Raw genomic sequence first — 72,089 nt, 5'->3', positions numbered from 1 at the left:
AAGAATATTCCGAGATTATTATTTATTCGATAGTGTATGTTGCACTTAGACCTTGCTTATCTTTATTTCTACCACTCATACATTAGATTCATTAATCAGTATATTCACGTTTCATTTTAGAATAAATATTCAGTATGAAGTTGTTGTGACTTTTAAGACAATTGTTAACAATTTTACTAGTAAACATTAGTTTAAAGCATATATATAACAGGGTTAGAGCAAAATAATGTTGAATTGTTGTGATTAACATCAGTGATAAATATAGATCCACTATCAAAATTTGCATTTTTAGGTTCTTAATTCATATTTTTAATTAGTTATATCATATGTGCTTTCAACTTCTTTTTTTTTTTTTTTTTTTTTTTTGCTTTAAGAAGTTGGCATTGAACTAATCCATTTGAAAATCGAGGGGTGTAGGATTTGATCTTTGAAAAATATATTAAATATAAAAAATCGACTATATTTTTTAAATGATAAAATTCTTTTTTTTATATATAATTAAAATTTAAAACTTACTCCAAAGTAACGCTGTATGCAAGAAGTGTGAGGATGAACACTCAAATTGCCTTTAATAATATTTATTAAAAATAATAATAATAATAAAATAAAATAAATAAATAAAAAGCCGCAAATAATGAGTTGAAAAGGAAGCGTTTTTCATGCTCATACCGCTGGAGGCAAACTAAAAAAGAGCGCGAATCTTTCTCGAGTTTTTGAGTTTAGTACCTTATCGTTCTCACGCTTGCACGTTGTATTTGTGAAAACGTGTTCCCAACTCCCTCCATTTCAACTAGATTTTGAGATTTTGAGATTTTTTTTTAAAGGAATTAGGTATTTTAATAAATGAAGAAGATTTTCGATTAGTGACCAATAGGGTCTATATGTTGGACATACGAGTCCTATCACTTTCATTCAAGTAACTATCTTCGACATTTTAATATTAGATTGTTTGTGAATAATATTGTAATTTCTATTAAAATCATCGAAAGTCATTTTTTCGGTATTAAACATTGTTATAAATAATTAATTATTTTGTATTTAAATATTTAATGGCTTAATTTTATAATTAATCATCCATATTTGATATTATTTTGTAATTATTTGTTCATTTTGTGTAAAAAAATTTGCTCTTGCATCGACATTTATTCATAAATTTACAATATACATCAAAAACTTGTCTTACTTTACATAAATGATTATTAAAATGATCAACTATAGTCCAAGTAAGCAACAATCAAAGTTTCATCAACTAACTATAATAATTTTTATTGATTTCCATAAAATTTCTCGATACATCCATAAAACTGGAACCTTGTTATTTCCATAGACATTGATATTTCAAACATTGCAATGAATTTTCACAACTTTATTTGCAGTAAAAGCATTGTCATCATTATTATAACAATTGCATAAAGAAAGCATTTGAGTGCATGCAATTGCTAATAGTTGACAAGTCAAGCCTATTTTAGCAAAGTATGGTTTCTTTATGTCAATATTAAAAGTTATATTTTGGTATTTGTATTTTGAAATTTAAATTAGAGGTATTCAAATGATCTGACAATGTTGGATTCGTTTTAGTTTTGGGTTAGGTTAGGTTGAACTTTTAATGTTCTTTTCGGGTTGGGTTGGATTTGAGTTAAACTTTTAAAAAATAATTCATATATATTTTTATGATGTTTGTATGAAGTTTGTGATAGATATTTTGGATTTTGATTTTTAATATTTGAGTTTTATGAAATTTTAGTTATTAGTATGTGTTATACACAAATTTAAATATTTTAAGTTACACTACAAGAAATCTGACTTATCCCGACGTCACATTTCGTCGAAAAAGTGTGAAAAATTCGTCGGAAAAGCCTCTTCCGACGAATAAAAGGTCGTCGGGAGTTTGGTCGGGAAAAACTCCTCAGGATAGGATCTCCCGACGCACTTTAAAACGGCGTCGGGAGTTATTCAGGGAACTCCTAACTCCCGACGCCCTATATGTGCGTTAGGAGTTCCTCGAATAACTCCTGATGCCGTTTGTGCGTCGGGAGTTCTCCGAATAACTCCCGATGTCGTTTTAAAATGTGTCGGAAGATACAAGAACTCCCGATGTAGTAATATATGCGTGGGGAATATTAAAATTTAATCTGTCGTTCGTATTTTTTAAATTTGATCTGAAAACCTGTAAAACATATTAAACGAAATAAAGATTCACATAATTAAAAAAATGAAAATGAAGTCCATATTATAACAAGTAAATACAAAATTACAATATCCAAACGAAGTCGATACTAGAATTTCATAAACATTCATATCACAAATACATAAAAGAAATAAAATCAAAACAACATCTAGAACACGTCTCGAACACAGCATCTTCAACAATTGTCCTAACTCATCTCCGAACAACATTCTACAATAAAACAAAAACATTCAAATGTTATATTGATAAACATCCATAACACGTTCAAACTTCAATACAGGTGGTAATGAAACTCTACCCACCCCCCACGACAAACATGTAACCTCCCGAACATCAAAAACACACAAAACAAGTAAACAATGACCAATACACATAAAACTCAAACTTTGTCCCCAAAATGATTTAACCAAATTGAATGAGAGTGATTGGTTTATGTTGTTTGCTTTAAAAAAAAAAAAAAAAAAAAAAATAACCCAACAACCCGACCCGACCCAATTTGAATTTTAAGGGTTGGGTTGAGTTGGGTTGGAGGTCTTATTCGGGTCATTCGGGTAGCCAACCAGACCATCCAAATTTCTAGGTTGGTCCAAAAAAAAATTTCAACCTAACCCATGTACACCCCTAACTCAAGTTTTAATCCTTATAGGCCCATTTTTTAATACAACAAAGAGAAATAACAAACATTAAGACCACATTTATCCTAGTGAAAAAGTAATAAATCAATGGTAATAGGAAAATGTGGGTCTCAGTTGATTACATTTAATATTATTTACCTGCATTCTGTACTTGTACTAGAGTTTGGCACCCACGTTCAGATTTATAATTATAAAAAAAACAAAAAAACAAAAAAAAAACAACAACAACAACTTGACTAACGAGCGAAAGGTGTTCAATCAACTGCATTTGAAAATTACTGTCAATACCATTACTGCTACAGTATGAAAATTATGAAACTATCATATTTATTGTCAATTACTATTGTCATTATCGTTGTTGTTTGACCCTAGAGGGTAACGATAACAATGAATGTGATATATTCGTAATTTTAAAGAAACGTGATCAAGAATAATCCAATTACGTTTAAGATTCAGACTCATTACAAATGATCCATCAATATAATTTCATTACGATACACAAATTTTCATTACGTTTTGCTAATTGTGGCCTAAGTGGCATACATCTCATAATGGATATCAAACTCTACCCATTGTGGGAGGCTTCAATCAAAACTTAGAGAAACCCAATCTACGAACATAGGAAGCTAACTCATCTACAACAAAATTACTTGTAGTCTCATTTTATTCTAATTTACTATTTAAAATTAAGTTTATAGACATTATTTTTATCTTTAAATTTGGAAGTTCTATTAATATATTGCAAATTATATTTTTATTTTTAGAAATTTAACTAAAAATTTAAGTGTTATTTAAAGTGACCAACATAGCACATAATCTTGTGGGGGGAAAATAACAAAATGCATACAACTAAAAACGAAATCGCTATGATGACTAAGCTTTTAAACGTCCAAATTTTAGTATAAATTTTCATCCCACGTGCTTTAAAATTAGACCTTATAGTTGGTTGACCATCGCCAAAAAAAAAAAAAAAAAAACACCTATATCGTTTTCCTAAATGACAATGATGGTAAATTGTTTTGTCGAGTGTATTAAATATTACTTCAAATCACTAGATTTGATATTTATTAAAAATATATGGATTAATTGAGTATTTGAGATTAAGTTTTTCTTTTACAGTACGTTGAAAACCTTTGACCTCGATATTAATAGTATAAGTTCGGAAAAATTAATCACCCTTAAATTATAGAGTTTGTTACAAATATAATCTTGAACTTTTAATATTATTCTTTTAGTGCATACAAACCAAAGTTTTCCTATCAACCGTGTTCTTATACAAACTTGTCTCTCTTAAGTACATTATGCTTGTGATATATATAGTTTATCTTCACCCAATTTGAGATGTACACTGGGCAGTCAAGGATGGGCCCGCTCCCCGTTCCTCTTTCATTTTCCATCTCTGTAAAATTCTTAATGGAGATTGGATTTCTCATGGAAAATTTGTCCCTATTTTTTCTTAATCGCCAATTAACTTAATTCACTTATATGAAAATGTTTTAATTAAATGATTAAATGTCTCATTAGTTATATATATAATTCCACATGAACAATTTAAATTTAAAGAAAAATTATTCTAATTTTCTAGTAAAAATAAATAACTACAAATCAAATTATTCACATATATAGAATAAATTTAAAGGTTCAATTTAAATATAATTAATTAAAAATGAAATTTAAATATAATAATAACAAAAACAACATAATTTTAAATTATTTTAATAAGTAACTAAACAAAAACTTACGGAGTAGGGACGATGAATGCATCTCCTGTTTCCGTTTTTGTCTAGTCCATGAAGAATTTTTTTCTCCTACCCCTTTCCACAAATTTTGCCTAAACAGAAATTCTCATAGTCCATCATCGGTGGAAAAATGAACTATCTCACTGCATTCCACTCTTACACCTTTCCATAGTTAATATAAGGTTATTGATTTTATTTTAACGAGTGCATTATATTACTCCGTGTTTTCTTACTATGAGCGGACTTTTCCTACAATTTCAACACAATGTGTACTCCAACTATATATTGACATCATTTCAAATAATCTCCTCAATGTATACTCCAACTAATAAGACAATAGACATGCTTCACACGCTCTAATTGACACCACTTCAAAAGATCCCACATGTAAATCAATTTTTACAGCTCATTGCTTATATCATGTTTTTGTCTCATCAAATTCAAAGATGAAGTATAATTGTTGCTTTTAACCCAATTTAAGGGTTAATGGTTAAAATTAACCATATGAAACCATATTAACATAACTGAAATTTACTCCAAAAACGTAAAATCTTCCTAGAGGAAATCCCCTTGATGAGCTAACCATCACTTTTCCAGCTTAGTGTTATGCCAAAACAAAAATGAAAACAACAAAACAACGGTAGGAGATAAAAGATTAAACCTCTGAATTAAGCCTACTTCAACTTACAAGGTAAAAAAAAAAAAAAGTGTATTTGTTATTTATATAACAAAGGGAATAATTAAATTATTTTGAAGATTTGTAAAGTTTAGTGATATAATTGAAACTCGAGTGTTTTTTCTCAACAAAAAACATTGAACATTGTATTTTATGGCATAAATACTCTTGAACTTTCAAAAATTTCAAAAGTATCCTGAACTTTAAAATAATAATAAGTATAATTATTGTTAGTTTTGGATGAAAACGGTTAGTACTTTGTTTTAAAAATACCTTAAATTTTCACAAGATTTGAAAATACCTTTAAACTAAAAAAAAAAAAAAAACCCTTATCATTAATACGTGAACAAAAAATATTAGCACACTATTACAAATTGGGCTTGAATTTCGGTTTAAAACTGACAAAAAAGGGGTACAATATCGGTTGAAAACCGACATTGAAGATCGTGTTATAAAAGGTCTTTAATGTTGGTTTAAGATCGTGTTATAAAAGGTTTTTAATGTCAGTTTAAGATCGTGTTATGAAAGGTCTTTAATGTTGGTTTTAAACCGACATTATAGGTGACCGGGATTTCATTACCAATTATCTTCAATGTCGGTTGAAAACCAACATTGTACACCATCTTCAATGTCAGTTTAAAACCGACATTGCACACCATCTTCAATATCGGTTTTTTACCAAATTTTTTCAATAATTGTTCGATTTTTTAATGCCTCATTTTTTAAATTGCCCAATTCATTTTTAATGTCGGCCAAAGAGTTAAAAACGACATTAAATGTCTCGTTTTTTGTCAGGAAATATCTATCATCATATTTTATTAAAAATATATATATATAAATTATTTATTGTAATGTGTGCCGGTTATATTATGCATGTTTACTGTTTTGTATGGCAAACCAATAATATTTCTCTTCCACCTATAAATACACAGAACTCAAACCCAAAATGTTGTTATACACACAACAATATACTCGACCACAAAACTAAATACAAAGTTACCTAAAATACAATAACACACTTCCATATAATTGCAATAAAGCACACTTCTATAATAACCTATCCACAAACAACAATTAGTACTTCCAAACCATCTATAAGTACTTATCAAATTTGAATAAACACACTAACCAATATTTATGTATTGATAATATACTTCCATAGAACAATAATTCACATCCAATACCAATATGGAACCACTCGCCTCTCCAAAACTACAATCAGAAATGTCAAACACTTCTATAATATTATTAATCATTTATCCTTTCACAAACATCAATTAGTACTTCCATGAGTACTTACACCAAATACACATAAACAAATAAATTGTACACAAATCTTCCAATAAAGAGATCATGATTCAATAATAATTCGTCTATCCATAAACAACAACTAGTACTTCATATTCATTCTAAATTTGCATATTTTACTCAAAACTCGTCAAGATTCATTCTAAGCTAGCATTTACATTCTATTAAAACAAATAATAATAATAATAATAATAATAATAAGTGCATCCTTATACAAATCGGCCAACAAAACTTGCCCATTGCATTCGAATTACATCAATCTCTCATTGGGTATATGCATTTTTTGTATTGAACTACAAAAAGAAAAAAATAAACTCAACATAAGTTTTCATCATTTATTAAATTGTAGCTAGTATATAAAAAATAAATAATTTATGTACGAGGATAATAATGGGTGAAGGAAATCGGAATCGAGATTTCCATGAGCAGCGGAACAAGACTATTGTAAATTACAATCATGAATAGAGAGAATAGACCTAACATTCTCTCTATTCTATCCCTTTTTTTTTTCCATCTCCTTCTTTAATATACTTACTCCTCTTCTTCATGTCTTCTGTCCCTTTATTCTCTATTGTTACTGGTTATTTTGTTTTGTGTTAACTGTGTGATCTTTGTTTTTTGTTATTTTTAATTACCACTTAAATGAATGTATATATACTTTGTAGTAAGAATAAGTGGAACAATGAAACTGCTAAGAACTTATATATTTTAACAAGGTTGTACAGTAGTAATTGAGTGCGTGTTAATATATCGTTTGAGCTTAATAGATAAAAAAGTGAGATACGTGATATTCATAATATAACTTTGAGAATGAGGACAACTGCTTTTATTGATCACTTTGCTTGATTCAAATTACTCTATTATTGTGATTAGTTGAGAATATTCAAATTAATATATTTCTTTAGCAGTCTTTTTTGTATTTGATTATTCATCATTTTGAATTTGAAAGAAAATTTTGATTTTTGAATCATGTGAGATTCGGTAGAATTGTATACTTTTAATTGAATTTTTGGTTTATGCTTGGAGTAAGCATTGAATAAAAAAAATTGATCGCAACTATTTGAAGAAAAATAAGGATATCTATATAAACTATTCTAAAAAATATTATTATCCAACTAAAAAAAATTAAAAAAAAATCGTACTTAGTAGAAATATTTTTAAATATTTTTTAAAGTTAAAAGTATTAGTTCAACTTTTAAAATCGTAAGGAAATATTTGAAGTGAGAATGATATATATATATATACTCTTTTAAAGTTTTAAGGGAATTGTTGAGAATTTCGAAACTTGAATAATATTTTTAAAATAAAGTAGGAACCATTTCCATCTAAAACTAATAATAATATTATTATTATTATTAAGTTGAATGATATTATTTAAACTTTTAAAAATTAAGAAGTATTTTTGACGCACCGTATTCATATAAAATTCAGGGGGCATTTTTGTAAATAAACAAAATAATAAATTTATCGCGTGATTGGCGTGTGGCAGGAGTAGGCGGCCCAATGGGCAAGAAGCGCTTCAATCAAATTCAGTCGGCATAAGCTGGCCTACAAATAATGACAGACGGCAGAGTCCATGCCCACTTTCAAATTATCATAAAAAACAGATTAAAAAATGGTGGATAATATTAAATGTGTTAAAATACCATTTTGGTTGCAATACCTTTAAATTTACAAAATTTAGTGGTTTAACAACCACCTAAATTAATATAATGATCTTTCTTGCCTGAGTTTTTTTTTAATGAGTTTATAAATATTAACTTTAAACGATTAGGGGTGTTTGAGGTAAAGAGTTAGTTATTATAGTTCGATTATAATAATTTGTATTTGAGATATAGATTATCTTAGTTTATGTTATAATAGCATGTGTTTGAGGTATAAATTATTTTAGTTTGGGAATGAAATGGTAAAGCAAAAAATAAAAAATGATGAAGATAAAATAGTAAATACTATAACAAATTGGGATTTTGAAATAGTGTTAAACTGTAGGTAATGAGATAATACATAATAGTATATGTGGTAATTATAGTTTTAGGATAGTCCTTACCCCAAACACATCTTTAAATGTTGAATTTATTGAAATTTTGAGAACTTTTAAATATTTATTTAATCATCGATTCCGTATACTATTGTGACATAATCTCGTATAATATTTGGGTTTCATTTACAAAAATTAGTTGGTGAACTCAATCAACTAAAATTAAACATGGGAAAATATAGTAACATATATAGTCAAATGTAGTGTTCACGTCAATTAAATAAAAAGTTACGGTAAAAAAATAAAAATAGTTGGTCAAGTTCCCATGTAAAGATTTATATTTATTTATTAGCATGCTACATTTTTGGTTTATAAATTTTAGATCTGATTTGTATTTGATAATTGGAGTTTCGAAAAGTCATATATGATTAACACGACATTATTTCTTATTTCTCTCTTTCATCATCATGTTTTTGTCTTGGTTCATCTTTCTTCAACAAACCCTGTCGTTTGTCGTTGTCCTCCATGACCCTATTATGGTTCGATCATCTCGCCATTTTTTGTCCATACGTGGAGTTTGATAAATAGGAATGTTATCAAACAATTTGAAAATGGTCATAAATAACACTTAAACTTTTCCACGTTTCACAAATAACACTTTTTTTTATTGTAATGGTTCGTCCTAGTGCATCCAGCTCACCACATTCAAACAATCATTTGTTCAGCTTTCTTGATCAATCAGAATGAAGATGGAGATTGACTATTATTTTGTTCATAATCTCCTCAAATCTCATGTAATTTTTCAAAATAGGTCAAAATATCATTTTGGTTCATGTACTTGGATTGTCATTTCATTCAAGTCCATGTACTATTGAATGTTGGATTTTAGTCTCTCTACTTTTGATAAACTTAAAAATGGTCCCTCTCATTCAATTAAGTTTGACAATTAGCTTGTTGGTAAAGAAAAATAATGAAAATATCGAATTATTTTTTGTTCTTTAAATTTCTCTCTCTCTCTCATCCACTCTCTTCTTCCTCGTCTTCTCCAACTTCATCCCCGTCGTTTTCTTCTATAATTTATTCCTTTCTCATTCATTCTCTCTATTTTTTTCCCCTTTTCATTCTTCTTCTTTGGCATGCCCCTCACCACCTTGATGTCTGTTGCATCCTCCCTCTAAAAAATATAACCAAAGATTAAAACACAAAGACATCCATCAAATTCACACACTCCATGTAGCTCTCTACACACAGAATCTCTGCAAATTTTCAATTCTCATTTTCACAATGCACTAGAAGCTCTGATTTAGAAACAAAATTCAATTCCTAAAATTAAGTTTACTCAAAATGAAAAACTTCTATATGCCCTAGTGATGACAACTCATTATAGTCAATAAACAACAAATTAAACCATTACCCCTTCAACGTCATCATCAACCCAAGCACCCTTCATCATAAATGAATCAAATCCCAATTTCCCAAAACTCCATGCCCATACGGAAATCCAATTGGAGGGTTGTTCCAAATTTGGGTTTTTGTTCCTAGCTTCAGCCGAACAATAATGAAACAGCAAGCAATAGACCGCGACAATGACAACGACCATATGGTTGAGATAGTTGACTGGTGGTGCGACAACGAGCATCGAACAATATGACTGAGGAAAGAAGGAGTGAGAGAGAAAGAAGAAGAAAAAGAAGTAGAGGCAGAGATTGAAGAAGAAGATGAAAGGAGGATAGAGGGGGGAATTTAAAAAATAAAAAATAATTCGATATCATTTTACTTTGAATTTCTATCCTATTTGGCATATTTTTATTATTTTTCTTTGTCAACTAGCTAATTTTCAAACTTAATTCAACGAGAGAGACCATTTTAAAACTCTATCAAAAGTAGAGGGACTTAAATTGGATATTTAAAAGTAAATGGACTTAAATTGAGTAATTATCAAAGTATAGAGACCAAAATGATATTTTAACCTTCAAAATGTTATGTGTGTAATGTTTTTCAAATTGCCTATTCTTAACCCAAATTTTCAATTCAATGGAAATTTTGTATGGATGGCCCATTTTGGGGGGCCCAATTGAAAAATGGCCTGCATTGGAGAAATCATAGAAATTTGACCTTTTGTTTGTCAGTCGCCTGTGAAATTACCCAATTGTCACCAAAGATGCGCTCGATTGGTCCCAATGTCTCAGCCTCAATTCTCGATTTTTGTTTTCTGATCTTGATCCACATCAGATTGCACGTTTCATGTTCCCGTTCCCCATTCCCGATTCCCATTTCCCATTTCTCAATCCCAATCCACGTCAGACTGCACATTTCGTGATCTCGTTCCCATTCACCATTTTTTATACTCTCCCGTTTTCAATCCTCTTTCTTAATCACGATACCGATTCTCGTTCCCAATGGAAATTAATGCGGTGTACGAAAGTGACAAAGCACGCAATTGTATCAAATCAATTTAATGAAACTTTCTTAAGAAGTGTTGTTCAAAATTCGAAGAACACCAAATATTTCGTTTGATATCCATTTCTAATGAATAAGCATTACGTCCAAAATTTGTGAAGAACCCATACGTCCGACCAAATGATTATGAGCATCCCCAACAAACAAAGAATTGACATCATATTAAATCACCAAATATAAGTTGTTGCACACAAGTAACTAAACGTAAAACTCCATACGCTTTGTTTCGTAGATTTTTTTCCAAATATAAGACATACCACATTTTGTAAGACATAAACGGTGTATGTGACCTACTATTAATGAAAATGAGCGAGCATCGAGGAAATGTAACGAGATAGACAACTACTAAACAAGGTGAAATGTGGGAACATGTGAGGAAGGAATAAGGTATAGGAATGGAGACCGGGATCGAAGTAGTATTCATTTGACACGGTGGAAAATGGAATGATAGTAAAAAATGCTATGAGGGAAGTCGTTTGAAAGGAATCATGGTGTCGACGACATTTAGGTACATTAAAATGAAGGATCGAGTTTATGAAATCATAAAAGTCAATTCTTCAGAGTTCAACATTGTAATGAGGGTTCAGTATAAGTTGGACTCATATGGTCCTGTGATATGTGTAATGGACGACGATGATGATAAGTGTTTACTTCTTAAGCTAGATCGTAACAAACCTCAAATATTTATCAGCACTGAGAAGATATATAAAGATAAAAACGCATATGACATTGAGACAAAACATGGACCTTTGTTTGAGCCTAAAATATTTCCATTAGTTGTATCTATGGAAAACGACGTCATCAACCCATGTGATTCACAAGCGGCATATTGGTATGCTGAAAAAAAAAAGGTTTTGTAATGATGCATTTGACATAGTCGTGGAAATGATTGTCATGACACTGATGGGGATGTTGGGAATGACAGTGGAACCGAAAATGTTGTTAATCAATGTGAGACAATGCAACAAGTGAATCGTATCGAACTTGAGCCAATCTGCTAATTTGGATACACGACAAGAAACTTCAATCCTTCGTAATGATTTTGGTCACTGTGTTGGCAATATGCCGTGAAGTCCTGATACAACAGCTGAGTATGGCTCTTCAAGAGGTGGAACATCTGAGAGCAATGTTAGGAGTAACTTGGTCATGCAGCCACAGTCTTTGTATGGTATGAATGTATAGGCAAGGCAAATACTATTTTCCAAGAATGATGTGAAGATGTGGTTGTCAATACTAGCCATCAAGGATAATTTTGAGATGTGTGTTCGAAAATCAAATAAAAAAATAATATTATGTACGGTGTATCCACGATACATGTAAGTAGGCAGTCTGTGCAGTGAAGATGGAGGGACGTGACATATTTAAGATTGCGAAGGTTACAGCTGTGCACACGTGTTCCATTGAAATTTTGAATCATGATCACTAATGGGCCAATGCATTTGTTGTAGGCCAATTAATCAAGGACAAGTTTGAGGTTGATCGTGCCGAGAAACCACGCAATATAATTGAGAACATATGACAAGAGTACAGGGTGAATATAAGCTACAATAAGGCATGATGTGTAAGGAAAACTACTTTCGGTTTTGCGAAGGGGACTCCTGAGGAATCGTACGCTTTGTTGCATGCTTATAGAGAAATGTTAAAGATAAAAAAAACTCGAGACTGTTTTCAAGATTGAGCTTGAAGATGGTCAATACTTCAAGTACGTGTTTATGGCACTAGGACTATGCTTGCGAGGATTTAAGAATTGTCGTCAAGTGATAGTTGTAGATGGCATGCATTTGAAGGGTAAGTATAAAGGTACGGTGTTGGTTTGGTGTTGTTATGGACGAAAATAATAAATTATACCCTTTGGTTTATGCAGTTGTAGATAATGAGACTAACCAGTCGTGGAAGTGGTTTATGACGAATTTGAAAAATGCAATTAGAGATTGTCTTGATTTGGTATTCGTTTCAGACCGTCACCCTACCATAACTCATGTTGTTGATGTTGTACTCCCAAACGCATTTCACGGGTTGTGTACTTTCCATCTCAAGAGGAATTTCGTGATGAATTTCAAAGACATAGAGGTGTATAACTTGTTTAATCAAGCGGCCAAAGCATTTTGGGACTCTGAACTTAAAAGATGTTAGGACCAAATAATGGACTAAAAAGATGGTAGGTTTGGACGATATTTGGAAGAAGTTCGCTTTGAACGATGGAGTCGATGTTATCAATATGGGAGTTGATACGATAACATGACCGGAAACGTCATCAAAAGTTTCAATTCACTTACTGTCGGAGGAAAGAATTTGCTGATTATTTATTTGCTTGAATTCATTAGAGGATTTATCCATGATTGGTTCTACGATTGACAGAACCACTGGTCGGTTAGTACATCAACACACTCAAATTATGTGGAGAAGATAATGTCACTTGAGTGTGCAAAATCAAGACGGTACAAGGTCGATCCAATTGATTGTTATTGGTTTCATGTGAAGAACGGTGGGTTGGATGATATTGTTAGTCTTAACACGTTGGAATATTGTCGCTGAGGGTTTAATTGTCTATAAATTATGTGTTCGCATACTATTGCTGCAACTAGAGAGCGATACATCAACCCATTCGCTTTTTGTAGCCGACTTTATAGCATCGAGTCCCTTGTACTTGCATACGCATAATCAGTAACTCCATTGGCCATGTGTCTGAATGGAAGAAATCGGCAGATTATTCAGATATTAAGATTATTCCACCAAAAAAATTTGTTAAGGTGGGTCACTATTGACTACAACGAATTCCATCTACTGGAGAACACTGTCTAGTCAAGAAATGTCAATGTTATAGTGGCACGGGGCATAACCAAAAAACTTGTAATGAACCATTAATTATCACGAATCGCAATGTAGTAACGAAGCAGACAAATACTCAATGATTTGTTCATTTAGTTTGACAAAAAAATGAAATATACGAGTTACGCAAATTATTTTGCTTCTACAACATTCTCGATCCCTCTCCAACGTTTCTCGTTCTTGTTCCTCGATGGAGTTACTCATTCACGTTCCTCGATGGAGGTACTTGTTCTCGATCCTCGATGATGTTTCTTGTTTTTATTGTGCTCGTTCTTGATCCTCGATGATTATGCTTGTTCCCGATTCTCGACTGTGGCGCTCAATCCCAACCATGGACTTTTTTTGTAGATTAATAAGTTGCATCAACTTTTCTTCACACCAAAAAATTCATGTACACGTGCATAACACATGATTCATTGTGGATTATTTGCATCGACTCTTCTTCATACTAAAAAATTATTTTAAAAAATTATTTGCACTATAATTTTTTTTTAAAATGTTGAAATTTGGATACTATATTCTTAAAAGTTATTTCCCTTTTGTTTTATCTTTTTATTCAAAATGACGAAATCATTAATATATGATTTCAAACAGATAATATTATGATAATTATATTACATGTGATTGCATATGTATGGGAGGATAAGAGAAAGAACCAACACATAGATTGACTTGTTTGTGGCATCACGTTATATTATACAATAGACTAAAAAAAATCTATCAACCTACAATTGGCATCCATATTGGAGTCGAATACCTACGATTTTCAATTGTACAAGTGAGTATCTGGTCGAGGTCCCCATGACTAAATACTCAAAGAACTTCAGACAGAATATGCCATAATCTAACGTACTTTTGCCTTGGATGTGCCTAGTGTCTGCTCGAGGCATCATCCATGGACCAGGTTGTAGACTAGGTTTCTTTTCAAAAAGCCTGCAATATTGATATAAGGATGGCAATGTATGGGTCACTGGAGTAAAGACAAACTGGAGATCAACCTGTTATTTTATGATAGTAGTGAGTCATACAATATTATCCGCCTGATGTTCATGTCTATCACCACCAGTAGCTAGTGTTCATACAAATTATACGTCGTGTATACAAATTCGACATCCGCCCGTGCAAGTGATCCTTCATTTTTACCATGTTCATTAGCGTCTCTTCACTTGCCCATACCTCAACCGCTTCTATTAAACTCCTCTTAAATATAGATTTGTACAAACTATCGCTAGTGTAGAAGTTTAGGTGGCGTTGCGTGCATGATAAAATGTTATAAAAATAGTATTCATATACAAACACATCGTGCAATAGTTAAATTATAAGTATAGTGTATGAAAATGAAAAAATGTTGAATCTATGTATGCATATCTCTGGTCGCGGTCTGAACTTCTCATGCAGAAACTATAGTATGGTCTCGATTACCTATAATCCCAATCGACATTTTTTTAGTACGATAATTCTAAAGAATTAGGTAACGGATATACGAAATATATATTACTTACATTGCACTCGACCAACTCATTATTCGTGATTAGTTCACGAAATACTTGTTGAGTCATGCAACCCGTCCAGAATAAGCGCCATCTTCCGGTACACATGGATTAGAATCGCAGCCAGCCAATCTATAAATGACTTGACACATCCTTTGGTATTGAATGTATCGAATTATACAACACTCTGTCTACCTGTGTATATGGTTTGACTTCTTTTCTCAACAATTTGGGCTTTTTGACATCTGCGATAAGGGTATATAGTTTGCCTTCTTTACTCATTCTTTACGTGCGCCTATGTCCTTCATTGTCAGTTCGTTTTATTATCAGCTTTATCTTTGTAAGAGCGATCGAACGCGTCTTCACCTTGGGGTCGATGATGGCGATGGGAGTTGGCTCTATAGAAGTGGTGGTGTTGGGGTCGATGGCGGTAATGGTGCTGTTAGGGTCGATGGCATTGGTAGTAGTAATGGTGGTGGTGTCAGGCTCAATGGTGGTAGTGGTAGTGGTGATGATGTCAAAATCGATGGTCATAGTGGTGGTGTCAGAGACAATAATGGCGATAATGCTAGTGAATAATCGATTCTGCACAAAATTTAGGTTAATCAGTTGATGAAATAATTGAATACCAAAACCCATTATTGTATACATACCTGGCAGAATAATCATAGCAGAACAATAAGGGTTTGCAAATGCGATTTCACATCACGTATGTCAACTTCACCTCCTCCAAGGTAGTCTCAACTCTAGTAACTCGTCGTCTAGTGACATACCAGGATCTACCTTACGATGCTCGGCAGGTTGTACCATTCTTATTCTCGTTAATAAATTAGGTTCTACCTCATGATGCTTGGCATCAATCGAACGAGGTTCTTCTGTCTCCAACACGTATGGATTATATGTATCTTGCTCGACAGTATGACCATCCAAATGGTCCTGATCCTCATCGTCTATATGATCGGGATCAGAAAGAATTGAACCTGACTCGGATGATATTCTTTCTTTTTCTGGGAGCTCCACATATACAACCCTGTCCTCCACTCGGGTATCTCTATATCGTATCTCATCGTCAAACAAGCGAATAATTGAGGTGATAACCATCTGCATTGTGCACTAACTTATTGAGCAAAGAGATACAATATAATAATACATTAGATAGTTATTAGAAGAGTTATTAGTTACTAACAGTAGAATAGTTGAATACATCTATCTGCAATACTTTGTTTGGCAACGAGTATGAACACGCCCAACGCAGGAATCGAGGCACCGCACTATTATTCAGTGGAATTGCAGTTGTCTTAGTTATTGTGGATATTGTCTTATATGCCCACACCTAACAAAAAGTTTTAGTTAGTCATCATTATAAGTGTTGGGTTGTATGTCCTAAAATTTGCAGTATGTAATATTAAACATATTCTATTATCAATAAAGATGTTATTGACGTTTATTCAATAAAACTGTTCTTGAATATGTGAATTGCAGTTGTAAACTCTAAATTCAATAAACTAAAGATCCATGGTTATTATTTGAATACATGAACTTTATGTGGAGTCATGAAAGCAGATCGAGTTCAGTAAATAGCCAAGATGGTCTATAGTATATGAATAAGGTTGGGTATCTTTTTATGGTAATACTATCGGATGCGGCCTACTTTGTAGTTGTTACAATTCATTGTAAAGTGCTACAAACAAAGTGATCCTGATTCGTTCATGTATTGACAAGATAAGTGGGGGCGTTTTATGCAATGAGTTTGCATAAGATCGAACCAGGAATTAAGTCACTTTTACTTTATAACGTTGTTTACTATTTAAGATTAACTATTTCAAAGCGATGACCTAGGTAACTTGACCTTAATCCTAAGCTAACTATGAACTCTTGTTTATTCAAGATTATCCTTAGATCTGCATAGGTGAGGATTGGCTCAACAATACCGATTCAATAAGCCTCCAATTTCAGAGGTAACACCGGGTAGATATCTAGGGACATAGGGTGCAAGATGGAATTAACTCCTACCCACTTTTAGGGATAGTGGAGAGNAGGGTGCAAGATGGAATTAACTCCTACCCACTTTTAGGGATAGTGGAGAGGTTGTTCCCTTAAGTGTTGACTCCGGGTCTTGAACAAGGAGCCCTACCCTCTCATTGGCCCAAAAAGGAGTCGGTTTAGTGATTGTATCATAAACCAATTGTTCATTAGAGGATCAGTGAGACTTAAAGAGCTATATGTAATATCGAGGGTAAAACAACTTTTGACCCAGTCGTTATTACGAACAACCTGTAAAGGGTTAACTTACTAATCATGGTTATATCGAGTGGACATGATATTTTTATAGTGAGAGGAGTGCAACTAATGAGCCTTAGTGAAATGACCCGGTAGTTAACGAATGATGGTTAATTAGGTTAAAGAGTTTAGTCGGTTAATCTCGGATCATTGAAGCCTATGATCTGTAGGTCCATGAGGTCCCCGTACTAGCTTATATTGGACTAAACCTTAAAACAGCATGACGAACGAATTTGAAGTGTTCAAATTCAATTTTTGGAGCAAAGCGTTAAATATATACAATATATTTAATCTAATGTTTAATTGTAAATTAAACATAAAGAGAGAAAATAAGAGATGTTTAAACAATGTTTAAATATCAAGATTATGAATAGAGATTCATATAAATTGGGATTAGTGTTGGATTTAATATCAAATTAAATTAATTATTTAATTATTTAATATTAATTTAATTTTAGAATTGATTATTAGAATTAATTTTTGAAATTAAATGGATTTGGTCAAAATTACATTAAAAGTCAAATTGTTGACCAGGTAAAAAATGCAATGATAGTTAAATTGTTGACTTTTGATTTTTGAAAGTCAACAAATAGTCAAATATGTTGACTTTGGACTTTGAGAGTCAAACTTTGACCAAGTTAGTGGAAAGATTCAACATTTGTGAGTGGGAAATGCCAACTTTTGCATGGTTAAGTGTTGTCTTCATTTGAAGACACTTGTCGTACTAAATCCCACTTTGAGTTAGTGGAATTTTTAGTGTCAAATTCTAATCAAACCCAAAGTTGCATGTTTGTATGTAATGGTCTTTAAAAAGGAGTGAATGTTCTTGAAGCACTAGTGAATTTGGATGAGATTATGTGATAATCTCATTGCAATTTTTTTCTAAACGATTTAGTTTTTCCCCTCTCTAAATTAGTCACTCACTAGATCTCACCATCCCGTTCTAAGGCCGGATAATAGTCAGAAAGACTCTCGTGGTGGTCTACGAACCGTTCGTGAGGAGATTGGAGCTGATTTGGAGAAGATTCAAAGTCTACAAAGGTTATATTCTTTTTCCCCTTTTACTTGTTTTATTGCATGCATGCTTATCTTTATAATTAATCTAATTAGAGTACTTTAAATTCGTTTTTCTTTCGCTGCGCATGTATTCGCTCCATCAATAAGTCAGCACAATGTTATAGGTCGTGTATGTAACATAAACTTTTTAGTTACCTGGAATGCATGAGAAAAGCCAGGAAGATTATATTTGAATATATATTTCTTATTCAATCGTGCCTTATGTTTGTATGCACCAACCTTGCCCTCAAGGCACTATGAAGGCTACCAATGGTCCTTTCCTATAAAATCGTCCCCCAATCCCATATGTCGAAGTATTCCAAGCGTTGCACCATATCAAGCAAGGACTCGTCAACGCTACCTTTTGTCTTTTCCTTGCCTAACAAACCCATTTCATACATATATACAAGTCCGACCTTCACCACATCTAGGTCGTTTACAAATTGTATCATGTTACAGAGCTTTTCGAAGGTGGTTAGATGGATCTCTGTCGCTTGTAGATTGCGGAGGTACTTCATCCGCCATGACTCTGTCATTTCAACATTCTCCTCGACTTGCATAGTTGATCACCATAGTCCTGTCACCAATAGGAATTCATCATTCGAAAAATTAACAATGTGTCCATTCAATCTAAAACTCATGGACTCACAAACCCCTACTGTCATCTACCTCCCTCGATAGAATATGGTGAACTAGCGGGCTGTTGAAGACTATATCATATCCACAAACCTTCTAAATATAGTTTTCCTACATAAGTAGAGTTGTGTATCATTAAGCTTCTCCTTGATTGTCTGGTTAACAAATCCAATATGAGATGATAAGCTTGTAACTTGGCTGAAAAAACGGTCTTCAACATCAATCTTGAACATAATCGTCAAATAATGCAAGTAAACAACAAATTCAGATAATAGGATAACAAATTAACACAATTAGCTAAAGGAAAGCTCTTTGTAAATTTCTCGATTCTTTTACTCGGTCTTGGTCCCCGTGCTCGATCCTAATGCTCGATTATGTTACTATGTATTGATCCCCATAGTTGATCCTAGTGCTCGGTTCTCTCAAACGATTCTCTTGATCGATTTTCTCGCTTGATTTTCACTAACGTTTCTATCAAATGATTCTCATGCTAATTTCTCTCATTAGATTTTCACTAACACTTCTCTCAAACTATTCTCGTGCTCGATTCGCATCCTCGATTCTCATGCTTGGTTCTCAATATCCTCTCCCTCAAAATCCATCTACCAGATAACATCCCAACATTCGAATTCCTAAACCTAAACTCCAACCATAACAACGAACCAAATGAAATAACCACATGCACAAAAACCCTAACCCAATGTAGCGCATGCAAAATCGAAGGAACCATTAAAGATCCTCGAGCAAAAATGGGATCGGACCCAAAAATCCAAATTTACAGAAAACGTACATAATTATGCATCTAATTAAAATAAAACATGCTTGGAAGAAATAGAAGAAAAATAAAATTGGGTTTATAAACCCTTAGCTTTGAATATCTGTTCTTCAAGAAAGAAAAACCCTCGAACCAAAAGGACACCACCATAATGGAAACCTTTGTATCCCCTGAATGAGAATCCAAGAGGTTTGTGTGTGCTCTGACTATTTTGGAAGATGAAAATTTGAGAGAGATGAGAGGAAAATTGGGGAAAATATTTTAGGAGAAATTACAGAACCCTTCTGTAATTTTTCTTCAGAAAGAAGAAGAAGGCATAATCATTATTCCACTCCTGCACAATGTAGAGAGAAAGTGGGGGGAGAAAGTTACAACTCCCTCCCTAAAATTGTATTTCAAAAATTAAATTTAAATTTAAAATTAACTTTAATAAAAACTTTAATATATAATTATATGATAATCACTTTATATAATATATATTAAATTATATGTTATATCAAATATAACATATAACCTATAGTTTAATATTGTATACAATACAATATAACCTATAGTTTAATTCTCTAAACAATGATATTTAATATAAATACCATTTATATTAAATTTAATTATATGAATCCAATTCACATAATTAATATTTGAATCAAATTCAAATATTTATTTTATCTCAAATAAACTTTATATTATATTGTATCAAATACATTATAATAACTATATCATGTATAATTAGATTAAATTAATTATATCACATATAATTAATCCTGTTAATTATTTTGAACAATTCAAATTAATCCAAAAAATTGATTCTCATTAATTCCCGTTGAGTTATAGAGGGGACCTCATGGACCTGTAGCTTGAAGCTCCAGTGGTAACTTGAATAATTAATTAAACTATTTAATTAAATTATATACCATTTGTTAACTGTCGGGCACTCCATTAAAGCCCGACAGTTGCACTATTTGCACTACAGATATATTTTTGTGTCAATTTGATATAACTAGTCAACAATAGATGACCCTTCACAAATTGCTCATTAGTATGACTGGACCAAAATTACCATTTTGCCCCTATAGTTGCATATAACTTCTTAAGTACCATTGATCCCTTTAATGAACAATGAATCATAGTCCAACTATGACCAAACCTCTCTCGAGCTAGGAAAGGGTGTGGCGCCACATTATTCATGCCCCGAAATCAGCTTTTAAAGGAGCAATTTATTTATTTACCTCGACATTAGGGAATGAGTGAATTTCTTCTTGTATGGCTGTGTTCCCAGCCCCCCAATTAGATAAATCCCCAAAATGGTAGGCTTGTTGAGTTAGCGATCTGGCCATTTTCACCCATACAAATCAAAAGACCGCCTTCATAGGCAGAAGTTTACAACTCACTCAAGATTCATGTCATGTTATGTAAGTCTCAATTATGAACGGCGTTATATAATAAGACTAAACATTTCGTGGTCCAATTTCATACAAACTCCTTTGTATAGAATGCCTCTGCTCATATGTTTTCACATGAATGATCAGGATCAGATTATTTGTAGTACTTTACAACAATTGTAACATCTATAAAGTAGATCGTACTCGTAGTGTCACCAGGATAAGGTATCCAACCTTATCCATCTACTACAAACCATTTAGGTTATCACCTAAAAATGATCCACTCATATGTCTCTACATACATGTTTAAACTATGATATAACCTTGGATGTTAGTTTATTGGTTTGTGGGTTTAATGCAGCTAAATGTCGAGTAAAATATCACATATTTTATTAGATAAATAAGATGTTCGTACAATACAATTACAAATTATAGAACCATTCATCCCCAACAAAAACAACGAAATAAGAAAACGAAAATGATAAACAAAGATCTTACCTTTCGAGTTGAATGACGGATGAACACAATATGAGATTTTGTAAGTTGTTGAAGGCGTGAGGATCGTGGGAAAGTTGGTTTAGAGAAATGACTATAGGAGAATCGTGTGAGGATGATAGTGAGCTAAGATCGAGAAGCTTCAAAGGCACAACTTTCAGTATATATACCATTACTTTTCAAATTCATTTAAAACAGTTGCGTTTGTTGGCAAGGATTAGGGACGGGAAGGAGTATCGAGAATGGAGAATTGGAACGAGATCAGGAAGTGTGTAGTCTGATGTGGATCAGGATTAGGAAGCATGAAGTTAGATCACTGTTCGGGATCAGGGATCGATAGAAGAGAACAAGGAATGAGATTGGGAATCGAGGTTGGGACGTCGGGAGGCCAATCGAGTGCATCGTCAGGCCAATTGGGTAATTTCACAGGCGGCTGATGTAAGCAAAAGACCAGGTTTTGGTGATTTCTCCAATGCGGGGTTCACTTGGGCCCCCGAAATGGGCTATCTGTATAAATTTCCCCAATTCAATCTCTTATTCCCTTGCATCACAAACGCTAAATGAATATCAAAACATGGAATTTGATAGAGATTTATATACAAAGTCTCAAAATATTATGTAAAATTTGGCAATATTGAAATAGGGAAGTTGAAAAGAGTTGGAAATAAAAAATTGAAATTGATATTTAGATTAGGAGTAGAGGATTTGAAAAGTAGTACATACATAATATTCAAGAAAGGATCGTGTACCGTTTGGAGAAGACGTACAAAATAATAATTGGTCATAATTTTTGTCCTAGCCAGATCCCACTAAGAAAGCCATCAAATAAAAAAATCGATGGTTTGCGACGTTTGTTTTTGATATCGAACTCAGACAAGATGTACCAAAAGGAGCCATTAAATCAATTGGGCAAAAATTACTATTTGTCAAAAATGAAAAAACGTCGAGTGTTGTTTATAACAAATACCCATTATCTCACCATCTCGCTTTCACTACTCAATCAAGTCAATTTTCATCGATGAACAAACAACCTTTTCAAAAAATACAATAGAATAATGTTGGAGGTAGAATGTATAAAGTGGGGATTGAACTTCAAGTTTTTTTAGTGCAATAATTGCAGGGTGGGAGATTGAACTTCCCACTTCTTAAGAAAGAGCACATACCAATACCATTAAGCCAGATTCATTTCGATACTTTAGGTTGATAGTACATACTCGATGTCAATTGGTCTATGGTCATTTTAGCTACCTCTTTTTTAAGTACTTAGCAGCTGAATGTACCAGCTTAGTTTTTGTAGTTGTTTACAAAAATATTCTGCCTTCTCCATAGGGTACACAATGCATGTCCTGATTTGACTATCTGGGCTGGGCTTATGATACGAACTTTGGGCCCAATCATTGGGCTTTAGTATTGCCAGCCAATAAAGCCGTTTGACGAACTTGGGCCCAGGTTTTGGGAGTTTGACGGACTCGAGTCGTGACGCTGACAAGCCCTACAAAACCCTACCATTCATTTGATCGTTTTCTTCCCTTCTCTATGCTCAGGAAACCCTAATTTCGCTTCAGCAATCAGTATCACAAGAGCTACAAAGGGTGAGTAGGTTAATGCTTGCAATCTTTCTTTTTAATTTAAACGTTGGTTTCATATTCATTGTAATCGACAGTCTTTGATTTTGTTTTGTTTGTTTGTTTTTTTTTTTTTTCTTTCCCGAAGCAGCAAGTTACTTAGTTGATGTGATCTTCTCGATCGAAAAGATTTTGACGATTTTCATCTCACAGTGTAATCGAGAGTGTGTTTTGGCAAATGTATAATTTTGCATTTCTGTACTGGAAAACCTAGTTTCGATTCAGTAATAAGTATCACTGGCATAGCGTCGAGTGCTATTCTTCTTCTACCCAGCTCCCCATTTTATTTGTTTACATCTACGTGTTCGACGATTGAAGTTGCGTATGTTCAATTTTTGTATATCCAGATTTTAGTTTCTGACGTCTAGGATTTTGGCATTTCCATCCCATTTCAACATCTCATTGTTCCTAAAGTGTAATAATTCAACGAACTTGGTACATTGTCATTTTTTATTCTTCTACGGGTTGTATGCGAAATTATTAATTGATTATGAATCAATAAGTCTTCTACCATTCCCATCGTTGGCTATTCCCTACGTCTCACAATTACATGCGCACGATGTTTTTTCATTTAGATTTAAGGAATATAGTATTTGCCCAGTTCCTTCATTTGAATGTTGAGGGGTTGCGCCTCTTCTAAGTGTAAATGTAGAATTTCTACGAATATATCTTATGCTATTGGTTGTTCAACTATGCTGACGACCGGGTATTATCACTAGTCCCCTGTTACGATACATTTTGTTTTATCATATTATGGTGTTTAGTCATGTTTAGTTCTGTCTTTCACCACAGAGATGGGTGAAGAAGCAAAGGCAATAGTTCCAGAGTCGGTCTTGAAAAAAGCAAAGAGAAATGAAGAGTGGTCTTTGGCAAGCAAGCAAGAACTTGAGGCTGCAAAGAAGAAGAGATCTGAGACCAGGAAACTGATTTACAACCGTGCTAAATTGTACTCAAAGGAATACGAGGAGCAGGTGCTTACTCACTTTTGCAACTGACAGTCTCCCATGGTTAACGAACTAGTTACTGAGAATTGTGTGTGTTATCAGGAAAAAGAGCTCATTAGGCTAAAGCGTGAAGCGAAGTTGAAGGGAGGATTTTATGTCGACCCTGAGGCGAAGCTTTTGTTCATTATTCGTATTCGTGGGTAAGTTTTAATACTTTAACATGTCTGCTGAATTATTATTGGAAAATCACTTGATTTTTTATTCTTTAATCTGTCAATTTAAACTTTCAGTATCAATGCCATGCACCCTAAGACAAAAACGATATTGCAGCTTTTGAGACTGAGACAGGTAGTTTTTTTTAATACAATTGTTACACTGCATATGCAGTATCATATTCTATGCTTGATGATCATTCTCGCAGATGTTCTTCTTTAAGGCTTATGTTTAGAGAATATATTTTTCATCCCTGAATTGTAGTTATCTTATTACACGTGATACTCTCTCGTTGATCTGGCACAGATATTCAATGGTGTATTTCTGAAAGTGAACAAAGCCACGTTGAACATGCTTCACAGGGTCGAGCCTTATGTGACTTATGGGTACTTTTTCTCAACTATTCGACTCTTTTATCATGCACGAATATTTGTGTTTTGCATCAGAAATGAGATTATCATATTCCATTCCATTGATAGTTATCCCAATCTTAAGAGTGTGAAAGAACTCATCTATAAGAGAGGCTTTGGAAAACTAAACAAGCAGAGAACTGCTTTGACCGACAACTCAATCGTCGAACAGGTTTGCATTATTTTATATAATGTTTAGTTCGTATCGTAACCCCCATGTGCGCTGAGTTTGCTCCATTGTCTCATAAGGTGCTAGGTAAACATGGAATTTTGAGCGTCGAAGATCTTATTCACGAGATCATGACAGTTGGACCTCATTTTAAAGAGGCAAATAACTTCCTGTGGCCTTTCAAGCTCAAGGCGCCATTGGGTGGTTTGAAAAAAAAGAGGAACCATTATGTTGAAGGAGGAGACGCTGGAAATCGTGAAAATTACATCAACGAGCTTATCAGAAGAATGAACTAATTTTTCTGTTTTTTTTTTTTGGTAAAGTTAGTGGAGGCTTCTAATTGTCCTTGTTTTATGGGGTTAATTTGAAGCAAATTTTCCTTGGTCATCTATTATCACGGTCTGTTAGTCGTCCATACCTGATCGCCAAGCTTGTCATGGTCTGTTAGTCGTCTGGAGGACGTGAATTAATTTCTTGAAAATTTTGTTTTCTTTGTTAAATTTAGAAAGTTTTGATTGGGGATACCTTGGAATTTGGCAAGTTCCATTATTTATTATTTATACACTCGGTTGTAATCTTTGTCTCCTTTTCTCAGAATTAGTTGCTATTTTTCGCCATTATTATTATTATTTTTTTACCTGAATGACATCATTAATGAGGGGTTGCTTTATTGATCCAGCCCTGAGCTCTATTTGAAGGATTTCAAATCATTTTCATATTTTGGTTTGGATATCAAAACATTGAGTTGAGTGCGTTTTGAAGTCTTGACAAAGTGAATATTTTTAGAAAGTTTTGTTAATTTATAACTTCAGGGCTTATTTGGACTAGTTTCAAAGTGTTTAAAATCACACTTTCAGTACTAAAAGTACTTGTTTTTGCAATGAGTTTCTATGTTATCGTCGATTGATTAGTCTCTGAACGTTCAAACTATGAGTCATTGGACCATATTCTACCGCGAGGAACTTAATATGATACAGTGAGAATTCTGATGTTTGTGATTGTGACAGTTTTTGTTGGGAAGATAGTTTGGTTAATATGCTCTCTCAAAATAAAAAATTTTCTTGGACCTCAAAAGGGTTCATTAGTCATTGAACTTCTAGTATCTGATATTAGATAAATCTGTTGATCCATTAGATATCTGGACTACTTTTTACATTTATCATTTTCAATTTTTTAAAAAGATGTTTAATTGGTCGTGGACTTTGAGAAGGATATCTAAAACAGAAACAAAAACACAGATAGCACACCCCGACGGTTTTATCATGATTTTTCTTAAATTTTTAATTAAGGCCATGGTTTTTAAAAATGAAAGCATTGATCCACTTACCTCAAGAATTGAAACTTAAAGTCAGGTTCACGATCTTGAAATAAGATCTACTAGCAAAATTGGTGTAAGGTAATAGTAAATGTGACAGATTTAAAATTTTAAGTAAACCTGATAAAAAATAATCTAATTATGTTTGTAATTGTGGTGATATATTACGATTAATCTATCAAATCTTATTATGATTATACCCATTCTTGATTGAGAATGTGTAAACATGACTTAAATTCACATACAGAACTAAAAATAAAAATATTGCATTAACGTACCGTCTATGAAGCGGAGACGGATGAACAAAATTTTTACATGTATTCCTCTTCTCAAAATAAGAGGTTTAAATCCTCGAATTCAATTAGTTGTACCAAAAAATAAACAAACATAGGAAAGATAGGATATAACGAATACAGAAAGTAAAATGAAGAGAGAGAATTCAAGTAGAATTAGAGTTGGGTTTTTTGGAGGAATAAACGAGTCGTGTGGAGCAGAGAGCACAGTAGAGTTGGGTTTGTTTTTTATGAGAAAGAAGGAAGAAGCAGAAGGAGCAACGGACATCCATATCCCAAGCAACGACTGGGCCGCCACAATATGGACACGCTGCTTTAATCCCTTTCTTTCCAATTACCTTCTCTTTGATTTCGAATATTGGAGCCAACCCCATGTTTCATAAAAACTCTCTTCCCCCTTTTCTTCTTGGCCCTCACCTTTCCAATTGCAATCGCAGTCGTTATATACTAACTCTTGACTTACAATTTGGGTGTTAATTCTAATTTGCACGAAACTTCCTGGAATTTTCTTGACGACTTTTTGAAGAGCTTCCTTGAAGTTTACTTCCCTAGAATGAGACGGCACCGTAGGATTTGCGTGTATTTAATAACAAATATTATTATTGTAAATTTATTTTATAACTTTTTAAGGAAGCTGCGTTTTAGTTTTCTATCTTTTTTAGATTTCTCTCTCCCTCTAATCTCTTCTTGATTCTTCCCTTCTATTTCCGAATCAAGCACTCATTTATGTATGGGAAAACTTAGGTGCAGTTCCTTCCCCACCCAATTAAAAGCTGCCGCATAATAATTTTTTAAAAAAGATTAAAAAAAATTATTTTTTCTTTGTGGATAGAAAGATAAAAAGCATATTACCTAGGTGCACTCACACCAATATATATCTCTACTACTTGATTAAAAAAATTATTTTTTTACTAAATCATTATTTTCAAATAAAGAAGAATATACCAATTTATTTAGAAAGAAAATAAAATGTCACTCTTTATTAAGGATAAATAATTGCAATAGACTTTTATCACTCTAATTATAGAAAATACTCATTGTTCCGAAAGATAATTTAGATAAAATAAGTATCATGAACCCAATTTCGAAATACGAGATAAAAAAGAAATAGAAGAAAATTTGATAATAAAATGGATAATTGACTAGTTTAAACAGATCTAGGATTTTCAAGGAATCCCACTCACGTCGTACACTCTTCTCCATCTCCCTCTTGTATTTCCCCCAATCCAGCTAAGGTGTTTGGTTTTAAGTATAATTTTAACAGCTTTTACCAAAAGATTAATCTACTTTTCTGAAAAATATTTCTATAGTCAATCCAAACCTACCTTAAAACACCTCACTACCAAACAATCCCTATAACTAAGGAAAACACTAACCACTAACATAGTTAATAACAAACTACTAATTGACTTAGTCAAAATTGATAAATATTCATTGATATCTAAAACTCCAAAAATTTAGGAACTAAATAAAAAAGAGAAATTAAATGAAATATTTGGGATCGTAACAATACGTGTTTCCATTTTTTTCAATTCTAATTTCCATAATATTGAATTGTATTCGGGGGTCAACAATTTTACGAGTTGACCTTTAAATATGCAATCACCTCCTAAGGGAAAAAAAAAAGGAAAGAAGAAAAAAACCTCTGCAATAGTTCTTTAGAAACATTTGTAATGAGTGTTAAAAGTTCAACAATGAACATTTTTTTAATGTAAGGGAAATACTCTGAACTTTGAATAAGCTGAAAATAACAAGAGTTAGTGCACATCAACCTCCTGGACTAAAAGTGCATTATTACCGAGTTTCTTACAGGAAAGGGTATGAACTTCAGTAGTCCCGTGGAAACTCATTGACTAACCCATGAAAATCTCATTGGCAAGCCAAGCCTTCACTCAGGATCGATTAAGAGCCTTGACAAATCGTAATAATATTAATGGGAAAAAGAAAGACTTCCCTGTGACTCATGGGGATGGCCCAGTAGGATTATGAGCCTCAATATCGACATGCCGAATGCCAGGAACGAGCGCCTGGATCTCTTTCTCTAGCCTATCAACTTCACTTCCTAAAGCAGTAACCACTTCTTCACCTGCAACAAGAATTTGTGATAGAAACATGTCAAGATCCCAATTTTATTAAATATTGAAGGTTCATTTCATGCATACCGTAGTTCGACATCATTTTGAGCAAAGTTGAATCATCCTCGCTCTTTGCAGCTTGACGAAACTGTATGATGTGGATGTAGTTCAGACATAGCAAACTACCATTGACCATGAATGCTTACAGAGTGAAGAACAATTAAAATGGATAACGTGATGGCGATTTCAAAATCACTTTTCTCTTTACAAGGAAAACTTGTCCAAACATTGACAGGCATTCTAATTGCCAGATTGAGTAATCAGTTCACAGAAATGATTTTCTAGTAACATTAAAGAAATATGGCTGAAGAATAATGCAACATGATTAAGCAGAATCCGATGTATATTTTCTTGGACAAGAGATCACATCCAGAAATCATATAGCAGTGGCTTACCTATGATTGAGTTTAAAAAATTAAATCAAACAAAAACAAACACTAGTGAGCATGCTGAAGATAAAGAGAGAGTATCAACCTCTCTAGCCCACTCTTCACGTCCAGTCCTACTTAGATAATTTTGCACCACTGTGACTCCATTGAAATCTGCTTCATATAGCCAGCTAAAATCAAAATATATTGATGATACATAATTTCATAAACTAGTTGAAATAGAATCGTTGGAGATAAAACTGACACTGCAAGGTTTCAGCATGTTGAAAAATATACAGTCGATTAAACTTTAGTTAAAATCAATCTACTTCATCCCACGACTAGAATACAACAAAACAGCTTTTGTCATTTGTAACAAATTATTGTCCGTAAATTCTGATCTTTGAACAACATAAGTGATAACTGATAACAAAACGACATGATGGGCATCTATAGAAGTTGAAACAATTTACAGCTGATGTACGATGTCAAGAGCCACAAACCATATGAGGCATAAAATATACAGAAACAAGGCAATTCATAGGCATAACATATTTGATGAAAGTGGCCGACACTTGATTCATCTTTTAAGTTGACTAAAATTTATGAAAAAACCTAAGCATTAGAGAATCTATGCAACATTGTTGGAGTATTGAAGAAAAAATTGGAGGGAAAAAATATAAGTAAAAAAAAAAAAACCCCACCTATTTCTGCCTTGAATCTATAAAATCCTGGTCCAATTACCTCGCTTTTGCAATCATATAAAGCATCAACAACCTAGATAAGAAGACTTTAAAATTTGAACTCACGAAAAATAAAATTACAGCAAAGATCCAAAGAGAGATTTATCAAGCATAATTATACTGGATCATTCTTTAAGAATTGGAGAACTTTCTGCATATCATTTTCATCCATTGCTCTACCGATCAAAGCATGCCGATTACGTTGGATGAGGAATATGGCCACCTGTAAATAAAATTTAATAACTCTTAGACTACTATATTGTTTATTATTCATGTAGCTTTTAGCTCGGCCCTTTTTCAATATTCTTGTGCTTGTTGACATTGTAAACTACAGAGAAAACAATGGTATTCCAACGGTTATTAATCTACAGTATAATACATCTCCTTTGCCACTCCATTAGTGGCCTGGCTTTGTTCTAAAATCTGTCTCTGCCGCCACTTCACTATCACTGATATGTATTATGGAACATGTTATAAGAGAGTTTGGTTGTGGCTATTCTTATGATTCCAAGAGTTAGCTGGTGGGTATTCAAAGCAAAAGCCAGCTAGGGCTGGACTCCTTTTGAGAGGTCAGTTTTTTGTATTGCATTTCTTTTCATTATTTTCAACAAAAGCTTTCTTTTCACGATCAATCATATTTTTTTTATGAGACTTCACAATCAATCATATATCTGCCACGGAATAAAATTTTTGGAAGGAAACCTTAGATACTTTTAGTATGATAGTAAAGATCATATAAGCACAACTATGTGAGAGTATGCAGGTGCAAACATCCTAAGGAAGACCTAGTACATACGAAGGTATTGAATTTACTTTTACCAAATAAATAAGTCCATGTTTCAAATTTTCCGTGACTAAAATTTGAGGCTATACATTTATTTAACAAAATTAAGCTAGCCTATATGTTTAGTTTAGTCACATAAACAAACTAAAAGAACACATCGAAACAGAAGATAATCAATAAGTCTTCTTTTCAAATAAATTCAAGGGAAAGAATCAACTTATACCACTAAACTTCAAGGGTTGTATCGATTAAAGCCATGAACTAATAATTGTATCAATTTAAATCCTGAACTTTCGTAAGTGTATCAATTTATTCTCCCTATTACATTCCATTTGGATAAACATTGAGTGAGACTTGTGATTTTATCAATTACCCCTAAACTTTCATAAGTTGATCAATTTGGAGTCTCAATTAGGAACCTTAGGACTCGAAACAAAGCCCTTTTAGCCAAATGATTGTGGCGCTTTTTCTCTTAGCCCAATTCCCTGTGGCCTAGGGTTATTGCTAGTAAACATGGCACCATCCTTTCGAATGGCTAGCTAAAGGGATTAATGACACTTACTGGAATCTTTGGAAAGATATTGCGAAATAGCTCCCTGCTTTTGTTCCTTGGGTCCGTTGTGTGGTGGGGGAGGAGAGAGAGACATATTTCTGAGAAGATCACAGGGTGGGGGAGAGAGACCTCTTTGTGGTTCTTTCCCCGGTTGTATCATTTGTCTTCTCCTAAAAATCATTTTGTGACAGATTTTCTCGTTTGGACAGGGAGCGGGCTCTTTCTCCTTGGGGTTTCGTCGTGCTCTATCCGATAGAGAAACGATAGATGTGGTTGCCCTCCTTTCTATTCTTGAGAGTCAACACTTTTGCCTTGGGAGGAGAGACGTGAGAGTCTGGAGCCTTAATTCCTTGGTAGGGTTCTCGTGTAAATCCTTTTTTCACTATTTGGTTAACCCTGCTCCTGTGGGTGAGTCTGTCTTCTCGTCGTTGTGGAGGATTAAGATTCCTAGAAAAGTGAGGTTCTTTACCTGGCAGGTTCTCCATGGCCGTATTAGTATGCTGGATGGGCTTGTTAGGAAGATGTCGTCGTTGGTTGGCCATTTTTGTTGCATTCTTTGCAAGAAGGCGAAGGAAGACTTGGACCATATTCTTTGGCATTGCGAGTTTGCAAGCTTTGTCTGGGATTCTTTTTTCCAAACGTTTGGTATGATGTGTGCTCGTCGATGAGACATTAGAGATATGATCAAGGAAACCATCCTCAATCCGCCGTCTAGGGAGAGAGGCCGTTTTTTCTAGTTGGCTAGTGTTTGTGCTATTATTTGGGTGTTGTGGGATGAGAGGAATAGAAGGGTGTTTAAGGGAGTTGAGAGGGATACTAGAGATTCGTGGTCTCTTATTCGTTTTCACGTTTCTCATCAGGCTTCAATTTCTACTTTATAATTATCCTATGAGCTTGATCTTGTATAGCTGGAGTCCCTTCTTATAGAGGAATTCTCCTTTTTTGTGGGCTTGTTTTTTTTGTATGCCTGTGTATTCTTTCATTTTTTCTCAATGAAAGTTGTTCTCATTAAAAAAAAATAGGTTTTCCTTTAAAAAGTTTCCATGCATCAATTCCAATTGCCTATTTTGTTAATCCAATATCTGAAGAAATCTAAACACGTGTAAGAATTGATACGTCGGCGATTTTTTTCAAAGGCAATCTTAATAGATGGTTTAAATTGATTCACGTGTGAAAATTTAGAAGTTTACTTGAAACAAGTACAAGTTCCACATGATATTTTTCGACTAAAATTTGAAAGACGGTGTAAATTGATACATTTACAAAAGTTCATGGTTTAAATTGGTATAATTATTATTTAGGGTTTTAATTACTGATATTTTTTCTAAATTTAATTGATAACACCTGACAAACAAGCCTCCAAATCCCAAAGGGAAATTCAAGGAGCACTTTGTAATCTAGGCAGGATGCCAGCATATTTTGAATATAAATAATCACTATGAAATGTCACTTTCAATAAAAAAAAATTGAGGAGAAAAAAAATTTATTTGCATATAGTTGCAGGCAAGAGACATACCATGCCAAGTAAGTTACCGACTACAATGGAACCAATGGGATCATAAATTGCATTCCCAGTGGTATTTACTGCAACAAGAGATGCAGCAGCAATGATAAGACCAGTGACCGCAGCACCATCCTGAACATTTTAGAAAACTGGATCAACAGAATGTTTATCATCTTTTTCTTTATAAGAAACCACGCTTTGATGGAGAAAAATAAAAGAATGTACAATAGCATACAAGAAATAACCGCCGAACAAAAACGGGAACCCACAAACTTAGAGAAAAGAATCTTTAACATTGATATATTCGGTATCATATAATACAGCACTGTAGTTCCGTGAATTAATCTACTTCATTGAAAAACATTAGAAGTTAAGAAATTCCACCGACTTAAAAACTATCTTAAACAACCAATAGACTAAAAGGTCAGAAAATAATCGATCATAATGGATGCAATTCTAAACCTTTGACCCTACAACTTTTCAGCAGGAAATGTTAAATTTAGCATCTAGAAAGTTATATCAATCACCAAACCAGAACTAGTAGTGCTGAAATGATGGAAAATGAATATTAAATCAATTATGTAAATGCACGCTCGCTCATGTCAAACAAGCTTAGATACTTCTGACATATCGTACTTCATTGATTTAATAACCTTAAGAATTTTTACCACATGAGTAGTCTAACATTTAGGGACAGTGTTCATCAATCCTCAGTATGTAATAGTCACTACCTCTGTCATAACTGCTACAGATGTGGGATCATGACCACGCCACACATAGTCTCTCAGTTTCATTCCCTCTGCGGCAGCACCTTTCTTGACAGCTTGTATGGCAACAACCAGGGAAGCACCTAAGCAGATAAAACTATTGTTGAGTAAAATCAAATTAGATCATATCCAATTATATATTAAGGGAAAGTTGTGGACTTTCATTTTAAAGAAGGATAAAATAAGACCTTCAATAATAAGCGAACCACCAATCACTAAGGCTGCATAATGTATATTGGCAGGAGGCTGAAGCAAAGAAAATTAAAAGGTAACATCCAGAGTTGCTACTAACAACAAAAGAGCCAAGTATCAAATAGGAAAAGAGAAAATTTGAGAGTAGCAACATTTGAAGCGAGATTCAAATTTCAATTGACCAGTTACCTGTGAAGTCCACAAATTTTGAATTCCATTAACAATGGTAGCACCAGAACCAAGACAAAAGATCCCAACAGCAGATATCAATGACCAAACAAACCTTTCCTTAGAGTATCCATAACTGTTCAATGACGAAGATATCTCAGATGTTTCCATTAATTTGATTTGTGATCATACGAAAACACAAAAACTAACAGCCCCAAACTATCAGGGGAGTTACTCCTAGTAAAAAAAACTAGCTGCATCCTTCTTTAAAAAAATATTAATTAATTAATTAAAAGGACTAAGTAAACTGAAATTTGAAAATATAATTGTAATACACCATACTTTTTCTGCATGACAGCATGAAAACCACTCGATTTGGTTATTAAAATAAGCTTGCAGCAAATCATAACAGCATGGAGCCAAGATCGTCTTTGAGAGAGGTGGAAAAAAAAAATACTCTCAAGGTATGTGAGCCAGTAGAAGACTTCGATAAATTTAATTTTTAAAAAAAAAATCTTATATAAAGTAAAAAGCAATATTGCTGTTTAAGTTGGAAAGTATGTACTACAAACAGGATAAAACTAAACAGCTGGAAATATTTATAAACTCACGGATGGAGAGCATCAGGGGCACGCCTTGAGCTACTCAGACCATAAGCAAGAAGTGCCTACAATGTTAAAATTAATTAGTTCCTCTGCGTTCAGTGATTAACAACTCAAGTTTAAATTAGATATAGAGAGATATATTTTGCTAGATAAATGGTTAAGATACCTGATTTGCAAAATCGGCAACAGAGTGCACAACTTCTGCCAACATGACATGACTTGATGTGGCAAACCAAACCCCAAATTTCAGAGAGAAAACAAGGAAATTGCACCATAAAGCAGTGGTAACTGCTCGTTGACTAGGATAAAAATATTATATAGGCCAAATGAACACAATAAGTCAATGAGGAGAAAATAATTTCCACTATGGGATAAGTGAAGAAAGCATAGTGACAGTGAAGATAATCCCCATTCCTGAGTAATTATAAGTTAATTTCCTTTTTCACGTGCCTTCTATTCTATATCTCTTCTTGAGGATTGTTTTCACCAAAAGTACACATATTTACGTGCAGTGCTACCTATAAGATCATATATTTTGAAAAATAAACTGAAAAGATTATATTCATCCTAATTTAACAACTTAAATGGAAATTTCTGCAGTATTACCAGCTCATTCCAAATTAAGATTTCATATGTTGAAATATAATGAATCTTAGCTGCCTGATTTAGTGTTTGAGTGTAAAGATGCTGAGTCTTAAAGAACAAATTGAACATATTACATTTCCCTAACCAAACCAGTCGAACTTTTTGGCGTATATACAATTGCACACTAGCTCAAAACTTCAAAACTGAATAAGACACCATCAGGCCGAGCACGGAAGTGAAATGATATAACAGCAACTGCTCGCCTTTACATTAGTTATAACAAAACTATGAAGAGAGAAGCGTCTTAATGTATATGTATTTCATAATTAAATAACTACATGACGTTCAAGGGAACTGTGCAAGAAAAAGATCCACTACCTATGATAATCATTGAATTCAATTCTCTGCACAGGCTTAGCTCTAGTGAAGAAACCTGCAAAAGTTACAAACCCAGTTTTAAAAAAGGAAAAAATAATTAAGTGAGCACAAGAATAAATATATCTCCGTTCCGAGCAAAAAGAATAAAGAGCTTAAAACCAAAAGAGAAATGCGAATTCCAAAAAGAACATACCGCGATGGAAAGCGTAATGATGGTTAAGAAGAGGACGAGCGCGATTGGAGTCCAATGAAATCAAGCCTAACAAAACGGAGCGTCTCGAACAACTGGAAAGAGACGAAAGCCTCCGCGACTGAAAGTGGGTTCCGATAAGAGGAATGCGGTGACCATCACATTCTGGTTGTTGCTGCTGATGATGCTGTGGTGTTTTGGAGTCAAATAAAGAAGGCGGCGAGGAAGTGCAGAGAAAACGGAATGAGAAGGAAGAAGAACGGTGAGAGTGGTGGAGACCAAGACGTTGCAAGAAGTAGGATGTTCGCATCAAAACGATTGTGCAAGGGTTGCTTTTCGCTATGTCCTGATTCTTTATTATCACAGCAGCAATCTCACGATTCCATTACAACATACCAATTACCAAATCATGTTCTCGCATTCAATCGAACACGCAGAGAAGATGGCCCGCGCCGGCGGGGGATTTGAAAAACAGCGACGAACCAGAAGAGTTCAGTGACGAAATCGAGGGCCTAAAATTTACATAATTCGCAGCAATTGCTACGAAATAAACCGGTAAAATACCATGGTGATGAGCTATGTCTATGTGTATTGCTTGTCTTTGTACAAAAGAAAAGGCTGTGTGTAATGTAATTATTTGATAGTATAATTTCAGTCTTCCTTTTTCCTTTTTCAAACATAACTAAGTAAATAAAGAATTATTACATCATATCTTCGCTGGCAATTTGAATCGGAAAAAAAAGAAAAAAACTTGCTTACATATAGTTGGCGAATAAAAATGTGTCATATCATAAATATATATATTTTTTTTAAAAAAAATAAATTGCTTTTTAAGTGCAATATAAGTTGTCCCTAGTCATTGTCCATTTAATTTTACTAAAACACGTCATAAAATACAATTTTGCAAGTTTGAAATTGAGTTCTACTTGATGTAAATGAATTGATTGTTGAATGATTAAGTGTACGGGGATGAATGGAAAAAATTTAATAATACAATATTATTTTTTGTGTTAATTCTCCCTTCCCTCCCCTTTACATGATTCTTCCTTTCTTCCACAATCACTCACTCAAACATGTTTTTAACGATCAATTTTGGATGATTTCTAATGATTAAAGATATATTTGATGATTTTTAAAAGAAATAGTTACATCAATTATTTTAATAGCTACAACAATCTCAAACTAAATCTTAATTAATCATATAAATCAAATTGAAACTTAAAAAACTAAAAATTAAAAACTATTTTTTTTTCAAACGTTACATTATAGGCAAATTGTGAAAACTACCCCTAAAGTACGATCGTAGTTGCAATATCCTCCAACTTTCAGTTGCTTTCGGACTTATAAAAATGTTAAAATTTGACACTCAAACTTATAATAGAAGTAAAAATTGAACTCCCAATTGATAGAAATTAAACTCTCAAACTTATATAATTGCTACTATTATTATAGTTTCTACAAATTTGTGGGTTCAATTTTAACAGTTATATAAATTTAAGGGATCAATTTTTAAAATTAAAAGTTTGTGGTTATAATTACAAACTACTTTAAAGAATTGTTGTAATTTATCCTAAAATTAAAAACAAGAAGTAATAAACCCACATCAATTTTGATTCCAACAATAAGAGCACCAAGTTAGAAATTTTATTATAATTAAATGTAGAAAAAGAAAGTGAATGGAGGTGATGCACAGCCAGCAGACCCCAAACCCAAGTCAAGAGAAGCTCAAAGGAAAAGGGTAGGTCAGGACCTTGAGATGTTTTCTTAATACAACAACTACAGGGTGGAGGTGGAAAATTGAACCTCCGACCTCTAAAACGAAAGATTAGCCAATTACGTTGAGCTAAATTCATTTTGGCGGACCTTTGAGTTTCTCCACATGAAAATAAAAAAGAAAATTGGGATTTTTTTTAATTGACAAGAAAAGGAAAATCCCTCTGGTTTGTACTGAACAATCCATTTGTAATCGTCTGCATATCTGTTTCACATCACAGCAGTTTCTTACTTTGAATTGTGGCACCAATTGATCGTTACAGAGCTGCTGGTTTCTATTGGACACTACATATACATGTGCCCTCCACCATATCAACTGTTTGAAAATGGAATCCAAAGAGGAAGAAGAGCTTATAATTTTTTTCAAGCAAGTTAAACAAATATAAATATCTCCAGAGCCCAAAAAGAAAACGAAAACGAAAACAAAAACAAAACCCTTATCATGATTTATCTAAGTATTACATCTTACAAATAAATTCTGTCTAAACATATGGGAGCTGCATTATTCCCAGAAGCAACAACTGCCCTTCTCATCTCAATAACTATAATAATATTAGGATGCTCGAGGTTTTCAACTATAAAATCAACTCTACCAAGAATTAGAGTGCAATAAAACGGGTGATTCAATCAGACCGACCTTCCTTCCTGCCACGCAGCCTAAAGTATGGCTTGCGTTTCTCGTCTGATTTTTCAACATCTCCTCCCTCATTTCGGGTTACAATTCGTAGAGGGTGAGCTTCTGTGTTGAACACCCATTCATCCAGAGGAATGACTGAAGGTGGTGAAAAGAGAAGATAGATATATTTTAGAGTTTCTGCAAGGAAGAAACTTTGCATCATGTTGTCCTTCACACCTGTGTTCACCTGGAAATACCGGTCCAGGCACGTCATTCGGAGTTCATACAGATTAATGAGTAAAATAGTGACAGATATTTTAAAAGTTTCAAGAATGCTCACGTCTTTCAGCCCGACATAACCGGATTCAACCCGGGAATTCTTTTCGAATGCTTGAAATATATTCCAACCCCACTCTTTGTATGTCTTGTTGCCAGTCAGGCGCCAGAGGTAAAAGAGTGATTCTACTGTCTCTGGTCTCATTATATTCCAAGATGTTCCAACGCTCATATCCTAAAATTCCATATATAAATCAAATCAAGATTAAACCACAATTCTAAAAGAAACTGGTGAGAGATATTACATTAGCGGTTAATGATACATACCTCTCCGGAGTAGAAGAAATAGTTCTCTCCAGCCAACTTTGTAGGGGTTGTCTGGTAGAAATTATAGCACGTCCAAGCAAGCTAGACCATAAATAAAATCAAATGAAGAATTAATGACAATTCAAGAACCAACTCCAAACGTAAACAAACAGAGAGTTCAGAAGCCCACCTGTGCAGAAAGAACTTTTAAGATCAATCCCCCGTCATATAAATATAAATAAATTATCCAAATGCCCAAATTTACAAGTTCAAACACAACGCATTTCAACAAATTGGTTTATGTTTGTCTAAGGCAAACGATTGAGGAGCAAAACTGAAGAACTAAATGCGTAAAAAGTTCCCAAAGAGTGTCAAATTTTCAAAAACAAGCAGACCTCATCATTCCCTAAGGGGAAAAGGTCGAAACGTTTTACCTCTTCTGCAAGTGTTAAAAACTTCTTGGAATCTTCAGAATCATAACCTGATGATCCCAAAGCTAACATTCCTGGAGCAAAGCATGCAAGTTCATCCATCTGCAAGTCATAAAAATTGGGGAAAACAATTCATAATAGTTGATCTTCTTAACATAAATGAGAGAGAAATTAGCTGAGATTTTACCTTGTCACTGAGGGAAGATCCACTCTTCTCACAAATATAGGTGAAAGATGATGGCGTTGTCCTCCTAACCAAGCTGGAAAGGCCTTTCATTGACTTCTCCCACATTTCCCTAAATTCAAAATACCAACAAACAATTTTGTATATCAAATTCTCTGTCATATAAAAAGTTAGAATAAATTAAAACTATACCAATAAACACGTACATAGGAGTTATGCATTATGTCAAAGGACAAATTGCATATATTTCAGTCTCACACAAAATAATATGAAATCTAGCACAATCTAAAACTATTTGCAAATATGATACAATTTTAACTTCTATTAGTAACTATCACTAATTGAAGGCCTATCAGTCAATGACAGAGGTCTATCACTTATGGACCTATCATTGGCTAAAGTCTATCGATGATAGATCTATAATTGGTTGAAGCCTACCAGTAATAAATGTCTACCAATGATTGTTTACATGCTCGTTCGCTATTATGTTTGTTACTAGTATATCATGTCAATAAAATATAAATATGGTTATAAATATATTTTATTTTACATGATTAAATAGTAAATTCATTTTTTTAAAGGAAACATAACTTTTCATTGATATAATGAAATGAGATTAATGCTCAAAATACAAGGAAACGAAATATGGATATAAGTATACATATTTCGTTTCTTGCACCTTCATTTTCTTTTAGATTTATTATGGATATACATTATCAATAAAACAGAAATACATTTTCTTTTAGATTTATTATGGAAATACATTATCAATAAAACAGAAATACTATTTCAATATTTAACTTTTGTTTTTTTCTATCTTTGATTATTATCAAGTATATCACTAAAATACCTAAAAAAGGTATATCAATGACATTTGAAATTCATGTGTTATGAGGTCTATCATGTCAATTGTTTGATTTAAATGTCATGAGCTATTATGTATTTATCATATCAATAAATTATAAAAGATAAACTTGTGGTATTTAACTTTTGTTGTCTATTAGTAATTGTTTGCATGTTCATTTGTAATCAAATTTATCATTGATATATCATACCAATAAACAACAGATGTATATATATAATATTTACATTTGTAGTTAATCAATAATTATACATTCTCCTATACTATTAGATATGCGACATTTCACCTAGTTTTCATCTACCAAGGGTTATTTGTATTGCTTATTTGCTATATCTATTACCATATATATTTTATCAATAGGGGAAAATGGTATATTATTTTCAATATGTAATAGTTAGCATGCTTATTTGCTAATTGCTATAAATGCTATCGCCGGTGTATCACATCAATTGGATTAAAAATGGTATAATAAACTATATTTGACCATTTTTTATAATGATTGTTTTGCATGCTCATTTGGTCTATCAATAAAAAAAAAGGCATCACTAATGGGCATATTAATGATCTATCAAATACATAAGAAACATAAAAATGGTTGATAAGTGATAAACATCTATCAACGAAAAACATAGAAATGGTATAGAAATTGTCTATCAGTGATAGATTATATAAATGGTATATCAGTATAGATCCGAAAATTTAAAAAGTTATCATGTTTGCAAATTATTTATTTGTGTGGCATATTTGCAAATATGACAACCAATTTTGCTACCCATTACAATTATCCTTGTGTCTAACTCTAAAAAAAATACAATCATTTTTCTCCCAAATTTCATTACCTAAATTTCTTCACAGAAAAATATATCACTTTGAACTGTGAGATTATAAATGAAATGGCTTCTTACCGGTAATGCTTCACAGCTGAAGTTTTGTTTCCATGTATCCACACTTTGAGCAAGTATTCATAAAAGCTGCAATGAATCTTCGAGTTAAAGGATACCAGCGTAAAGTTAAGTGTGGTTTAAAAAATACTTCAAATGGAGGGGGATGAAACCTAGGAAAACAAAATGCTCAAAAAACATAATATAAAATCTCAATCTTGAATGATTGAATACCTGTCGCCCATGGCTCCAAAAGTTATAGTTGCATGTGAGCCTTTTCCTTCATTTGGATCAATGTATATGGGAAGGAGCCCATCATCGGGGAAATTTTTATTGAGCTGTGAGATAACATTCTCCACCTGACATGTCGTACACTAGACAGTCAATATTCTAGGAAGCCAATTGATGCACGGAATAACACTTAACAATCAAGTAAGGTGTAGGACAATGAATCAATCAAAGCCACAAATAGTGGAACATTAACTGCCTATGCTAGCAGTGGAGATCAATCTCCTCATGAGGTGTAGGACAATGCATCAATCAAAGCCACAAATAGTGGAACATTGACTGCCTATGCTAGCAGTGGAGATCAATCTCCTCATGTTGAATACAAACAGCAATTTCTATTAGCGCACTCATCAACAATTAAAAGTGTACATCATTGAGGAATACATTTCAGGACAAATAACACTTTCAACAATCGAATTGGTACACAGCATTAGAGTCACCATTCTATCTGCTCTGAGTCAGTTGCAGAGTGGACTGAGATAATGTTAGATCACAATAAGAAAACAATTAGAATTTGACCTTTTGCTGATACTTTGGATCTCCCGTCCTTTGTGATAGAGAAATGAACTCAAGCTGCTCAGTAGCAGCATCTGCAAGGATACTAAAACCCTAAGAAAAAAGAATTATCAGTTTAATTAAAAAAATATATGAGTAATAATAGTACAATATTTGAATTAGAAATGCTATCATTAAACATAATGGATTATAACTACGGAAGCTCATATATCAAACCATATAGCTAAAGAAAACTCCAGCTGGCATGATTGTACTTGACATTGAACAATGTACATCGGCTAGAAAATAGGACGGATAAAGGAAATTCACCAAAGGAGCATTCAAGAAAACAACTTCGAAGACAAATATCATGATCAATTGTGGAATTTTTTCTTTTCTTTTTTTTTTTTTTAAAGGAAACATAACTTTTCATTGATAAAATGAAAAGAAATTAATACTCAAAGATACAATGATCTTCAAGAGGATAGAAAAAATGTGAAAGAAAAACAAAGGAGAGAGAAAAAAACTATTGAGATACAAAGGGGAGAAGACATAAAAAATAAACTCTTTTTTAAAAAAAGGAAACAAGTCGTTTTATTCATATAATTAAATGAGACTAATGCTCAAAGTACAAGAGATATGTACAATGAGCATAAAGCATAAAATCTATGGATCAGGAGGCGCACCCGGACATCTCAACTAGTTTAACACCCCCTTAGCACCCTCACCATGTCCTACCAACTACGATACCGAAATAGTTGTTACAGTGAAACAATAAAGATACAAAAAGACAGCTATCAACCAAAGCTTCTACAACAGAATATCCAAAAAGAAGAACAAACATCCTAAAACAAGAACACACTATGCTGTAATTCTGAGTCCAAAGACTTCAAACTTTTTGTCAATCTTCTTGTATCAAGGCCCTCCAGTTTAAGCTTATTTGTTGTAATGAGTAAGCTGCAAAGGTTTTAGAAAGAGAGCACCAGAGTGATGCATTAAGCCTAGCTGCCTCGAAACGAGCAAACCAAGGAGTTTCCTTGTTTTAGAACACTCTTTGGTTTCTTTCAAACCAAATTTCAACGAGCAAAGCTTTTACTGTGTTAATCCACAACAGATTTGGCATTTTCTTAAATGTTGGCCCTATAAGAATCTGCTGCACATTATTCTTGAATTCAATATAAAAAACCCAACAAATATAAAGCATTCAAATAGAGAACTCCAACAATTCTTGGCATAGGCACAATCAAAGAATAAATGATGTAGATCTTCCCCATCTGCTTTGCATAATACACACCAATTATGAGATACACCGTGAGAAAACAGCTTTTGTTGCAAAATAGAAGAACAATTAAGTGTCCCAAACAGCATGATCCAAACTGTAATACTCACCCTCCGAGGGCACTTGGACTTCCATAAAGCTTTCAGTAAGCAATTATCAAGAGGGGAGGCCAAAGATAGATGTTTGACCAATGATTTTACAAAGAAAGAACCAGTAGCTTCAAGAGACCAAGAACGTGAATCTTGGCAATCCTTTACCTCTTTTTTGGAAACAGCAATCAACAAATTTTGAAATTCCATAATCTCTTCATCTTTTAAAAGTCTTCTGAAAGTGATAGACCAAGAAGAAGTGTGATGATCCCAATGGTTCAAAACCGATCCATTTGGGTTGAGGGCTATTCCAAACAGAGTCGGGAAACTGATCTTGAGTGGGATTCTGTCTAACCAGGAATCATGCCAGAAGGCTATTCGGTTGCCATTTCCTAATTTATACACTGCCAACGCTTCCACTTTCATCCATGATCTTGAAATACTTATAGTTATCCAACCGAAGTGTGCCAATCAGAAAAGACTTCTTCCATGAATACTTTTAACAACTTGACTCCAACGAGAAGTGTTCTCATTCATAAATCGCCAACCCCACTTAGTTAATAGTGCCAAATTTCTAGCCTTCAAACCTCCTAAAGCAAGGCCTCCGTCTTCTTGCTTTCTAGAGACAATCTCCCATTTCACCAAGTGATTTATCTTGCCTCCTTTATGTCCCTCTCAAAAGTAATTCCTTATAATTCTTTCTAAAATTGAGATCACCTTTTCTGGCATAAAAAAGAGGACATATAGTAAGTTGGTAGATTAGAGAGAACTGACTTACAAAGCGTTGCTCTTCCACCTCTTGACAAATTATATCTTATCCAATTTGGTCTGCAATTTATCTATTACCGGCTGTCACAACTCCACCTTTTTTGGGTAGCCACCCAATGGAAGGCCAAGGTATAATAAAGGGAGGTGTTCGAGTTTGCAGTTCAGTCTTGAAGCTACTGCCAGCAACTTGTCTTCTTCAATATTGATTCCACAAAGGGCAGATTTTTCCCAATTAATTTTCTGACCGGAGCACCACTCAAAGATTGCAAGGGTGTTCCTAAGATTATCAATCGTTTCATCCTCATATTTACAAGACAACAAAGTATCATCTGCAAATTGAAGAACGGAAACATGAACTTTATCTTTTCCCACCAAAAACCCTTCTTTTTCCTTTTTTCATGAATTCTGGCAATTAAAGTACTTAGCACTTCTCTAACTAAGAGAAATAGAAAAGGAAATAGAAAAGGAGAGAGGGGGCCCCCTTGTCTAATTCCCCTTGTAGCAATTATTCTTCCTTTTGGTCTTCCATTAATGAATATGGAAAATCTTGGGTTAGAAATACAACCCATAATCCATGTAATCCATCAGGAGCGAAAGTTTTTCCCATGAAGAACTTTTTCAAGAAACTCTCAATCTACTCTATCGAAGGCTTTTTCTAGATCAAATTTTAGAATCCACCCTTTCTTCTTCTTGGATCTATAATCCTCCACTGCCTCGTTTGCTATAAGAACTGGGTCGAGAATTTGTCTCCCCTCAATGAATGCACTTTGTGTGGGGGCTATTATACTTGGCATGATCTTTTTAAGCCCTTCCACAAGAACTTTGGCTATTATCCTTCACAAAGACTGATGGGTCTAAAATTTGTCTCCTCTTGTAGCAATTATTCTTCCTCAAGAGTAGTTAAGCTGATGGGTCTAAAATCCTTCACAAAGACTGCATCCACCTTCTTTTGAATTAAGCAAATAAAGTTCTCCTTAACACATGAGTTAAGCTTCCCATTACTGTAAAACTCCTCAAATATGTCCATAAGACTGCCCTTTAGTAAATTCCAGAATTTAAGGATGAACTCCATGGTAAAGCCATCCGAACCAGGTGCTTTATTCTTTCCCAAAGCTTTGATTGCACTTTTAATTTCTGATGAACTAAATCTGGTCACCAACTGACTATTTTGCTCATTAGATACTCTTGGCCGATCCAAATTAAAGGGTATATAACGAATACTCAAACATTTTGAGTAAACAGTGGAGTAATAACCCAAAATAATTTCTTCAATTTCTCTGAATGATTTGGTTGGGATACCTTGATCGTTATTCAGCTCTGAAATTAAACTCTCTTTTTGGCTGCTAGGAAACGATGAAAGAATGTTGTATTTTCATCTCCCATATTTAGCCAATTTAACTTGCTCTTTTGTATGAGATTTCTTTCCTCTGACTGATATAGATTCATCAAATCTTCCTTCAAAGAAATTCTTACATCTTCTTCTACTGAGAACTCTTCATAGCATTCAGCTTGAAGGTCCCTTCTTTCAATAAAGATTCTTCATTAACTTTCTGGTTTTTCTCAAATTCTGCTACTACCTTTTTAGGGACTGTTTTAATCTTCTTGGTCTAGAAGAGAAAATGAAACCAGCCCACCCTTGCTGCTCCACCACTTCCAAAGATCTTTCAATCAACCGACAACACTCCTTGTTATTCAACCAGCTATTACAAAATCTAAATGGAGATGGTCCCCAATCAAAAGCCCCAACTTCAAACAAAAGAGGGAAGTGATCTGAAATAATACATGTTTGCCTTGATACTCTTGAATCCTCAAAGATCTCATCCCAATTATTAGAGATAAAGAATCTATCAATGAGAGATCTTGAAACCACTTCTCCTTCTCTTGACCACGTAAATCTACCATTGGAAAGAGGAAGTTCAAGCAAATTAGATTCTCTGATGAAATCGTTAAACTGCCTTGATTCTCTTGTTGCTCTACCCATTGGAAATCTCTCCTACCTTCTCCAGATACAATTAAAATCCCCACCAAGACTCCATGGATCTTCACATCTTTCAACTAAGGATGACAATTCTGTCCAAAGTCTTGTTCTTTCTCTATAATTGTTCGGACCATACACGTTTTTTTATCCAGCACACTTTCTTAAAACTCTTAAAACCTAACAAAACAGCTCCAAAAAGGAAAGCAAAACTAGAGAGCACATAAATTAAAAAGCCAAAGCCGATAGAAATCTGGTGAGCTGACGAGGTAAGAAGTCCAATAAGGCTTCTAAACTGTCGCTTCCAAGAATATAACTAGAGTGCTTGAGGGCAAGGATCAAAACTAGAGTGCAAGGATCAAATCACAAAACAAACCAACTTCTAAACTGTCGCTTCCAAGAATACAGCTACTAGCAGAAAAAACACAACTTCTTAGGGACAAAACAATAAGGCTTGAGGGCAAAACAAGAAATCCACAAAAAAAAGTTCAATTCCATGATCAATCGTGGAATTAAAAACTGACACCAGCACTCCGGAAGTAAACTGTCTAAATGAGAATGTCTGATGTTAAGAAGGAAAAAAGAATGACCAGGATTAAGCTTCAATCTATGACGAAATTCAATATAAATGGGAATTTCTTGGCCCAAGAGCATCCTCAACATGCAAGTTTAGGGGTAAAAGCCATCTCACTACCAGTACAAGGATATATAAGTAGCAACATATCATAGTTTAGGACCGGACATGGATGTGTTATCCCGACACATTGAATGCATTGGAAAACGAGAGAGAGAGAGAGAGAGTTACCCCGGTCCATGAAGGATTATGAGGTCTTCCATCAACCAAATTTATGAAGTTATAAGGGATTCCTGAAGGGGTATCCCATGCTGGAAGCAACCTATCTGCTATATCTCTAGCCTTGTCAAGAAAAATTTTGTCACCCGAGAGATCGTATGCACTGAGAAGTCCACCTACAACTCTGATCCAATCAAAAGAAAGCACTTAGGAGCAAACAAATTGTGGCTACATCTTTTTTTGAATTACTCATTAGGAGAACCAAAAAAGGCCATAAGTCTGGTGGTCTTCTACCAGTAACAAAGGCAACTAAAATCAATGATGCATTAAACCTTATTACGCAACCTTATGGTTGTCTCAAAAACGCTGGCATCATAATTCTTGTTGAAATCCAATGAGTTTGCAACCCACCTATAAAGTGAAGCAATATTTAAAGGCATCAGAATGGTATACATATTTTTCTGGACACAACACAAATACGCATAGGGCATTGACCAAACTAAAACATATGATACTATCGATCACCAAGTTGAATAGTATTAAATTTGGATCTTGACAAGGACTGCCATAATTAGCATAATTGTAGGTTTATATGCAATAGAGAAATTGAAACTAGAGATTAAAAAAATAGAAACTAGAATTTTCTTAGAGAGAGAGAGTAAGGGTGGGGGAGCACGGAAGAAAAAATGCGCTCGGAGTTTGCAGCAAAAAAACTCTAATAACATTTTGGTGCTCTTTTGGCTAACAGAAGGAACAAAACATCTAGAATATGTAACAGCGAGTCAATGAGTTAAATGCGTTAAGAAACGGGGAAAATAAAGATTCAAAACACTCACTCTTTAGCTCTTTGGAATTGCTCATTGAGACCCATAATATACAATGTATCAAGAGAATCTACTATCGTTGCTCCAAGACCACCAAAGCTATTAATCCCGCTTTTTGATTGTGGCTGGTCACACGCAAAATTAAGAGAAATGAGGAAAGAAAGATGTTACCCATTAAAATTGAATGCACAACCCGATAAAGTTGAAAATAAAAATAACAAAGGGAGACAAAAGAGCAATCATTCCCCCCCCCCAAAAAAAAAATGCAAATGTGCAATCAATCTGAAATTCAAAACTTCTGGTTAGTTAAAGTATGGATAATGACATCCTTGGTGCTACATCCGAACCAAATCACTTCATATTTACTAGCCACTATGGGAGAGAAATCAAGGAACACAATAGAATGAATTTGCAAGCCATGATCGGTTCATATACCTATTGGAAGTCATAAATTCCAAAGTCAACAATCAGTTTTCACCTCTATCTCATTATTTATATCTTTTCATACAACATAACAAGCACTCCAACTCTCGAACACATGCAGAATTATATTTTTTAGTTAAACATGTGGCATGGGGATTTGAACTTCTAAGTTTTTGGTCAAGGCTGGTGTCTTAACTAGATGAGCTATGCTCAGATTGCAAATCTCCGTTTTGATTTTCAAACTACTACATCGATGCATTACAAAGAAAATGTAGAATATTGCCAAGGGTCTAAAGATAACCCCACACATACAAATGCCTTAAGGTAAACACAAAGAAAGGGCATAATTGGGCTTTTTTATACCTCTGTTTCAGGACAAAAGGAAAAATAGAGGGAAAGAGCACAAGTGCGGAATTTTGACATTATTTATACATAAAACTTTGACTCTCAAACCAATTCATAGATGTTAACTGTTAACTTAAAATGAAATCAAACTTTGGCAAATGAAGAGATTATATTACGCAGAAGAAAACCCATCATACCTGCAGCTCATCTTGTCCCCAAGCATACTTCTCATAGGAACTCCAGGCATGAAGTGCTGCTTCTTTGACTTTCTCCCTTCGCTCAGCATCAATAGGATCATCAACCTCCTCCTCCTTGGCCTCCTCAATAACTCTGGCATTTGTATTCTGTGACTTATAGTTAACTTCTTCTACCTGACCATACAATTTTTATATAGGCATTTGCACTTATTAAGACCATAACTGAAATAAATTGAACGTAAGCAGCTTAGACTGGAATCAAGCAGGGATAGATACATCAAATCTCTTACCAGACTTTTCAATCGTACCACCTCAGAGTTTAACTTTGAAAGCTCATCCTACACAAGAGTAATGAATATCAAAAGCTGGCAAGGAACAATGCAGGAAAGAAAATACTCTCATACTGAAAGAACTACATTGAAAATTGTCCTAACATCAATGTCAGGGATTACCCCAAACTTCGAAACAGAATCAAGGTTTTGAATATACTATGTGGCAGCCCAAAACTAGACATTAACATCGATGAAAAATTCGATCTTTGTAACCAATTATATTCTTAAAAGGACGAATTGAACTTGATGCCACTGGATAGAGTATGACATGATCGCATCAACTTGCTTTTCAGATAAGTAGTGTGCCTATTTAGCTCGACCCAGATATCATTTCCAAAATGGATCCGTGGATAGAGAGTACAGCTAATCCGGACAAGATTGGTAATAAATCATAATAGCAAAGAACAATAACTAAGGACGGTTGTACATATAATACTAGTCACTCATGAGTAGGAAATGATACAAGTTGTTAAAAGGGAATTTTTTTTTTTTTTTTCTTTCTTTGAATGAGGAACAACACCCACCCCCCACCCCCGAGCCAGCAGGCAGTAACATCCATTTGATCGAGCAAATTCGTTCTTTAATTCGAAGACATGTAATTTTAAAACCCATCATTGGTAGCAATATAATGAGATAGTGGACAAACACGAGGAATTATCAGTTTCAACAACTTGGGTTGGGTGAGTTGCGACGTGGACTTGACTAACTGTCGTCGCGAGAGGAAAAAATAAGATACAGAGATTTGGAATTTTCTCGATAAATTCTACTCCACAAGTCGCCGTTTACCAGGAAATGAAGATAAGGAGGAGAGGACCCATTCAAACATTGACGTGCCAAATTCAGATGCTAAACTGGTAGCATTTTTCTCATATTCCACCGTCCTAAAGCATCAGGCAACCCAACTTAGAAGGCCCCTTCACAGAAATTCCTCATAAATCCCACAAAATTCAAAGCAACCAAACTAACATTTGCGCAAGTACTACGATTTGAAAATTAAGCGAGACTCAAAATTTAAACAGTACCTCATGTTCTCTGAGCAGAGTCTGCCGGTCCCAAACTAGTAAACTAGCACAAACGAATGCCACTAAAAGAAAAGCCAATCGTTTGGGTCTCTTCAGGTAATACGATGGGTGGCAATACCTCCATTTGCTCGTAGATGATCTGGTCCTAGCCATGGGATCTCAGAACAGGCTCCGGCGCGACAATCACCTTTCCCAGATTCAGTATCAGCAAATAATTTCCGACTCAGAGTCGAGTGATCTATCACAGAACACAACAGCGGGCAAGAAACAACATGATTTGTAGAGAGAAATGGGAGAGATTGACGCGTCTAGGGATGATAGAAATGATAGTAATAGAAAGGATCTCTTCGTAGATGCAGAGCCCGGCTATCCCAGTTGGGTGGAAGGTGCTTTTCTGAGTTTGGAAGAAAACCGGAAAACGGAAACGGAAGAGACGACGCTGAAGGATGGAATTAAACGAAGATCGCAGACACGAAAATGGGGATTTTCGGTAATGTAGAAAGAAAAATGTTGATTGTTTGTTTACAAAATTAAAGATGGGGAGAGAGGTTCTGATTTTCTTCACTGACCAGTAGGGTACCTTGACCAATAAGGGTTTGACACGTATTGAAAGGTGGTAAACGTGTATTACTGGTTAAACACCGTAATCTAAAATTCGAATAAATCCGAACTGAGCTTTTGTTTTATTTTGTCTCCTCAGTTGAGTTGGTAATTGATTTTTGGATGCAAAGTTTAGTTTATTTTAGTTATTTGATCTCATTTTTCTAAATGAAATTGATTTTGTATTTTATTTTAATATTTTTTATTTTCAATTAGATGAATATATATTTTTTTTAATTTTAAACACTAAAAAATGCTATTTTTTCATTTTTAGAACATAACAAATTTATACGAAGTAAATGTATACTAAATACAAATTTTAAATTTAATTTTTTAATATTCAATTACATAACATATACTTTTTAAATTCTTAAAACACAACATATTCCAAACAGATGGAAACTTTTTACAACTACTTAGCTCTCGATCATGAACGCTGAATGAGCTTAAAAATTAATAACCATTTGTTTTTCTTTCTTAAAAAATGTAACATATTTTCACCATGTTTTTCCTTATTTAAAAATGTAATATCTTTTCACCATATATTTTCTAGTACATTATTTCTTTTAGTAAGCACCCTTACATAAATGTAAAAAATGAAAGTCGGGAGTGGAAGATAAGAAAGTTACAAAATGATAGCACAATCTTCTTTTTAGCAACCATCATTCTAATTTCTATATATAAATATTGCATTTAACGTAGACTGAATAATATTATTTATATAACCAACAACCCTACGATATACTTTAATAGTCGTAAAACGTATGACTTGAACATGCACAGAAAATATGGTTGTCGTTAGGGGTCTATTTACATGTTTACAAAAACTAGAGTTGTCATTAAGGGTTTTCGTTAGAGGTGGTCTTCATCAGAGTTGGTCGCCTGAGATGAATGTTAGTGTTTGGTTGACAAAGGTGGTTGTCAACGAAGTTGATCATCAAAGGTGGTATTTGTTGGAGTTATCGTCGAAGATGGTTGCCAGAGCTCAAAGTTAGTTGTGCGAAAGTGGTCGTCAAAGTTGTTTGTGCGAAGGTGGCTACTGGAGCCTAGAGTTAGTCGTTGGAGCTAGCAGCACGAAGGTGGTCGATTTGATAGTATGGGGTTTCATCTCAAACCCAGTTGGCAACAAGAGGATGAGTGACCCATCTATCTTATAAGGATTACGAGATTCGATGGCACCTCTTTTGGGTTCACCATTCATGATCGAATCTAAATTCCTTTCTATTGGACCGAACACCCGTTTAGGCTTTATGGACTCATATGCCATATTTGATAATATGAGATTCCATCTCAAAATCAATTGGCAATGAGAGAAGTAGGGCATCTATCTTATAAGGAGTGCAAAATGTCTTGATTTTTTAAATGTAAGATTCTCAACATGCCTCCTCAAGATTATGTCTATTGTGAGTTCATCATTCTTGATCGATTCACATTTTTTTTTTTACCAAATACCCATTTAAGTTTTATGGGTTATGATACCATATTTGATTATACAAGGTTTCATCTAAAAAACAATCAGCAACAAGAGGAGTAACTCATCTACCTTATAACGAGTATAAGATCCGATAGTGTCTTTTTTGGGTTCACTATTATTGGTCAAATCTCAATTTCTTTTTATTGGACCAAATATGATCATCTGAGTTGCTTGTGCGAAGATGGTCGATGGAATTGATCGTCAAAGTTGTCATCAAACGTGATTGTTAGAGGCTGGAGTTGGCCGCACTAGGTGATTGTCGAAGCGTATCGCCAAAGTGTGGTAACAGTAGTTGCCGACGGTGGTCCATTGGTGGAGCCATTGAAAACGTGGGAGGGAGGGAGAGTTGAGGTGTGTTGGCAAAAAAAACCAGTTCAACTCCACCAACATTTAAATTTGTTGGGCCAAACATTGAGATGGTAACTTTTATCAACTAAACTCAACTCATGTTGATGAGCCAAATACCCCTTAAAAATCAATGTATGAGTTATATCAATTAAACTCCTAATAAGTTAATTGAGATCATTTGTTGAAATTCTTCCATTAATACATCATTTTTACACTTTATAATATAAAGATTAGCTAACAAAATTATATAGACAATTGTTATAATTAAGTTCATAATTGTGCATATTGTTTTTTTTTAGTACAACACAAGTGAAAAGATTAGAATATCGACTTTTTAGTCGCTAACATATTATCCTATACTCACTTTGGTCATAATTGTGGATATTATTGATATAAGTGTTTTTCCATATTTCATAATTTCTCTTTTTTTTTTTAATACTCATTCGAGAATAATTACGTGATCAGGTTTTCTTCCTATTTTTATTAGATTTCGGTAGAATAATAATTTTATTAAGATAATTGAAGGGGTTATTTTCAAATATAGAAAAATGAACCAACTCATTTATAAATATTAGTGTTGAGAGACATATAGACAATGACACTTTGTTATATTTTAAAATATTTCCAAATTAAAAGAGTTGGAAATTACATATAAATTTTCACTTTTGGAAGTTATAAGAAATTGATTCAAATTCGAAGTTTGTAGTTATGAATTTGGTTTTCAAAGAAGAAGGAAAAAAAAAAAAAAACAAAAAGAGCTTAATTTATATGTTATAATTTTTCACACGTTTCATAACAATATATTTTTATTAATGTTGTCTTTAACTTAATATAAATATATAACTGAAGGAGAGATCTACTGTTGTCTACAAATCTCTACTAATTGAATAATATTTATAAATCACCGAAACGACTACTTATACTATTAGGTAGAACAAGCGACAAGTTCAGGGTCAAACCACAGAGAGCCCAACATACAATATCTTATCAGTTAAATTCGCCATTGAAACGCAGTAAAAACGATAGGGGTCTTGTGTTTGGATTGACAAGAAAACTAAATGCTGAAATTAAAATGTGAAAAAGTAAGATAGATTGAGAAAAAGAGAGAATGAACACGAGATTACCTTCGACGATTTAGAGATCATTTGGCTGTCTATGAATCTAATCATCGATTAATCATGCAAACATTCAAGGATTAATTATTTCTCAAACCTAATCGAATGCAGAGATAGCCCTAAAAAACTCCCTATGGAAAATCAACATGTCGTTAATTCGTAAATTAACCAAGCTTATAACAAATGTTACTTAGTTAATTGCATTAAATTCTTGGATTGATTAGGATATTAAGCTAAATTGGCCAAATCTAACCTAATGCATTTCTAGCCTTTAGGTTCTATTATCTTTTAGGTGATCTTAGAAGTTTAACAATCAAACCATAATTCTAACTTAAACCTATTGCTACTGAAATTAAGCTTGTTATTTTATGCAATTACGGACTCGAAAAACATATATTGCAAGGGCGAACGAACATACATGCGATTAAGTTGTCAATTTAATCTACCTATATGCTCACTCTTGAATTTTTTTTTTTTTTTAAAAAAAGAAAATAAACAGGAAGATCAAGGAATAACTCATAAAAAATATCATAAAATTAAAAGAAAAACCCTACAACCCTTAAAATCGACGATTGGTCTTCAAACGTTCATCAAATCCAAATCACGATGCCAAGTTTTACCATTTAAGCTCAAAATATAAAGTAATTTCATGAGTTTTTTCCTAAAATGGCCAAACCGAGATAAGAGCTCTCAAAATCAGCCTAACTCTCTTCTCCCTTTACACAATTCGGAAATAATTGTATTTATACCAACAACGCAATATTGCAACGCCCCAACCAGAGCGTAGACTTCAGGGCGTAAAGTTAGTGTTGTAACGCTGAATCAATTTGGCTAGACATGTGCGCTCAGTGATTTTCATCAATCTTTGTAACGTTGCAATACTACCCATTCGATGTCAGTCGCTGTCTTGTAACGAAACGATGCAACGTAATGGAGACGTTGCAACGCTGCTGGCAATGCGCTCAATCTGTCTTTGAGCGTGCTGCTACGCTTGGTAGAGGGTTACATGCTCTTTTTTAGAAGCATTTTGGAAATTTATACCATTTTGAAGATGAGATACTCAATTTAGCTCCAAATTGCTCCAAATTAACCCCCAACAACTCGAAATAGTCAAATCTACTTCATTGGTGCTTGATACCTACAAAATAGGATAATAAACATGTAAAATATACGAACCAACTTAAATTAAGCTAAGGAAAACAGCACTTTTACAGTGCTATCTATATATCCCAAATTTATTATTAAAATATTATTGTTTTTCATGATCTTTGTTTTTTGAAGTATAACTTTTTACAATGGTTTTTTTTTTTTTTTTTTTTGGTAAGGGACTTGGTTTAACCTTGTAGGGAGGAGGCTTAATTATAAGAAAAGAGATTAGTAAAACAACAATATTCAATTATAAGTTTGAAATACATGTATTTATAATTAGTTTTTGAAAAACAAACAAACAAAAAAAACTTTCGTAAAGACCTTTTCGATTAAATTTTCCTAGGGGTGATCATCGGCTGGTCAAGGTCGGTTTTCCAACTAGGCCGACGTCGAATCGAGCGAATCGGTTGACCAAACCGGTCTGACCGTCGACTGAGCAAAAAACACGAACGGTCGACCGGTCGGTCTGACCGGTTTGGTTTTTCCCTTTTTTTCTTTTATTTTTTAATAATATTCTCAGAACAAATGCTATATTTAATAATTAATTATTTACATTTTACCATTTAGTAGTTACTAGTGAGTACTATTTGTTATTAGATAAAAATTATATTTAGTTGATAGATCATTATCGTTATAAATAGCAATTTTTTAATACAAATTAAATTAACTATCAAAGATTTAAAAGTCAACTATTTGTTAACTTCCTATCAATTTAGTTAATCAATTTGGATTGAATATTGCTATTAAGTAAAAGTTATATTTAATTATAAATCATTATTGTTATAAATAGCGATTTTTTGATACAAATTAAATTAACTATCAAAGATTCAAAAGTCAACTATTTGTTAACTTCCTTTTTCTTCCTATCAATTCAATTAGTCAATTTGAATTGAATATTGCTATTAGGTAAAAGTTATATTTAGTTATAAATCATTATAGTTATAAATAGTAATTTTTTAATACAAATTAAATTAATTATCAAAAGTCAACTATTTGTTAACTTCATTTTTCTTTCCTATCAATCATGTTTAGTTTTCTCTCTTAATTTGTGATTGTGATTCAGAATTCAAGATACCATTTTACATTTTAATACTTATGGAATAGAGATATTAAAAATAATAAAATATTGATATGATTTTATTTGACAACCCTTCATATTTAACATGTCTATTGTTTAGGATTGTGTTCGCTTAATTACTTAAAGAAACACATAATACATATATATTTGAAAACAAAACTAATATGAGAGTTGAGAGTGTACGTCAAAAATAGTATCAAATATAATGAAAACACAAATAGTACTTCACATCACAAATGTCACATGACACATACAATCAAATTAGAAATTACGACATAAAGTCAAATACAACTAAATTACAATATAAAAACAAATAGTATGTCACAAATAGTCAAATACAACCAAAATCACTACTAATAAATGTTTAATCAATAAGTGACAACTTTGCAAAATCTGGAAGGTCTTGAACCTCTTTTTCATCATCCATAATTACTCTGAATCCTATATAATTAAGATTAAGAAGAGAAAGATAACCTCATTAAGATTTTAAACTAACAAGTTACAACTACAGAATACATATAATAAAGTTTAAAGTTAAACAATTAAATAAATACCTTCTTCAAATAACGAAGCTTCTTTTAAATCATGTTGAACTTCAAGATCTATTGGATTAGAATGTAGCCAATTTTGAGTACAAATGAGGGCCTCCACTCTTTTTGGATCCAATGAACAATGTGATGAATCAACAATAAGACCTCGTGTACTAAAAGCTGACTCAGACGCTACAATAGATACTGGAATTGCTAAAATATCTCTAACCATATGACCGATGACTGTTTATCTTCCACCATTGATGTATGTTAAAATCACCTTCATTCTTAACATTACCTTCCAACAAATAAATATCAATCTCTGACCCCTGTTCGAAAGATGTGGTCTCATTGCCTTCGAAATCAATATCAACTGTATCATAGACAAAGTCTTGACCCATCTTTTCAATTGGATCACAATAAATAATGGTCTCCGAGGTTGAGACAATTGGTGTATTAGTAGTAGTACTCCCACTCCCACTCTGAGTACTGTACTCATGAAAGCGACATCTGCAACATTGTTCCACTACATTTTCCACAGATTTGGCAACCTCTGGCCCAAAAAAAAAAAAAAATTGAGTCAAAAAGATACAAACCTTAGCTTTTTTCGAGGATCTAGCACAATAGCAACATACAACAATAGATTATTTTTTTCATTGTTCCCCCAATACTTCTCAAATTTGGCCTTCATGCTATTGGCCATTTCAACTAGCATTGCATTTGCACTACCAGCATTCAAACGTATACAATTCTGAACCACGATGAAAAACCATATTCAAAGTGGTGTACAAAGAGCCTGAAATTTTCAATGTCACATCACAAAAGACTTTTAAAATCCTAATCAACATCTTAGCATTTGTCCAATCTTCCTTATTTGATAAAAAATCGTGTCTATAAGAAGCATCTTCATCTTCTAATCTATCAAAAGCCTTTTCAAACTTCATAGCTACCTAAAGCATAAAATATGTGGAATTCCATCTAGTGGGAACATCAAGACACATGTAACTCTTACAAGAAATTTTTTCAATTTCAATGCACTTTTTAAATTTCAAAAAATGTGCAGGAGAATATCTTATAAATTGTACAACATATCGAATCCTATTAATGCAATCATTATGTTCCTTAAAAGCATCACATACTGTAAGATTTAATATATGAGCACAACAACGAACATGCAGAAATTCTCTACCAAACAATAAACCCTTATTGAATCTTTTCAGAAGATAAGCAATGGCAGTGTCATTCGAACTTGCATTATCAACCGTTAAAGTCATTACCCTTTCAATGCCCAAATCTTTCAAATTCTTTTCAATGGTTTTACCAATAGTATCATCTTCATGATTCTCAATTGGACAAAGACTAAGTATCCTTCTATGCAATCTCCAATTACAATCTATGAAATGGGCAGTTAGTACCATGTAATTTATATTTTGTCTCGATATCCAACAATCCATAATGAGAAAAACTCTATACTTCTTGTTCGCAAACATGTCTTTCAAACGTTTTTTCTCATTAACATACAACTCAAGTACATCTCTAGCCATAGTAAACGAGACGGAACAACAAATTTAGGTTGACTTGCACATGTTAATCTATCGACAAATTTACTAAATCATTTATCCTCCACAAACTTGAATGACAAATCGTCAACAGTTACCATTTCAACCAACGCCTCCCGAAAATTTTCTAAACTATATGACTCACATACAAGTTGTGAAGTATTATCCTCAATATTGTCTTTGTCTTTAGTTTTGAAAGCTAATGTCATTTGGGTTGGATCTCTCTTTTTTCTGGTAAGGATATTTTTTTACAATTTTCCAGATGATTATTCATAGTCCCAGTACTATTACGTTTAAAATGACATGCATAGACGTATTTACATTGATCACCTTTTAGCCTCTCAAAATGATCCCAAACCATGGATTTTTTCACAACCTTCCCTCTTTTTGGTAAATTTGGAATATCTGATGTCTTATTTGCTGAATCAATATCAACGATACTTGTATTGGCATCCGTTTCTACATCTAGTTTATTTTTTGAAGTGTCAGTTGCAGTTCCATCAAACTCCATATCCGTTGAATCCATGTGAGTCTACAAAATAAAAACATTTGAATATTGTTATCAACTGATAGGAAAGCAACTGCATTAACTAAAAGGCAACTTCTGTTGATTCTTTTTCATATATAGAGTATTGTTGAAACTAATGAGGCAAAATTTTAGACCCAACAAGATCTTCATAATTGGTTCCCTTTAGATTTTTGGATCATCTTCTTCTAAAAACTTTTAAATGATGGAAGTATGTAATCTTTAAGATACCTATTTTTCTATTGAAATCAATAACCCAGAACATGAAATCTTACAGAACAGAAATTTTCTTGCTTAATTAGTATTTCAGTCAAGCTTGATTTCAATCTTAAAGAAAGTTGATTAAGTAAACCCAAACATGATTCATTTTGCTCAAACTAAAAAACATGAAAAAACCCAAACAAACCCATAGCAACTCGTTTACTCTTACTGTCATAAAGAAAGAAAGAAAAACTCAAAGTAATAAACTGAGGGAGGTAAAAATTATCAAGTTCTTCAAGTTTGATGGACGGATCAATGGGGCTAGCTGCAATGATGGATGCCGGACGCGGACGGATCGATGGAAGATTGAAGACTGAAGAGGATGAAGACTAAAGACGGATCGATGGGTTGGGCTGAAATGATGGATGCCAGACTGGACGAATCGATGGACGTCGGACACGAATGGATCGATGGAAGATTGTAGACTGAAGATGGATCGATGGGGCTAGGTTGCAACGATGGATGCTAGACTGGACAAATCGATGGATGCCGAATGCGGACGGATCGATCGAAGATTGAAGACTGAAGATGGATCGATGGAGTTGGGCTGCAACGATGGACGTCGGACCGGACGAATTGATGGACGTTTGAAGGATTGATGCAGTTAAAGAGTGAAGAAGAAGAAGGAGGCGGACGACAGAAGATTGAAAACTGAAGAGGATGAATGAAATGAAATGAACCCTAACCAATTTAATTTACATGCATGCAGTTTTTTTTAAACATCAAATCGGTCGGGTCGATTGAGACCCGACCGACCATCTTCGCTGACTGACGTAAAAGTCAGTTAAAAAAAATCCAAACCGACTCCGATCGAATTTTGTTGATTTCCGACTGTCCAACTTAATTTCGGCCGGCTTGGATTGGTCGGGTCAGTTTTTCTGTCTACCATGTTCACCCCTAATTTTTCCATTATATACAAATTTATGATGTGACAATTATTTGAAACTTGGATATGTTTACTTGTTTTAATATGGTATGCTAACTTTGTCATCTTTCTCGTTCAAATGAATAGTAACTTTGCCATTAGACTGATTTGAACCTAGGTCCACTTTCATCTTCCGCCTTTTTCCTATCATTTGGCTTATTCCATCATATCCAATTGTATCCTATAATTTGCTCCAACTCCTAAGTTGAGATTATAGATAAGCTTTTTAATTGTTAGTTAGACACTTAATGATTACAACAAGATAATTATGTCATCTCATGCTTCGTGGAGTTATTAGTTAATAACATGTCATTTAGACAATCAGGCTACCAATTTTCAATACGCATTGTAAATATTCGAGTTCAAATAAAACTTACTATGAATCATGCAATTTGACATAAATCTTACCCGTTGAAAGTTGATTTATTTTGTTTTATTTTCGTTATATCTTCTTATTTTGAGCCTCTAGCATTATTTCATGTTCTGATTCAATATAGTCTTTAGGGGTCGTTGGATTCAAAGTTTTATAGATATCTAAGAATAAAGAATGTTTGAAAATAGAAAGTATGAGAATCAAATATGGTTGTATTTGATTATGCATGGAAAACGCTATTGGAATTTTATGAACAAAAATTATGTTTATATTCAATTTATAAAATTAAACATGACAATCTTATATAATTGTAATATATTAATTAATTAAAAAATAAATATCATACAATATATTGATAAAAGTTAGTTAATTAAGAATCAATAATAATTTATATAAATATTTGAAAATTGAGTAATTATTTAATGAACGTCGTATTAATTATAATCTAATGCTTAATCATTTTTATAATTAATTAAGTTCAACATTAGTAATTGTAAATTTAATTAAATAATACATGAAAATATATTTTAATTAACAATATATTATATAAAAAGTGAAAAGGAGATAAAAAAAATGATATGTTAATAAACAATAATAATAAATAATACTAAATAGGTTTTATAAAGTGAAAGTGCTTAAAATATTTATAAATAATAGCAAAATATTATAGTATATTTGTGATAGACCACGATAGACTACTATTTGTGTCCATCGCGGTCTGTCATAGATAAACAGTGAAATTTCGCTATATTTGTAAATATTTTAGTTCATTTTCCTATATTAGAAAAACAACCCATTTATAAATATGATATATTAATAACGAATATGTTGGGGTTGATGCCCTAAATCTCGTAGGGTCCCATAGTTTGTAATTGTAATGTACAAACATTTTATTTATGTAGTAAAATATGTGATGTTTTTTTCCAAAATTAGTTGCATTAACCACATACCAATAAAATAACATCCAAGGTTATCTTGTAGCTTAAATGTGTATGTAGAGACATACGGGTGGATCATGTTTAAGTAATAACCTAAATGGTCTGTAGTAGATGGATAAGGTTGGATACTTATCTTTGTGACATCGCGAATATGACCCACTTTGTAGATGTTACAATTATTGTAAAGTGCTACAAATGAGTTTGTATAAGACCATACCACAAAATGTTTAGTCTCATTATATAACGTCATTCATAATATAGACTTATATTTCACCAGAATGACCATAGGTAACATTATCTGAATCCTGAATGACTTGTGATCTTCTACCAATTAAGACGGTCATTTGATTTATATGGGTGAGAGTGACCATATCGCCAACTCAACAAGCCTACCATTATCGGGATTCGTCTGATTGGGGAGCTGGGAACACAGCTACACAAAAAGGAATTCACTCATTCCCCAATGTCGGGAAAAGTAGATAAATTGCTCCCAATGATTGATTTCGGGACTCGAACAATGTGACATCACACCTCTTCTGGCCCAAGAGGGATTTAATCATAGTTGCACTATGATCTATTGTTCATTAAAGGGATCGATGGTACTTGAGAAGTTAGATATAACCATAGGGGCAAAATGATGGTTTTAGCCTAACTGTACTTACGAGAAATTTGTGAAGGGTCTTCGTACAGTTGATTGGTTATATCCAATGGATACAAAAATATATCTGTAGTGCGAAGAGTGCAGTTGTCGATCTTTAGTGGAGTGCCCGTCACTTAATAGATGGTGAATAATTTAATTAAAGAGTTTAATTAATTATTCACGTACCGTTGGAGTTTCAAGCTATAGGTCCATGAGGTCCCCTCGATAACTCAATGGGAATAAATGAAAATTAATTTTTGGATTAATTTGAATTGTTCAAATTAAATAAGGAAATTGATTATATATGATATAATTAATTTATTTTTAATTATATGTAATGTAATTACTATAATGTATTTGATACATTGTATGTTAAGTATTTTTTTAGAGGAAATAAATATTCGAATATGATTCAAATATTACTTATATGAATTGGATTCATATAGTTGAATTTAATATAAATGTGATTTATATTAAAAGCCGTTAGTGAGAGAAAAGAAACTATAGGTTATATTGTACATGATACAATATTAAAACTATAGGTTATATGTTATATTTGATATAATGTATAGTTTAATATATATTATAGAATAAGGCAATTTTCATATTAATATATATTAAATTATCATATTATTTGATTTAATTTTTTTAATTAAATAATGGGAGGGAGTTATAACTCCCTCTCCTCTTTCTCTCCTGATTGTGTGAATGAGATTAGCTATTCTTTTTCTTCTGTGTAATAACAGAAAAACATACAGAGAGCTTTCACAGAGAAAAAAAAATCCTAGAATTCATCTTCATCCTCTCATCTCTATTAGTTATCTTCCCTCTCAATCCAAAATCACCAGAGCTCACAACTCCAAGATTCTTACCAAAGAATACCGAGGTTGTCTTATGGTCGTGCCCTTTCCGTTTTTTGGATTTCGTTTGAAGAACATCTTCAAAGGTAAGGGTTTTCTAAACCCTATATTTTTTTTTTGTTGTAATTAGCATGTTGTATTTTTATATGTAAATACATAATTCTTTATTCCTTTGTAAAATTGTAATTTTGTAAAAATTGAAGTTTGGAAAAATCCGCTTCTGCTTAAGTTCCCCTCAAAAGAGTTCCTTCATAATGAAGTAATAAAAATTAATCCAAATAAATAATAACTGATTATATGTTTCTAATGAAATATTAAATTAAAATTAATCCCAACAAATAAATGTTTTCATTAAAAGAAGTAATCAATTATTATTATTGAAAAAAATTGTACTAACTAAATTTAAGTAATATTTGTTTACTAATTAAATATATAGTCAATCAATTAATTATTTATGTAAAAAAGTAATCACATTCATTTAATAAATTTTTGGGTGATTTTAAAAAACAGATAAATAAGAAAAACATTTATACAAAATAGCAAAACTTTAATCTTCTTTGATAAAGCCTGATAAAAGTTTATCACTGATAAACGCTAATAGAAGTTTATCAGTGTCTATCGGGTTTTTTTTTTTTTTTTGTTATTTTTGTATTTACATTCTTTTTTATCCGTGAGAATTCTCCTAAATTTTTATAGTAAAAACAAGTTAAGTAAACATCTTAATATATTATTGATTTATTAAAATAAGTATATATATAAATTTTGTTCAGTTGATATTAATTAATTAATTAACTATATTCAAAATGAAATTATATATAAAATGAAAAAGAGAAAACCCACAGATTTGGACGAGAATATAAAAAGGGAAATTGTTAAAAATAACTCGTTTAAGTTTTTACGTCACAAAACTAGCACGCTTTTTGAAAAATCGTTAGAATAGTTTTTCTCGGTCTATCTTGCCCGAGATCAACTACCGAGATTTTGTTAAAAGAATAGTTTTTTCTAATTTATAGATTGTTTTGGGCCTTCTCGGTACATCTCGCCAGAATTACACACCAAGATTTTCTAATTTCTCTAAATGTTATGTAATCTTCCCAAATCTTTCCAATTTTTTTTTTTTTAAAAATCACACTACTTGAAAGGATTGAAATTCCTACAGCAGAAGCATATGAACGCATTCATGTCTTAGTTTTTCGTTTTACATAAATTAATAAAATAAAAGAAGACAAAAACTATGATAAATTAACAACTATTAAGCATGCTTTTCTACTGAGTTTACAGAGAAGAATGATGGGAATAGAAACTAACCCTTAAAGAACCAATTCTTCACATTTCCACTCTGCAGCAAGATCACGAACCTCTCTCGTTCACAGCAACACAAAATCTCCTCACGAATAGAACAACCACAAACATAGCAGCCTCCTTTTGGACACCACCATGATAAAAACCATGTTATTCTCAATGTGAGAACCAATGAGAGTTTGTGGGTCTCCTTGATAATTTTGGTGAAAAGGATAAAGGAGGAAGCATTATTATTGAGAGAATTTTGTAGAGGGAGGATATAAAGCTTGAAAGGTAGAGTCTGCAGAATTTTCCACGTTGAAGTGAGATCTCCTCACCAATTCTCTGTATTTTTTTTCATTTTGAGATAATTGTGTGAGGGAGTTATCCCTTCACTATGTCAAATTAACTCAATGGAGTAATATTTTTTAAATTCAAAATTTCAAATCTAATTTAATTATATTACATTAATATAATTAAATACAACCTTATATTATATCCCATATAACATATAACTTATAGTTTATTATATCATATATAATATAATCTATAGTTGATTTTCTCTCATATAATCTATAAAATTAATATGAATCAAATTCACATTAATTCTAACATATAATTTATATATGAATCATATCCATATAATTAATATTTGAATCATATTCAAATATTTATTTATCTCAACAAACTTTATATTATAATATATAAACATAAATTATATTAATTGTTTCACATAAAATTAATTTCCTTTAATTAATGTGAATAATTTGAATTAATCTAAAGTTAATTTGATTATCATTAATTCTTATCGAACTCACAGGACCTTGTGGACCTACAGATGAAGGTTCAATATTACGAGATTAGTTAATTAAACTCTTTAATTAAATTAATCAACCTTCATTGACTATCAATCACTCCACTAAAGACCGACAACTGCATTATTCGCACTGTAGATATATTTATGTGTCTATTGGATATAACCAATCAACAGTGTATTAACCTTTCATAAATCGCTCGTAAGTACAGTGAGGTTGAAATTACCGTTTTACCTTTGTAGTTATATTTAACTCCTTAAGTACCACCAATTTCTCTAATGAACAAGTAGTCATAGTCCAACTATAACTAAACCCCTCTCGAGCTAGAAGAGGGTGTAGCGTTATATTGTTCAAGATCTAGAGTAAGTCCTTAAGGGAGCAATTTATCTGCTTATCCCAACAACGGGAATGAGTGAATTTCTTCTTGTGTAGTTGTGTTCTCAACTTCCATCTCGGAAAAGTCCCCAAAATGGTAGGCGTATTGAGTTGGCAAATTTGACCATTCTCACCCATGCAGATCAAAGGACCGTCTTAATAGGTAGGAGTTCACGACTCACTTAGGATTATGTCAAGTCACCTATGATCATCCTGGTGAAATGTAAGTCTCTTCTAGTGACGGTGTTATAAAGAGAGATTATTTATTTCATGGTCCAATCTTATACAAAATATTTGTATAGGATACCCTTGCTTATATGTCTCCACATGAATGATCAGGATTATATCATTTGTAACACTTTACAACAATTGTGTCTTATCCTGGTAACACTATTGATACGACCCGCTTTGTAAATGTTACAATTGTTGTAAAGGGTTACAAATGACCTGATCTTGATCAGTCATGTGGAGACTGAAGGAACCTGTGAAGGCCCTGAGCGGAACGTGAATCGTCCCAATTTTTAGTTTTACATAAAATGCAAAATTACATAATAAAAATTGTACAAAAAACTAAATTTACAACATGTTAATAAAACTAGAGAAAAAGAAAATTAGGGTTTAAGAAACCTTACCCTTGAAGAACCTTTCTTCACTTGAATTTCCTTCTCAGAATCTGTCACGAACAAAACTCGAACAATTCAAATGGCCACCACTAATTGGAGCCTTTTGTATTCTCTGTAGTGAGAATCTAAGGAGTTGTGGGCTCTTGGAAAAATTGGAAGAGAGGAGGAGATTGAGAGGAGAGAGATAGTTTTTGGTTTTTTTTTTTTTCAGAGCAACCTTCTACATCCAATCATCGTAAATTCTCCCGTAAAAGAAAAACCATACTAAATCTCACGTAACCTCCCACTAGTTACGTGAGTTGAGAGATATCTTTCCCTCCCTGAAATTCAAACTTAAAATTAATTTTAATTTAAAATTAAAACCATTATATACATATATATAATAACTAACTTATTATATATATGTATAACTATATGTTATATCATATATAACATATAACCTACGGTTTAATATTGTATCATATATAATATAAACTATAGTTTTAATTTTCTCCTCAATGGTATTTAATATAAATTCCATTTATATTAAATTCGATTATATGAATCTAGTTCGCATAATTAATATTTGAATCATATTCAAATATTTATTTCCTCTTAGCTAAATTTTATAGTATAATGTATCAAATGCATTATAGTAATTATATAATATATAATTAAATTAAATTAATTATATCACATATAATTAATTTCCTCATTTAATTTGAACATTTTAAATTAATTCAAAATTGATTCTCATTAAGTCCCTGTTAAGCTACATAGGGAATCCCATGGACCTATAGATTGAAGCTGGAGGAACTCTATGAGGAGAGAACCTTGAGCAGAAGCAAGATCGTCCCAAATCTATTTTTCATTGAATGTAAGTTTTGATCAAGAACAAGATATGCATTTACATAAATTATAACATGCATTAATGAAGGAAAACTTAGAGTTTCATAAACCCTTACCTTTGAAGACTATACTTCAAGAATTCTTCGAACAAGTCACGAACGGATTTTCTTCTTCAAAAAGGACACCACCAAACGGAGCCCTCTGTATTCTCCTTAGGGATTGAGAATGGCAGGAGGTGTAGGGAGGAGAAGAACTTTTCTTATCTTTTTGTTTTTTCTTTTTAGAGAGAACTATTCTCTCAGTGTTTCATGGAGGATGATAAATGAGCACCATCCTTCTCTCTGACCAATCTCATCACGTATTTGGTGAGAGAAATTAGGGAGAGGGAACTCTCTCCCTTTAATTAATTAATATTAATTTAATAAAATTAAATTAATAATAATTATACATATAATAACAACCTTATTATATGTATATAAACTATATGTTATATCCCATATAACACATAATCTATAATTACATATTGTATCAAATACAATATAACCTATAGATATATTTTCTCATAACCATACATGACATTTAATATAAATCATATTTATAGTAAACTCACTTATATGAATCTCATTCATATAATTGATATTTGGATCATATCCAAATATTTAATTCCCCTCAACTTATTTATGGTATTTAATATAAATCATATTTATATTAAATTTAATTACATGAATCTCATTCATATAATTAGTATTTAAATCATATTCAAATTCCTCTCATATTACATTATATTATAATGTAACAAATACATTATATTAATTACATCACACATATAATTAATTTAATTAATTATATCATATATAATTAATTATCTCAATTAATTTGAACACTTTAAATTAATCAAAAAATAATTCTCAATTAATCCCTGTTGAGCTACAAATGGGACCTTATGGACCTGTAGATTGAAGCTCTAAAGGTACTTGGATAATTAATTAAACTATTTAATTAAATGACCCAACATCCGTTAACTGACGGTCATTCCACTAAAGATCAACAACTGCATTATTCGCACTATAGATAAATTTCTGTGCTCATTGGATATAACCAATCAACAGTCCAATGACCTTTAACAAATTGCTCATAAGTACACTTTGGCCAAAATTGTCGTTTTGCCTCTATAGTTACATCTAAATCCTTAAGTACCACTGATCCCTCTAATGAACAATAAGTCGTAGTCCAACTATGACCAAGTTCCTTTTGGGTCAAGAGAGAGTGTGGCCACTATGTTCAGGCCCCAGAATCAGTCTTTAAAGGAGCAATTTATCTACTAGCCCCTGCATCGAAAAAAGGAGTGAATTCCGTCTCGTGTAATTATGTTCCCAACTCCACAGTCAAACGAATCCCCAAAATGGTAGGCTTGTTGAGTTGGAAATCTGACAATTCTCACCCATACAAATCAAAGAACCGTCTTCATGAATAGAAGTTTACAACTCACTCAGGATTCAGGTCATGTCACCTATGGTCATCTAGTGAAACGTAAGTCTCTATTATTAACGAAATTATATAAAGATACTAATAATTTCGTGGTCCAGTCTTATACAAATTCTTTGTATAGGACCTTGTTCACATGTCTCTACATGAATGATCAGGATCAGATCATTTGTAACAATTTACAACACTTGTAACACCTACAAAGCGGGCCATATCCGTAGTGTCACCAGGGTAAGGTACCCAGCCTTATCCATCTACTACTTACCGTTTAAGTTATTATTTAAACAAGATCCACTTGTATGTCTCTACATACTTTTCTAAATTACATAAAATAACCTAGGATCTTAGTTTACTAGATTGAGTATATGCTTATAAAATAACACTTGTTTTATTAACAACAATATGTTTATACGAAGTTTACAAACTACGAGATTACAAGGAGATTTAGAACACCAATCCCAACAATCTCCCACTTGTCTTAAAGCTTAGGGAGCCTAATGTACAATAAAAATAAAGTACAAAATCACAATAAACTAGGACATACACTATACCCCAGTAACATCTCCCACTTGCCCAAGATAATATGCCACATATCCCATAGATTCAGACTTTCTAGATGACCCTTGAACACTTTAGCCATGAGAGCATTTGTAAACGGATTAGCAATGTTGTGCTCCGAAGCAATCTTCATGACAATCACATCACCTCGATGCACAATCTCTCGAATAAAATGATTTTTCGCTCTATGTGCTTGCCTCTTCCGTGACTCTTAGGTTCCTTAGAATTTGCCACAACACCACTATTATCATAATAAAGTGTAATGGACAAAGACATATTTGGAATACTTCCAAATCGGTAAGAAGTTTCTTAAGCCATACAACCTCTTTAGCAGCTTCACAAGCAACTACTTGTTCAACTTCCATAGTGGAGTTTGCGATACATCCTTACTTGAAACTTCATATAGAAACTATATTAATGTGAATATGATTCATATTAAATCTATATAGTTTTATGAGAGAAATAAATATTTGAACATGATTAAATATCAATATAATTCATATAGAAACTATATATTAAAATTAACGTGAATATAGTTCATATTAAATCTATGTAGTTTTATGAGAGAAATCGATATTTGAATATAATTTAAGTATTAATCATATGAATGTGATTCATATAAAAATTATAGGTTAAAATTAATATGAATATGATTAATACTAATATTATAGGTTTTATAAGAGATAATAAACTATAGGTTATATTATATGTGATATAATAAACTATAGGTTATATTATATGTGATATAATAAACTATAAGTTATATAGTATATAAGATATAATATACGGTTTAATTATATTAATTGATTAATTTAATTAAATTAAATTTGAATTTTTGAAATTCAAATTAAATATAACTCCTTGGGAGTTATTGAAGGAGTTAGAAGAAAAAAAAAATTGAAAAACTTCATTTGGTTGAACGTGATTTTTGTGAGACAGAATCATCTTCTTGTTCACTCTTTCTATAACATCTCTTTTAGCCTGTTTTTTCTCTCTCTCAGTCTCAAAATCTCTCTTCTTCCTCCCTTACCAAAAAGAAGCCCACAACTCCTTTGGTTATCTCATTGAGAATAACAAGGAAGTCTTTCTTAGTGGTGCCCAAAAAGCAAAGAGTTTGCTACCTTATTTGTGGTGTTGGAGTTTGAAAGAAGAAGTTTCGTTCATGATCGTGACCATCAAAGAGGAAGCGGGAAGATGGGACCTTCAAGGGTAAGTTTAATTTCTTCCCTTATTCCTCTTTGTATTCTTAGAAACATGTTTAAGGGTGGATGCTTATCCTGTAAGTTTACGTTATTCCTCTGTTTAATTAAGTTGTGTAAAACAATTTCAAAGACAAGTGAACGTTTGTTTTCATTGTGCGGAAAATCGACTCTCTTTACGAATGTACAAGATATAAGGGTTATTTGTCTATGATCTTTTCCAGTAAAAGATCTTTTAGTCATTTTGCCTTAAAGGCATGACTCACATACCGGTAAAGAGTCTTTCGAAGGATCCCTTTGAAGGGTCCTTGAGCGAAAGCGATGGATCTTCCCAATTTTACAGAATCTAAAATTTTACAGAGATGAAAAGAACATATGCATTTAATTCAGAAACACAACATGCTTAATGAAAAATTACAGAAAAATAAATAGGGTTTCAGAAACCCTTACCTTTGAATAACTCAAATCTTCACAATTCCTCTTCTTTGTGAAAATCGTGAATACTCCAAAAGGACATTACCAATTGGCGACCTTGGTATTCTCTGGGTGAGAATCTAGGAGGTATGATACTCTAGTGATTTTGAATTGAGAAGGAGAGTAGAGAGAAGAAAGATGCAGGGAAATTTATTTTATCAGATTTGAGAACACTCTATTTTCTCTGTAATTTTTCCAAAATGAAGAAGAGATCTCTAAAGCCACACTTCCCACTTACGTAATGTGGAGAGAAAAAAAGGGGAAGGGAGTCACAACTCTCTCCCATTAATTAATTAAAAATTAATTAAATAAAAAATATTTTTAATAATAAATAATTTAATATATTATTAATATGATAACTTCCTATCATATATATATTAATTAAACATATGTTATAATACTCCCCAAATATTTAACTATTCTAATATTAACCTATAGTTTTAATATTGTATCATATACAATATAACCTATAGTTTATTTTCTCTCTCACAAATGACTTTTAATATAAATCATAGTTACATTCAATTCAAATATATGAATCCAATTCATATAATTAATATTCGAATCATATTCAAATATTTATTTCTTATAGAAAATATAATGTATCAAATACATTATAGTAATTATATCATATATAATTAAACTAACTTAATTATATCACATATAATTATTCTCCTCAATTAATTTGAACAATTCAAATTAATCCAAAAACTGATTCTCATTTATTCCTGTTGAGCTACTGAGGGGACCTCATGGATTTGTAGCTCGAAGCTCCAACGATACGTGAATAATTAATTAATCTCTTTAATTAAATTATTCACTATCCGTTAACTGATGGGCACTCTACTAAAGACCAACAACTACACTTTTCACACTACAAATATATTTCTGTGACCATTGGATGTAACTAATAAACAGTACGATGACCATTAACAAATTTCTCATAAGTATAACTGGGCCAAAATTACCATTTTGCCTCTATAGTTATATCTAACTTCTTAAGTACAACTAATCCCTCTAATGAACAATAAATCAAAGTTCAACTATGACCAAACTCTTCTCGGGCCAGGAAAGGGTGTGACGCCACGTTGTTCAAGCTCCGGAATCAGCCCCTTAAGGGAGCAATTTATCTATTTGCCCCGACATTGAGGAAGAAGTGAATTCCTTCTTATGTAGTTGTGTTCCCAACTCCCCAATCAGACAAATCCCCAAAATGGTAGGCTTGTCGAGTCAGCGATCTAGCCACACCCATACAAATCAAAAGACCGCCCTCATAGGCTCTTTACAACTCACTCAGGATTCAGATCATGTTACCTGCGGTCATCCAGGTGAAATGTATTATGAACGACGTTATATAATGAGACCAAACATTTCATGATTCGGTCTTATACAAACTCCTTTATAGAATATTCCAGCTCACATGTCTTCATATGAATGATCATGATCAGATCATTTATAGCACTTTACAACAATTGTAACATCTACAAAGCAAGCCATACTTTAATATCACCAGGATAAGGTATCCAACCTTATCCATCTACTACAGACCATTTAGGTTATCAATTAAACATGATCCACCCGTATATCTCTACATACATGTTTAAGCTACAAGATAAAATTAGATGTTAGTTTATTGGTTTGTGGTTAATGCAACTAATTTTGAAATAAAACATTACATATTTTATTACTTAAACAAAATGTTTGTACATTACAATTATAAACTATGAGACCCTACGAGATTTAGAGCATTAATGCCAACAATCTCCCACTTGATCTATAGCTAGTGGGGCGTACAATGTAAAAGTCATACTAAAATAAAAAGTACACAAATCAAATAAACTAGGGCAAAAACCGCCCAGTACAAATCTCCTACTTACTCTAGTTTAAAAGTGTTATGTCCCATAGACCCATACTCTGCAGGTGACCCCTAAACACCTTAACCGTGAGGGCTTTTGTTAATGGATACACAACATTGTGCTCCGAAGCTATCTGCGTGATGATCATGTCCCCTCGATGCACAATCTCTTGGATGAGATGATATTTCCACTCTA

General features: G+C 32.9%; 4 protein-coding genes across 8 annotated transcripts; 1 reads left to right on the top strand and 3 right to left on the bottom strand.

The window, feature by feature from the left end:
- Nucleotides 1–23,378: 23,378 nt before the first annotated feature.
- LOC120086947 (60S ribosomal protein L7-4) lies at nt 23,379–25,902 on the top strand. Of its 4 annotated transcripts, none has more exons than XM_039043757.1 (8): nt 23,452–23,516; nt 23,641–23,729; nt 24,342–24,520; nt 24,596–24,693; nt 24,784–24,841; nt 25,013–25,092; nt 25,186–25,288; nt 25,366–25,902. In XM_039043757.1, the coding sequence occupies exons 3-8, from the start codon at nt 24,344–24,346 to the stop codon at nt 25,579–25,581; spliced, it is 732 nt and encodes a 243-aa protein (XP_038899685.1). In that variant the 5' UTR covers nt 23,452–23,516; nt 23,641–23,729; nt 24,342–24,343; the 3' UTR covers nt 25,582–25,902. The 4 variants fall into 4 exon arrangements, with proteins under 4 accessions (XP_038899684.1, XP_038899685.1, XP_038899687.1 ...); XM_039043759.1 differs by having other exon boundaries at nt 23,496–23,516; nt 23,638–23,729; XM_039043756.1 differs by lacking the exon at nt 23,641–23,729 and having other exon boundaries at nt 23,379–23,516.
- A 2,622-nt stretch (nt 25,903–28,524) lies between these two features.
- LOC120086287 (metal tolerance protein C4) lies at nt 28,525–36,475 on the bottom strand. Of its 2 annotated transcripts, none has more exons than XM_039042846.1 (13): nt 35,869–36,474; nt 35,676–35,730; nt 34,879–35,011; nt 34,719–34,774; nt 34,129–34,243; nt 33,936–33,993; nt 33,712–33,830; nt 32,993–33,112; nt 30,261–30,362; nt 30,101–30,173; nt 29,503–29,570; nt 29,056–29,116; nt 28,525–28,979 (listed from the first exon to the last, which is right to left on the bottom strand). In XM_039042846.1, the coding sequence occupies exons 1-13, from the start codon at nt 36,173–36,175 to the stop codon at nt 28,855–28,857; spliced, it is 1,392 nt and encodes a 463-aa protein (XP_038898774.1). In that variant the 5' UTR covers nt 36,176–36,474; the 3' UTR covers nt 28,525–28,854. The 2 variants fall into 2 exon arrangements, with proteins under 2 accessions (XP_038898774.1, XP_038898775.1); XM_039042847.1 differs by having other exon boundaries at nt 28,838–28,979; nt 34,879–34,930; nt 35,869–36,475.
- Nucleotides 36,476–38,044: 1,569 nt separating this feature from the next.
- On the bottom strand, nt 38,045–50,566 carry LOC120085580 (mannosyl-oligosaccharide 1,2-alpha-mannosidase MNS1). Its single transcript, XM_039041632.1, has 14 exons — nt 50,025–50,566; nt 48,961–49,008; nt 48,671–48,844; nt 47,718–47,830; nt 47,227–47,292; nt 46,894–47,065; nt 42,002–42,091; nt 41,429–41,553; nt 41,219–41,284; nt 39,455–39,563; nt 39,271–39,369; nt 38,858–38,938; nt 38,595–38,765; nt 38,045–38,501 (listed from the first exon to the last, which is right to left on the bottom strand). The coding sequence occupies exons 1-14, from the start codon at nt 50,175–50,177 to the stop codon at nt 38,262–38,264; spliced, it is 1,707 nt and encodes a 568-aa protein (XP_038897560.1). The 5' UTR covers nt 50,178–50,566; the 3' UTR covers nt 38,045–38,261.
- A 5,586-nt stretch (nt 50,567–56,152) lies between these two features.
- On the bottom strand, nt 56,153–58,403 carry LOC120086918. The gene is made up of 7 exons (XM_039043727.1): nt 58,208–58,403; nt 57,458–57,711; nt 57,146–57,268; nt 56,915–57,069; nt 56,617–56,828; nt 56,343–56,510; nt 56,153–56,229 (listed from the first exon to the last, which is right to left on the bottom strand). Exons 1-7 carry the CDS (start codon nt 58,401–58,403, stop codon nt 56,153–56,155), a joined length of 1,185 nt encoding a protein of 394 aa, XP_038899655.1.
- Between the last annotated feature and the right edge of the window lie 13,686 nt (nt 58,404–72,089).

Source organism: Benincasa hispida, chromosome 9, assembly GCF_009727055.1.
Source record: "Benincasa hispida cultivar B227 chromosome 9, ASM972705v1, whole genome shotgun sequence".
Classification (NCBI taxonomy): domain Eukaryota; kingdom Viridiplantae; phylum Streptophyta; class Magnoliopsida; order Cucurbitales; family Cucurbitaceae; genus Benincasa; species Benincasa hispida.
This window is presented reverse-complemented; position numbering and strand designations above follow the sequence as displayed.

Excerpts from the sequence above, each read along its gene's own strand:
- LOC120086947 (XM_039043756.1), top strand. The coding sequence starts at position 24,344 with ATGGGTGAAGAAGCAAAGGCAATAGTTCCAGAGTCGGTCTTGAAAAAA. Across the intron at positions 24,694-24,783 it reads TTCATTATTCGTATTCGTGG|TATCAATGCCATGCACCCTA; the intron begins GTAAGTTTTAAT and ends TTAAACTTTCAG. Across the intron at positions 24,842-25,012 it reads AGCTTTTGAGACTGAGACAG|ATATTCAATGGTGTATTTCT; the intron begins GTAGTTTTTTTT and ends GATCTGGCACAG.
- LOC120086287 (XM_039042846.1), bottom strand. The coding sequence starts at position 36,175 with ATGCGAACATCCTACTTCTTGCAACGTCTTGGTCTCCACCACTCTCAC. Across the intron at positions 35,731-35,868 it reads TCATTACGCTTTCCATCGCG|GTTTCTTCACTAGAGCTAAG; the intron begins GTATGTTCTTTT and ends TAACTTTTGCAG. Across the intron at positions 34,775-34,878 it reads TTGCCGATTTTGCAAATCAG|GCACTTCTTGCTTATGGTCT; the intron begins GTATCTTAACCA and ends TTAACATTGTAG.
- LOC120085580 (XM_039041632.1), bottom strand. The coding sequence starts at position 50,177 with ATGGCTAGGACCAGATCATCTACGAGCAAATGGAGGTATTGCCACCCA. Across the intron at positions 48,845-48,960 it reads TGGTACGATTGAAAAGTCTG|GTAGAAGAAGTTAACTATAA; the intron begins GTAAGAGATTTG and ends TTGTATGGTCAG. Across the intron at positions 41,554-42,001 it reads ATCCAAAGTATCAGCAAAAG|GTGGAGAATGTTATCTCACA; the intron begins GTCAAATTCTAA and ends ACGACATGTCAG.
- LOC120086918 (XM_039043727.1), bottom strand. The coding sequence starts at position 58,403 with ATGGATTCAACGGATATGGAGTTTGATGGAACTGCAACTGACACTTCA. Across the intron at positions 57,712-58,207 it reads TCATTTTGAGAGGCTAAAAG|ATTGTAATTGGAGATTGCAT; the intron begins GTGATCAATGTA and ends CCCATTTCATAG. Across the intron at positions 56,829-56,914 it reads GATCCTCGAAAAAAGCTAAG|ATGTCGCTTTCATGAGTACA; the intron begins GTTTGTATCTTT and ends ACAATGTTGCAG.